This window comes from Impatiens glandulifera, chromosome 1 (assembly GCF_907164915.1).
Source record: "Impatiens glandulifera chromosome 1, dImpGla2.1, whole genome shotgun sequence".
NCBI classification, from domain to species: domain Eukaryota; kingdom Viridiplantae; phylum Streptophyta; class Magnoliopsida; order Ericales; family Balsaminaceae; genus Impatiens; species Impatiens glandulifera.
The window spans coordinates 52,040,934-52,113,022 of NC_061862.1; the positions used below are offsets into that span (position 1 = coordinate 52,040,934).

Sequence of the window (72,089 nt, forward strand, 5' to 3'; positions counted from 1 at the left end):
ATAAAGTGATCATTAAGTATTTATTATTTTTTATTGAATAAGTCACATAATTAATATAATTAATAGTACGGAACGGTTATGTGTAGAAACCGTCAATTTATTTATTATTTATGATAGTTAAATAATAAATAAATAAACATAATATAATATAAAAGGGTTGTGGTTCCCCAATTCACAAGTTGTCAGTTTTCATTTTCTCATTAACCTCCATCGTAAGAGAGAAGAAGGGAGAAAACCGCTTGTAGAATCGGAAGAGCAAACTCAAACTCAAAGATCTTCATCATGAATTCAAGTATGCTTCCGCTTGTTTAATCAACTTATGGACATAGAGAAATTTATGTATTAGGATTATGATTCATCCATGTTAGATATTATCGATCTATAAGATTATAGATTAAATCCTGAAAGAAAGGAAATTTAATATGTTTTTGTTTAGAATCATGAATTTAGGACTAAAGAAAATCCTACACACTGAAGCAAGCAAACATTTGTGTGGCACTGGAAATTAAGTTCAAGTGTACTTACCTTGCCATTCTATTTGTATTTGGGAATTGTTAGTACATCGATCCGAGCATGATAATACAAAGTTAAAACTGGTTTTAAATTCAGTTTGAAACAATTAAACATGCACATCAAATATTTGTGGAGGATGGTAGATTTGTCACGTCCAAATTTAAAAAGACACATGCAGTCACCACATATTATTTATTAAAATCAAATATAAATTAACATGCAAAGTTTTATTCATATATAAATCAAAATTCTTACATCATCGGAGTAAAACCACTGTTCAGTTTACAAACTAATATATATATATATATATATATATATATATATATATATATATATATATATATATATATATATAACAAATCAGTTATATCTATAACTACTATATAGAATCGGAAAAAAAATTCGGTAAAACCCCCCATTTTTACTAGTGTATTTATATTATTTTCAAAATAAAATCTAGTGAAATTGTCCAAAAATTATGTCTTTCTTCACTTCAATATTGAATTCACAAACTTCCCTGATTTTTTTTTTTATCTGAAATATATATATAGTTTTATAGACATTTATAAAGATTGCATTAGCCTGGTAACTCATAAATAATCAACCTAAGACTTAAATGTTCTAAACTAACTCATACCAATCAACTGAGATTTAAATGTCTCGCGCGCTGACTCATAATCATCAATCAATCGAGACTTAACAATGAAATATTTGTAAAAACAAAAAGAAATTAATCTCATTTATACGTATACGTATGTACTTATACTACTTCATTTAGACATATGAATTATTAAAAATACATTTAAATGAACGTATGTCATTTAAAAAATGTGTTAATTTTGTTTGGTATTGACTTCTTTAACTAAAACTCTTTATGTTTCTTTCTTTCTTTAACTGAAACAAACTTTGTGTTCTAATATTAATACTGATATTTCCTAATTTCTTCTTAATAAAGCTCTCTTCTCGGGCCACAACATAGCAATTTATGGAACATGGACACTTATGGCATACCTTCCAACTGCGTGGAATCATATGCAGCTGCAATTGTGAATCTTTTCAAAGGTTCAATTCAGTTAATGTCAATGACAATGCAATTCCTGGTTGATAGCTATACTGGTCACTCCTAATAAAATAAAGAGAAAAGTTAAGGTTTTTATTAGCAAGTATGAAATATACTGAATGTAATGAAAGAGTTTTTTTTTTATAGTTAATGATTACAATAAACTGAAATACCCTTAAGTGCTTGTTAATAAAAATAATAAAACTAATATATCTAACTTCCCCTCTCAAACTCACGATGCAACAACAATATGCATTGAGAGTTTGTCAGCCAGAAAACGAAAACGCGAAGTCGAGTGCGCTTTTGTAAATATATCAGCAATCTGCAAGGAGGAAGGAAAGAATGGCAAAGTGATGGTGTGAGTCTATAGATGATGACGAGTGACATGAGAATCAATCTCGAAATGTTTGGTCCGCTCATGAAAGAAAAAATTTCGTGCAATCTAGATAGTACTTTGATTATCGCAATGTAGCGGAGTATGGTGAGAAAGAGAAATACTCATATCAGTATGTAATATGCGTAACTAAACAATTTCAAAGGTAGTCGAGGCCATGGAACGATACTCAGCTTCTATAGGAGACCGAGAGATGACATCTTGTTTCATACTCTTCCATGAAATAAGAGAATCACCGAGGAATACAGTATCTAGTGGTCGATTTGCGGTCTGTAGGATCACTGGCCCAATTCGCATTAGAGTAGGCACACAACTCTAATGAAGACGTGGAAGGAAACATGAGATTATGAAATTGAGTGCCCTGAAGATACCTGAGAATACGAAGAACATCAGCCCAATGAACTGTAGTAGGGGTAGTGACAAATTGACTAACCACATGAACTGCATGCGCAATGTCTGGGCGAGTTATAATAAGATAAACCAAGCTACCAACAATGGTACGATAAAGACCAGAATCCTCCAAAGGAGTACCATCGGATGGAGAGTATCTAGCATTAGTCTCAAGGGGTGTATCAACAATTCGGTTGTTGGTTAGTCAAGAGCGCTCAAACAAATCAGCAATGTACTTAGATTGAAATAAAAGATAACCTTTTTGAGAATAAGCTATCTCAATTCCTAAAAAATAACGTAGCATGCCCAAATCTTTCATAGAGAATGAGTGTTCTAACTCAGACTTTAATGATTCAATACCATCATGATCATCACCTGTAATAATCATATCATCAACATACAAGGATAGAAGAATGCGTCCTGCTGTTGTACGCTTGACAAATAAAGCCGAATCATGGTGACTAGGAAGAAAGCCAAGCGAAGTGATCACCATAGAGAATTTTTTAAACCATGAACATGGTGCTTGTTTGAGACCATAAAGAGCTTTGCGAAGTTTGCAAAATTCACTAAGTTGATGAGGAACATCCGGGCGAGGCATCATATAAACCTCTTCATGAAGGTCACCATTCAAGAAAGCATTCTTCACATCCATTTGATCAATTTTCCATTGGAAAACCGAAGCAACAACAATCAAAGTGCGAACAATTGTTATTTTCGCAACATGAGCAAATGTTTCCTCATAATCCATGCCATATTTTTGAGAATAGCCTTTAACAACAAGTAGAGCCTTGTATCGCTCAATGGAACCATCTGATTTTGTTTTGATCTTGTAAACCAACGAGAGCCAATGGCATATTTTCTAGACGGCGGTGAAACCAAATCCTATGTATGAGTCTGATGTAAAGCAGTAAGTTCCTCAGCCATAGTAGTCTGCCAAAGGGGATCATGAACTGCCTCCTTATAATATGAAGGCTTAGAAAAACGATGAATTGAAGTGACAAATGAAGCAAATGAAGTAGAATAAGAGGAGTACTTAAAATATGTAAGTTTAGTAGACTTACGAATGCGAGTGGAGTAACGAGGAGGAGAATCCACAATCTCATCCGGCAATTGGGTGGTCGTAGGAGTAGGGACATGGGAGGTGGATGTATTGTGAACTAAAGTATCAGATAGACTAGAAAGAAGATCTGCAGTCTCATCTAGAATTCGGGTGGTCGTAGGAGCAAGGACATGGGAGGTAGATGTATCATGAACCAAAGCATCATGAACTAAAGTATTAAATATATCTTCATCGGACTCAATGTTAAAGAATCAATACGAACTAGATCTATTTGGGTCATATGATTTGAACTAGCATGAACAAAGAAGAATGAAATGTGATCTAAAAACACAACATGACGCGAAACATAAAATTTTTGACTAACTGGATCAAAACAATGATATCCCTTTTGACCAAAACCATAACCCAGAAAGACACATAAGGCAGACCAGAGAGACAACTTATTACGCTCAACATGTAGTCGAAGAACAAAACAAATACAACCAAAAATACGCAATGAGGAATAATCATGTGAATGACCATATAATTTTTCAAAAGGGGACAAACCTGAATTATGAGATATTGAGATTCTATTGATCACATGAGCAGCGGTAAAACTGCTTCCCCCCAAAACACACTAGAAACCTCGACTAATAGCATGAAAGAACGAGTTGTTTCAACAAGATGGCGATGTTTTCTTTCAGCCACACCATTTTGTTGAGGAGTGTCAGTACATGATTTTGGTGAATGGTACCATCAGAGGTAAATAACTGAGAGAAATCATTAGAAGTGTATTCACCTCCTAAATCACACTTAAAACATTGAATGACTGAAGGATGTTGGGTTCTCACAAGAGCTCGAAAATTGGTGACTATAGTAAGAAATTCATATCTGCGTTTCATAAGATAAACCCAAGTATAATGAGTGGAGTCATAAAAAAACAAAACATAATATTGAGAACCTCCTTTAGAAGAAATAGGAGAAGATCCTCACACATCAGAATGTACGAGATCAAATGGGGCAGTGGAAAAAGAAACACTTTTATAAAAAGACAATGCTGAAAATTTATCCAATTTACAACCACCACAATCAGAAAAGTCATGACTTTCTAAATTACCCAAAGCGTGTGGCATAAATGGTGAAAGGATTTCTTATTACTTTGGTTTTATGTATAGGAGTTGTTATGTAGTGACATCTATTATTCTTGTCATGTTGATTTTGGTGATTTCGTTTGTAAAACAATAGTTGATCCATTTTGGGTTTCCTGTTGTGTTTACTTTGATTGCGACTGTTTTATTTGCATCCGGGAGTTGTGAATATGAGGTACGAGATCTAAGAGAGAAGAGGAGTCCTTTAACAGTTATTTTCAGAGTATGTGTATCTTCTTTATTCAAGAGGTTCGAGAAATATCCTGTAAATCTAAATGAGATATATAAGGGGAATATTGATAGTAATGAACGATTGATTTCTAGAATTGATAAAATAAATAAAAACTATTTGATTGAGTTCTTGAAGAGAAAGATTGAAGTAATATTATTGAATGAATGAGTAATCTTTACAATAGTTTATCTATTTATAATAGTAATAGAAAAGATAACTAATTTGAGAAAACTTAGAAATTAGTTATTATATTTAGCCTAATTATTAGGAGATAAATAAATAATTTCTATTATTTATTTAATATTTTATCATCTTCCTTCAAGCGAAAAGGTGAGTCACAAACTGTGAGCTTGCTACGTAAAAGAGCAAATCGATGAGAAGAAAGGCCTTTGGTGAAGATATCAACCACTTGATCTTCAATAGGAATGTACTAGATGAGTAGTTGTTTACGAGCAACTTTTTCTCGAACAAAGTGAAAATCGATTTCAATATATTTTGTGCGAGCATGAAATATTGAGTTTGCTGATAAGAGTACGACACCAATATTATCCCACCATAGAACTAGGGAAGAAGAAAGTGAAACTCGAAGTTCACTAAGTAGAGATTGAATGCAACAAAGATCAGCAGTTGTATATACAAGAGCACGGTATTTAGATTTAGTACTAGAGCGAACAACTACTTGTTGTTTCTTAGAATTCTAAGAAATGAGGTTGTCACCTAAAAAAATACAAAATCCAGTTGTTGAACGACGATCATCAGGACATCCTGCCCAATCAGCATCAAAGTAGGCAATAAGAGTGAATTGTGAATTTGGATGAAGAAAGATCCCATGACTAGGAGTATGACGAAGATATCAAAGAATACGTTTAATTGTTCCCCAGTGAGAAGATATGGGAGTTTGCATGAATTGACAAGCTCGATTGATAGCAAATGCTAACTTAGGACAGGTTAGTGTAAGATATTGTAGAGCCCCTACTATACTTCGATAGAGAAACAGATTAGATAAAGGATCACCATCATGTTTAGAAAGAGATGAGCTAGCAGAGACGGGAGTGTGTAATGGATTTACTTAAAACATATCATCCCGAGTGAGAATATCGTCAATATACTTGGATTGAGAAAGAAATAAGCCATCTTTAGTACGAGTGACTTCCATTCCAAGAAAGTAATGTAATTGTCTTAAATCTTTAATAGGGAATAATTTATTTAATTGAAATATAATTTTTGTTAGAAATAATTTAGAGTTTCCTGTGAGAATAATATCGTCCACATATACTAAAAAGTATGCGGTTATTTGAGGTGTATGATAAGTGAAGAGAGTCGTGTCAGATTTCGATTCTATGAAATCAAGAGATAGTAGAGTAGTCCAGAGAGTAGCATACCAAGCACGAGGAGACTATTTAAGACCGTATATTGTTTTATAATGTTTGCATATATGATTAGGAAAATCTGGATGGACAAAACCGGGTGATTGTGCCATGTAAACTTCTTCTTGTAGAGACTCATGAAGAAATGCATTACTAATATCAAGTTGATGAATGAAACATTGATAAGATATTGCCAAAGAAAGAATAACACGAATAGTAGTGGGTTTTTCTACAGGAATGGATGTCTCTTCATAATCAATACGTTCAATAATGTAGTGGCATAGATGCATGAGCCAATAAAGAGAGACCAGTTTCCGTAATATGACGAATTTTTCATTCAACAATACCGTTTTGCTCACTAGTATGTGCACAAGATAAACGATATAAAATACCATAATTATCCGTTAATGATTTGAAATTTCTATATTCTCCTCCCCAATTAGTTTGCAATATTTTGATTTTGCGACTATATAAATTTTCAACAAGTCGAAGAAAGTTGATAAACGTATTCAAAATATCCGACTTTTTCTTTAGTGAATATATCCATGTGAATTTGCTAAAATCATCCACAAAATGTACAAGATAATGACAACCAATAGACGAAAATTCAGGAGCAAGTCCCTAAACATCCGAATGAATTAGGTCTAAAGGAGCCATAAATATAAAATTTGAAGCCGAAAAAGGTAGTTTATGTTCTTTCCCATATTGACATGATCCACAAAAAAATAGTATTACTACCTGAAATTGATAATTTAAAGTGTGATATAACTAAAGATGTAGTAGCGCTAGAAGGATGTCCAAGTCGTGACTGTCAAATTTGAGCCGGAGATCGAATACCAATAAACACTTGTTTATTAGAACATGTTGAAAATAAACTGTCAGTAGGTTCAATGCAATAAAGTCCGTCCTTGAGTAATCCCTTAAGAAGCACTATCTTTGTATCTCGGCCTTTAATAAGACAAATATTCGGGTGGAATTCAAAAAATACATTATTATTTGATGAAAATCTCTCGCGAAAATCATCAGATTTTTAGTAATATCCGGAACGTGTAATATATTACGTAAGTAGAGAGATTTTTGTTGATTTAAAATTTTAGTGGTACCAATATTATAAATATTCAAAGATATACCGTTTCCGACTTTAATAGTTTGAGTACCTGTATAAGGAGCATGTATGTGTAGATTATTAAGATCATAAGTAATATGATCAGTAGCACATGAATCTGGAACCAAGTGAGATCTACAATAGTAGACGATATAACTAACCTTGTCGTAGGATTTGTAAAAGGATTAACCAAGGGCACTCGAGAGCACTATGTTCTTGTACATTACATATTTGACAATATGGATTATAAAAACAACTTTCGGAGCGATGACCAATTTTATGACAAAAATTAAATTGCGGACGATTATTGTATCGATTCTGTCTTTGGTTCTTTCCGCCTCCATGCCCATAAATATAAGCAACTTTCGCTGAAACGTTTGAGGGCAAAATATTTTCATAATGGAATTTTCTTTTCTTGAATATGAGTCGTTATTCATGATTTAGAAGGATGTCTGTCATCTCATTAAATGATAGATCTTGTCCGAAAGTTAGAGCACACATATCATCGACTCGAACTCGTCTCCAAGCCCATTGAGTAGAGTTAGTTGCAGATCTTGTTCAAAAACATATTGTCCGGTAGCGATAAGTGCATCTGAAAGGTTTTTGATATGTTGAATGAAGTTAAGAAGAGAGTCACTTCCTTTGTGTGCGTTTAGGAGTTGACTCCGTAACTGAAATAGTCTGCTCTTTGATTGAGAAACATAGATTTTCTATAGGGTTTCCCAAAGTTCTTGCGCCGAAGATGATTTTTAGAAATGTTGACGAATCTCGTCGGTCAATATTGAAAAGAGTCATGCAAGTACCCTTTGATCTTGGATACACCATTGTTTAAATTTTGGATTCTTGATTTGAATTGTATTATTTTGATCATCTGTTTCTTGAAGAAATTTGGAAGGAGTTTCAAGATTCTCTTCTACTATGTCCATAGAATCATAACCTATCATGATTGGAGTAACTTGTGATTTCCAATAGATATAATTATGTTTATCAAGTTTTACGCTTCTAGGTATTATTGGTAGAACTGAGAATGATATTGTTCTTCTATTGAAATCGTTTTCGGGAATTTTCCCTTATAAGGTCTGATACCAAGTTTGATTTCTCAAATTGATAAAATAAACAAGAATTATTTGATTGAGTTCTTAAAGAGAAATATTGAAATAATATTACTGATTAAATGAGTAATTTTTACAATAATTTATCTATTTATATTTATAATAGTAATAAAAATGATAACTAATTTGAGAAAACTTAGGAATTAGTATTATATTTAGCCTAATTAATAGGAGATAAATAAATAATTTCTCTTATTTATTTAATACTTTATCACACCCCTCCTTAGATACTTCTTTCTCTCTTTTTCTTTAACCTATTTGAAAACTCATCAATATTTTTACGAAAAGTAAAAGTCATCACCCTCCATTTCAACTTAAGTCGCTCTAAGTGGAAATCAAATATGTGAACTTTGAAAAAAATATATATGTGAGCTTTGATCTTTTAAGCATTACAGTTCAGTTTATAAGACTTTACATTTCAGTTTAAAAAACATTACATTTCAATTTAAAACATATTATAGTTCAGTTTAAAAAAACGTTATAGTTCAATTTAAATAACATTACATTTAAATTTATAAGACATTATATTTCAGTTTATAAGACATTACATTTCAATTTATATTACATTACATTTCAGATAATAATACATTACATTTTCAGTTTTAATAACATTACATTTCACTTTAAATAACATTAAATTTTAGTTTATAAGAAATTACAGTTTAGTTTATAAAATTTTACATTTCAATTTAAGAAGTATTATATTTTAGTTTAATAAACATTACAATTCAGTTTAAATAACATTACATTTCAGTTTATAAGACATTAAATTTCAGTTTTATAAGACATTACATTTCAGTTTATAAAACCTTACATTTCAATTTAAATAACATTACATTTCAGTTTATAAGACATTACATTTCAATTTAAATAATATTACATTTTAATTTTAATAATATTATATTTCAGTTTAAATCGTGAATTTCTGTTTATAAGACATTACAATTCAGTTTATAAAACTTTATATTTTAGTTTAAAAAATATTACATTTAAGTTGAAAATACGTTATAGTTCAGTTTTAAAAACATTGCATTTAAGTTTATAAAACAATATATTTCAGTTCTTAAAGCATTACATTTCAATTTAAATAATATTACATTTCAATTTTAATAACATTATATTTCAGTTTAAATCGTGAATTTCTGTTTATAAGACATTACAATTCAGTTTATAAAACTTTATATTTTAGTTTAAAAAATATTACATTTAAGTTGAAAATACGTTATAGTTCAGTTTTAAAAACATTGCATTTAAATTTATAAAACAATATATTTCAGTTCTTAAAGCATTACATTTCAATTTAAATAATATTAAATTTCAATTTTAATAACATTATATTTCAGTTTAAATCGTGAATTTTTGTTTATAAGACATTACAATTCAGTTTATAAAACTTTATATTTTAATTTAAAAAATATTACATTTAAGTTGAAAATAGGTTATAGTTCATTTTTAAAAACATTGCATTTAAGTTTATAAAACAATATATTTCAGTTCTTAAAGCATTACATTTCATTTAATAAAACATTATATTTCAGTTTTAAAAACATTAAAAAAATATTAAATTTCAATTTATAAAATATTATACTTCAGTTTAATAACATTAAATTTCAGTTTATAAAACATTATATTTTAGCATTCTTCATAAGAAGATTGGTAAGTAGCATTATATTCAATGCATCTTGCTACAACCTGAAACATAAAATAGTTGGTCCAAACTCAAACAATATACCAGACGAGGATGATAAAATCTTGTATTATGTAAAAAATTGATCGTCAGACAACATAGAGTTAAGCGATATACGAAAAGAATGTCATAACAACGGAGGATCTGGATGTGGGAAAAGTATTCGATCTCTATTGACTATTTGATTTGGTCGACTAAGTTGTTGTTGTTGGAAAGGTATCCTTATAAGGAGAGCTATCCATTATTGATTTGGCCGCAAAGAATCTGGGATGAGATGAAAGAAATTAGAACGATAGTCTAATGAAGAACGAAAATCGTAGGTTACGAAGGGAAAGGGAAAGGGAAAGGGAAAGGGAAAGGGAAAGGGAAAGGGAAAGGAGATATGGTTTGGTGGAAAAGGGAAGAGGAAGAGGCACGCTATTTTTGTAAAAATATTTTGAATGTTTTTTTTTTTAATTTTCACATGGTATGTTATCAGGGGAGTTGTTGGGGCAGGGCCAGCCAGAAGCCCTGAGAATTTGGGCTTATGCAAATTTAAATTTTGGGCCCTTATAATAAAAAAAATTAAAATTTTAATTAATAAAATAAAATATAAATAATTAATATATTATAATACAGACTAAAAAGGAGATAAAAAAGTTATTTTTATAATATATATTTAATATTAAAGGAGAAAAAAAAGAAAAAAAATAACATTAATAATATAATATTATTAAATATAAAAAATGGGGCCCTATACAACTGTATTGATTGCCTTACCCAGGACCGGCTCTGATTGGGAGAGTCACCAGCCAGCGATCTATATGGCGGTATTGAATGCATTAGTTTGAATTCCCCTGAAAATTGTACGAGGCTGAACATATGATTCCTTTTGTCTTAGGCCCGTTTATCTTATTAAAGTCTAAGGCCAATTTGTCTTAATTAATTGCTTCTTTTTTAATTATTTGAGAGGTCGTAGCTATATTATAAAATTCAAAATATATAAAACGACTCCTTGGATTTTTTCTCTATTTATCTGTACAGGTGTTCAAAGTTTAGGGATTATTTATCATTTTGATTTATTTGTAGTATCTACCCCTTGTGTTATGTTTTTCCGAAAAATTTAAATTAAAATATTTGCATTGTTTTAGAATAAAATCTCACAGTTTAATCATGTGCTGGCCATTTTTTTTTTAATTATTTAAGGTTTTTTATTCTTTTTCTCCCTCATCATACATGTATTTCGCCTACCGATGTCTACATACATTTTATTGTTTATGACTAAAACATTCTATGTAGAGACTATTTTTTAACGGGCGTGTGGTCATTGTGTCGAAGTCATTTTTCATTCGTAACCAATCACCGAACTCAAAAATATTTTTTAAAAAAACTTTCTATCTTAATTTCTAATAAGAGCAAATTAAGTAGCGACTCTTATGAGCCAAGAACATCTTTTTTTAGAATAAAAAATGACACACAAAGTTTACCATAAAAATCACTCATCCTTGCACATGAGAATCTCTCTATATATAATGATGCTTAATTTTTAAAGTGTCTGGATTGCTGGGTCGAAAGTTATGGTTAATTTGGATATATATATGTGAGAGTTAATGGATATTTGGGTCGGATAGTGGGTTGACCTGTCCATAAACTTAAAACGGTTAAAAATAAAATAAAAAATGTTAAAGGTATAGTTCGAACTTGCAACCTAACAAAAAAAGTATAAGCTTTTAACAAACTAAGCTAATAACACTTTATATCTTAAACTCAACACCAAATTTGAAGAACGCGAGACATTTTAACAATATAAGTTCAACTTTTTAACTAACTAATCTATATAAATATAATGATGTTTAACTTTAAAGTATTCAGATTGTCGAGTTTTTTGGATATATATGTGATATTAAATGGATACTTGGGTCGGATCGTGGGTTGACCCGCCCATAAACTTAAAACGGTTAAAAATAAAAGTAAAAATACTATAGGTATAGTTCGAACTTGCAACCTAACTAAACAAATAAAACTCTTTAACCAACTAGGCTTATAACACTTTATATTTTAAATTTAACACCAAATTTGATGAACGCGGGACATTTTAACAATATAAGCTTAAATTTTTAACTAACTAATATATATATATAAATATAATGATGCTTAATTTTTAAAGTATCCGGATTGCTGGATCGAGAGTTGTGGTTAATTTGGATATATATGTGAGAGTTAATAGATACTTGGGTCGGATTGTGGGTTGACCCGCCCATAAACTTAAAATGGTTAAAAATAAAATAAAAAATATTATAGGTATGGTTCGAACTTGCAACCTAACAAAACAAGTACAACACTTTAACCAACTAAGTTAATAACACTTAGATATTTTAAATTCAACACCAAATTTGATGAACGCGGGACATTTTAATAATATAAGTTCAACTTTGTAACTAACTAATATATATATATATATAAATATAATGATGCTTAATTTTTAAAGTGTCCGGATTGCCGGGAGTCGAGAGTTGTGGATAATTTGGATATATATGTGAGAGTAAATTAATACTTGAGTATGATTGTGGGTTGACCCGCCCACAAACTAAAAACGGTTAAAAATAAAATTAAAAATTCTATAGGTATGATTCAAACTTGCAACCTAACAAAACAAGTACAATTTTTTAACCAACTAAGCTAAGACCATCTCCAACGGGCACCCATAATGCGTTTGGGGTGCCCTTTTTGCTCCAACCGTACTGCAAAAAAAAACTCATTTTGAGTTTTTGTACTCTCTCTCCTCCAACCAAACGTATATATATGCGTTTGGACTGTTCATACTACATTTTGGCCATTTTTAAAAAATGGCCCTTAGGTTATATATATTTTTTTAACTTTTAATTTTTTTACATTTAAATTAAACCTTCAACTTATATATTTTTTTTTAAGATAAAAAGTTAAATTGTTTTTTAAATATATAATTAAATCATTAAATTTATTATATTTGAAATTTAATCTAATTTATTTTATATTTTATAATTTATTTTATATTTTTACTTTATATTTTATAATTTTAATTTTATAAATTATCTTATAATATGTTAACAAGGTTTGCTTTAATATAATATGTTTGTTTATTTAAATGTATTAGAATTATTTTATTATTTATGAATTATTGATATATAATTAATTTTATTTTAATTTTATTAAATGAAAGAGAAAAGATTGGGGTTAAATATGTAAAGTTGATAAATATATAGATAATATTAATAAGGTTAAAAAGTTAGTGTAAGAAAAAATATTCTAAGAATATTCTTTTGGGTTTGAGAATGGGTTTTTGGGTTGGAGATGAATTATTGTTTGATGGGATGTTTACTGCATTTTGGGTTTGAGAATGGGTTTATGGGTTGGAGATGGTCTAATAACACTTTATATTTTAAATTTAACACCAGATTTGATAAACGCGGTAGTTCATCAATAGTTTTTAATCTGTCATAATTCTCTTTTGACTCTGTGCTATAGATTTCACTATTATTAGTGAGCAATAATGTAAAAATTTCGTCATATTTATAGAGATAAGGGACATAATTAATATGGATATTGTAAGTCTCGTCTCTACTACTTTAATGATAGTCTTTACATTTTTCCTTTCACTCGTAGTATGGGAAATAATTGGACTCTAGACGTGAAACTAAATGAGTTGAGGAATCAAACTGTATCAATTGTGAGAATAAATGGATACTTAAGTCGGATTGTGGGTTGACCCGCCCATAAACTTAAAACGGTTAAAAATAAAATTAAAAATGTTATTATATTTTTACCGTAATATTTTTTTCACGGTTTTTTATATTATTACTCGTGGAAATGCACGAGATAAATACTAGTTGAGATTAATGTTAGACATGGAGCTAAAATGTGTCTTTAATGAATCTCTCGAGATGTGATGTTTTTTTAAACGCGTAAAAAACTCATTTCGTCTTTAAATCAAATTATATTCATTATCACTCACAATTCATTATTACTAAGTGTTGTCTAGTCAACCGATTGAAACATATTACAAGTTTTGTATTACGATATCATATTTTAAAATGACTATCGGATATCTAAATCTCCTTTAACATCAATATTTTTATTGTTTAGAGATTATTTTGGGGGCACAACACAAACACACAATATCTAAATATGGATGAGGTGAATGACGGAATGAGTGGAAACATTGTCGTTGTCTTAGTTTGCAACATCATTGTCTGAAAATGAAACAAAACAGATGCGTCGTCGTTTGATAATGTAGTTGAAGAAGTCATTTCAAGACGAATGTGAAAGTTTTGACCACGGTAGAACTTAACAAAACTAAAGAATCTACCGCGTATAAGAGAAATTTATTTATATTTTCACTATAAAATTAACGATTTTATAACATTTAAAATGGATTTAAATATAGAGTATAAATTAACAAAGAAAAGTGTATAATGAATAATTTTTTATTGTATTTGTTTTGGTACTTTAGCACCAAATAAAAAAAATGTCATGTCATTTTAGCACGCCTACAACTGACTTTTAGTATATATGAATAAAATAAAAGAAAATGACAAAGACTTTAAATAGTTCAATAAATGAGAACAGACGTAAAGAAGAAGCTCAATAATACAGAAAAAAACAAGTTGTTCAACCTAGCTAGATCCAAGCGATGGTGTGAACAACTGACTAAGCAAGTCAGTCTATTATATGCTATAGTAGGCAAGTTGGTCTTCATTAATTTATATTATAAATTTTATAGAACTATTGTTTGTTCGTACTCAATGTCGCTAATAATGATTGAGAATAACTTATAATTAGGTATTCACAATAAAAGATAAGAGAGAAGGAAACTTAATTAATTTAATCTGGATTGGTGTTAATATATATTCCATTTCTTCTTTCTTTCCCACTACATTTCTCTTTCTCTCTAAGGTCTAAGCTTTCATGCTAAAATCATGATCCAAGTCCTTTACAAGACTACTAGTAAGTAATCTTCATTTTACAGAATTCAGCAAATTAATAATATTTGTGAGGCAATGGAAAGTCCATTCTAATAATACTATTTTTTGATTGATCTCTTGTTAATAAATATTTATTAAGTTCTCTTCTCGGCCAACAACATAGCAAGTTATGCGACATGGACACTAATGGCATACCTTACAACTGTTTGGAAGCTGAATTTAACATATGCAGCAGTAATTATGAATGTTTTCAAAGGTTCAGTTCAGTTGATGCCCATTGCAATGCAATTCATTATTGATACATGTGGCAGTACTGGTCACTTTTTCATGCTTCTCTTCACATCCATCTCATACTCCATTGTAAGTTAAATTGTTCATTCAAATTATTATGATGGTTCAGTTTATAAATCATTCTCATTAATTAATTAACAGGGACTAGGCTTATTGACCATGTCTACGCCGACTGTTACCGGGACTTGCAGCCAGTACAAACCGGAATGTATCGGCGAAGAACAGAGAAAGCTTTTTTTCACAGCCTTGGCTCTTATAGCTGTTGGAATGTCGGGTTTTAATGTCTCTGCACAAAAATTTCATTCCATTCAAGTTGATGGAGAGCGGTTGGCAAATGCTTCTTATGATGTGAACTGTTGCTTCTGGAGTTGTGGCATATTAACAGTATATATTATTCCTGCCGTATTGATTTTGGTGATTTCGTATGTAAAGCCATGGTGGCTCCAATTTGGACTGGCTGCTGTATTTAGTTTGTTCGCAACCGTTCTATTTGCAACGGGCCTTTCTGAATACGACGTGGTAGAAGATCTTCGTCAGAAGGGGAGTCCTTTAACAGATATTTTCAGAGTATTTGTAGCTTCTACATTCAAGATGTTCCACGAGTGTCCTGCAAATCCTGATGAGTTATATCAAGGGAATACTGATAGTACTACTGCAAGATTGATTCACACTCCTTTACTAAGGTATTCCATTTTTATTTATAAAAATTCATAATATTATAAAAATAAACCTAAGTTAACTAAGAATAAATAAATATATAATTAGTATATAGAGTAAGGCAACCCGAAATACATATATTAATAAAAATAAACTCCTGGTAATTTATTCTTTACTTTTTATTTTATTTTAATTATTAAAATTATATTTTAATAAAAATATATATAAACTAATCTTTTCATATAATTTATTTTAAAATTAATCATTATTTTAATTTAAATAATTTATTAATATTTAAAATTAATTTTTTTAAATAGTTAATGTAATATTATATAAATAATAGTCGTTTAAACCTAACGAAAAAAACAATAAAAAAACGCGATGTTTACATTGTCATCAAACACACTCAAAATAAACGAGATTAACCATTTGAGAACATCAATTAAAATATAAACAAAATTCACCAACGAACAAACAAACCATAAAATCTAATATTAACGAATTTGGAGATCTTCAATAAGATCAATGAGTTTTATTGTAGCGGGAATACGTGAGATGACGTAAGCAATAAAAAGAACACAGATTTTATCATGGTTCACATAGATAAAACTTTACTACGTCCACTAGAAAGAGAGAGTATTATTAGAAAACCAGAATATATATTACATCATTACATACTAGGGGTATGACACGAGATATTATACTACTCGGTCCCCCGAAACCCTAACAAGAACAGAACTGGGACTGGAAACGATACTCTCAAGGCAAAGACTTCAACTTTTTAAAATTTCCAACGACACCTTTAAATAAACTTCAAATAAATCAATATTAATATCTTGGTAAAGAATCTCCGAAATATTATTATATTACTATCCTAGTTATATTATCATAACAAAAGATTAAATTTTCTTTTGTGTTAATCTTATTTCCTTAAATCAATATTATAAACCAAACACTAGTGGAAATGCATCATTAGCGACGACATAAATCGTCGCTAAAAGACTTAATGTCGTCTATAATAAATATCAGTTACGACGAATAAAACCGTCGTCATTCATCGCTGAAAACGTCATCGTTGAAAAACAATGACTTTTAGCGACGATGTAATGTCGTCGCTGATAGTTAACAATATCAGTGCCGACAGATCATTCGTCATGGCTAATATTGTTAACTATCAGCGACGACAAATCCCTATTCACCATAGCTGATAATTCTTACTCTCGGGTTTTGAATCATTTGAGTTTCTTTTGTTCAATTGAAGAATTTGATATAGTGAAGGTGAAACAACCAATGTATTTCTAACCAATAGACAACCAGGATCTTTTAGGAAATTTTCATCTTCAATTACAATTATACTCAACGTGTTATTGTCTATAAGTCTTGGTTATCTACTTCTTCTTCAATATCCTCGAGACCTTTTTATCTTATACACCTACAACTCATCTACATCTTCATCTTCTTTAGCTAGAACAATATGCAATCCAGGTTCATTATCTCCGATGATCGAGGCTTCTTTAGTCATCTACATCTTCATCTTCCTCTTCCTTAACTAGACAATATGCAATCCAGGTTCATTCTCTCCGATGATCATCGAGGCTTCTTTAGTCATTTGGTCATCAACAATCATCTCTTGATTCTCATGGAATTCCATACCTTCTTCATCAGATAAAATATTAATGTAAATAGACTTCTCGTCATTAAACTAAGGTTATTGTTATTATATGTCTAACTTAATATTAGTTTTGGAATTCAAATTAAGCAAAGAATCATATATGTTACATAGCTTGTATTCCTCCCAAAATGGATGAAGAGTCTTGGCATTCATTCCCTTCTCTAGTTGTATCATTATGTGTAAGGCCTGTTTCTGGCAGGATTTCAATTCATAACACAATGTTAAATATCAGTTTTGGTGAAAACGGAGAGACTAACAAAAAAAATCGCTTTGTTAGGAGGGGAGCAACGGCGGAGGGAAATGAAAAAAGAGAAGAAAGACAAGATAAAAGAAAGAAGAAAAAGTATTATTTAACAGACTATCAGCGACGACATTGTCGTGTGTTGTCGTCGATATTCATTAAATAAATATTGGCGATGGCACACGACAATGACGTCGCTGATATCTTAAATTATCAACGATGATGATAGCATAATATCGTCGCTGATAATCATTCAAAAATATGGCAGAAAAACTTGAATATCAGTGACGGCACCCGACAATGTCGTCGTTGATATTATAGGTTGTCAACAACGACGATAGCATAATGCCGTCATTGATAAAAATATTGTGAGAAAACCAGAAACCTCTCTTTTGTAGCGATGGTATTTATAACAAAACATGTCGCTGATGATAATTATGAGGGACGACGTTACCTTGCCATCCCTGATATTTTTTATCAGCGACGATTCTTTGGTCGTGGTTGCTGATAAAAAAATTTCTGTGACAACAAAGCAACTCCGTCGCTAATATTGGTCGCTAATAATCCTTATTCCACTAGTGAAAAATATATATTATATCCTTTTGTTGAATATTCTCTTTCCTTGTACCTTTTGTTGACTTGAATTCTCCCAAATGCCCCAAATACATTAATCAATGCACATATATTTTATCTCCTTTCTCTATTTGATCCAGAGTTTCCATAAGACAACTTAACAGACACATTTGTCAATGTTGGATGTCCCAGATGCATTTGTCAATGTAGGTTGGCCCATATGCACTCGTCGGTGTCAGATGGCCCAAATGCACTCGTCGGTGTCAGATTGGCCAGATGAACTCATCGGTGTTGGATGACCTAGATGCACTCGTCGATACCAGATGGCCCAGATGCACTTGACGGTACCAGATGATGGCCCATATGCACTTGCCGGTGTTAGATGGTCCAGATGAACTCGCCGGTGCCGGATGGCCCAGATGAACTTGTCGGTGTCGAATGACCTAGATGCATTCGTTGATACTTGATAGCCTAGATGGATTCGCCGGTGTTAGATGGCCCAAATGCACTCGCCGATACCGGATGATCCAGATGCACTCGTCGGTGTCAGATGACCCAAATGCACTCTTCAGTGTCGGATGGTCCAGATGGACTCACATGTGTAGGATGGCCTAGATGTACTCGCCGTGTTTAATGGTTCAAATGCCCTCGTTAGTGTCAGATGGCTTCTAGAAAATATTTTCCACCCCCGAAAAAACTAATTCATTAATGAGAAATATGTCGAATTAGGACTATACCAACCTGTAGCTTCCATACCTCTTCTGAATTTATACCGCCCTCCTTCCAATGGCGAGTCAACAAGCTCATGATTATCAAAATTATCAAAGAACTCACTCATTATGCTAGTAAGTCTTCTGGCTTAGTTCTTTTAAATTGATCCTCACCTTGTTCATATCTCCCACAAAAATGATTGGAAAATCCCATAAACCTGTCACTCTTGATAATTTGTTAATAACATTGATTTCTCATTTTGAAGCACCGACCCGTAAACCGTTGATATCACCCAACGAAAATTGTCACCCATTTTCCCTAGTTGTACACTAACAAAAATCTTCCCACTTTAACATCCAACTTCTCGAATAAGTCGTCGTTCCAAGAAACCAGAATTTCGTCTGACTTACGGACGGATCAATGTAGGGGCTCAGGTGGGCTGAAGCCCACTTCGAATTTTATTTTATTTTTACGGTAAAATGTGACATCACCACCTAATTTCATAAATAAATTTAATATAATTCCATGTTTTTTTTATCTAATTATAAAAATATGGTAAAACTTACTTTTATGCACTCGTTTTATTCAAAATTTTCTCGTTATTTTTTTAAGCCTGCCCTAAATTTGGTTCAAGAAGACCCAAAATCTAAATCATGGGTCTGTCCCTACGTCCGACACCCCAATAGAGTCAATAGTCTCTCAACCACACAATCTTTAGTTACATATATTCTTAATAATCCACTTATCCTTTTACGGATTTTCGTCTTAAAAAAGTTATAGATCCCACTACCCATCAGTCTTGCAAGAGATTTATGGATGTCACATTTCACGCTAACATTGATCCCACAAACATTTCATGCTAATATTTTTTCTAATCATTTAAATTTTAGGCAGAGTATATCCAATTCGACTTCAACGTTGATTTTCCTAACTTTAGAAACCCATAAGGGAGGTCATCTATCTTTTTCATCTGATTACTTTAATAATTGTATATAAGTCAAGTAGGGAATTACACGAATTTTGGGACATATTTTTGACACTTTACAAGAACCTCTCTTAAATGTGACTTATTTTCATTCAACATCATGTCATGAGTCGAGAATTTCACATACCTCTTCATTCGTAATCTTTATCTGATTTAACCGACATCTCGTGCACCCTAAAGACGACTCGCCCATGGTTTTTGGATAAAGAGATTTGATTGACCTATTAATTGTTTCTCCCATGGAAGTGCACAACTCTCTCCCTCATCTGTTTCATTTCATTAGGTCACGTTTAATATAGAGAGTGATAACATATTTTATTAAGTCTCTTCCTTCTATTAAATATTTTATATCTCTTTTTATAGATATTAAATTACCCATACAAAGAAATAATTATAATAATAATATGATAATATTATCACAATTAATATTATCTGACTTTTTTTATAATATTTTTAACATATATAATAAATAACATACCTCTAAATCGATTCACATGACAAATATTGTTACACCTTTTCTATATGATATATCTTGTATAATATGTTATGTATATGAGTTTAAAATTGAAATAGCCTGTAGGTTGAACCTAGTGAAGGATTTATTTTTCAAATAAGAACACAAAATAATAATAAAAAAATGAATAAATAGACATGTTCCATGGTGATGACATTCAGAAGGAGAATTGGGCGAAAGATCCAACTTAATTTTGGTCATGAACCCGTACATATGTAAAAAACAAATAGCTTTAGTAAATGTCAATATGTGTTATAATTAATGATGTCCAATAAATTAACATACAAACATTAATTGAGTATAAGGTGGAATAATATTTTACCCAACAAATTTGTCACAAAGGGCCAACAATTAATTAATTTCATGAATTATGTTGAAAATGTATATTATTCACCCTATATGAATTAGATTGAATCGTAATAGTGAAAAAAATATATGTGATGGGAGATTTTATTTGATTGGAACTCTTAGCATAAAAAAGATAGGGTGAAGATTAGGGATGACAATAGAGCGGTTCGGGGCGGGGAATGCAATTATCATTCCCGTCCCGTTTTAATTTCGATGATTTTTTTAATATCATCCCCGCCCTGTTCAGTTTTTTTTTGTTTCGAGAAATCTTACGGGGCACCGTTAATAATTTTTTTTTTTTAAATATAATATATATTGTAATATATTAAAATTTTATATTATTATAAAGAAATAAGTTTACTACTCTTATGAAATAAAGTGAATAAATAAATATATTGGTAATTTAATATATTTAATTATGTTTATGGTATTCGGGGTGAAATCGAGGTGGGTCGGGGCGGGGGACGCAAATACCATCCCCGCCCCATCCCCGTTCGGTTTCGGGGGAAAATCGTCTCAAATGGGGCAATTCGGTTTGGTTTTCGCGGGGCAGTTTTAAATTGTCATCTCGAAGATGTGTAATAAATAGTATGTCATTTTCTTTAGTTTTAAAATTATATATGTGAATATGTGTTATAATTAATGATGTCCAATAAATTAACAATCAATCATTAATTGAGTATAAGGTGGTCTATTGTGACTTAATAATATTTTATCCAACAAATTTGTCACAAAAGCCTAGCAATTAATTAATTTCATGAATTATGTTTAAAATGTATAATATTCACCCTAAGTTATTAGATTGAATCGTAATGATGAAAAAAATATATGTGATGGGAGATTTTATTTGATTAGAACTCTTAGCATAAAAAAGATAGGATGAAGATATGTAATAAATAGTATGTCATTTTCTTTAGTTTTATGTAATAAGATGCATAACATGTATCAGATATTTTGACAAGGCTGCAATTATTCTGCCTACAACTAGTTTGACTGACCAACAAAGGAAGAAATGGAGACTTTGTAGCGTTACAGAAGTAGAGGAAACGAAAAGGATGATTCATTTGATACCAACATGCTTATGTTTCATTGTTTGTGGTGTTGTATCTTCCGTAGGCGACACTTACTTCCTAGAACAAGCGACAACATTGAACCCCAAGTTCTGGCAGTTGTCACTTCCTCTCAACTTCTTGAAACTCATTTATGATAATTGGCAGGGTAAGGATGGCCTATCAGATGAAGATAAATTCCCAGGTCTTAGAGGTGTTGGATTTGCTAGATTTTCGGTGGCAGTGGTAGTAAGCATAATATGTTGTTCAACCGCTGCAATCGTGGAATTTTATCGACTAAGGGTGGTTAAGAGGAATGGACTAATAGACAAGCCAGATGAGGTTGTTCCAATGAGTATGCTTTGGATGATTCCACAATTTGTTCTTTTAGGATATCTTGACAGAAACACTGAGAGAGGCAGTTATCTACTCTTGGAAGATATTATTGGCCCCTCAATGAAGAAGGGCTATTTGGGACATGTTGTTAGTGCTGTTTCCGGTGTTGGAATTATAGCAAGTTCTTTTTGTGTGTTTGTGGTTGATATGGTTACCAAGAAAGGAGGGAAGATAAGTTGGTTCCAGGACAGTTTGAACAAGAGTCGACTTGACTATTACTACTTGTTCTTAGCATTTCTTTGTGCTGTCAATTTTGGTTTCTTCCTCTTGATGCAGAAAGTGTGCAAGTGTTGGGAAGCTCAACTTGAAGAAATCAGAGATAATATAGATTATGATTCACATACCAGCCTGGAATCTCAAACGCTTATAGAAGCTAGCAATAATGTTGATGATGATCAGATTCAGCAATTTTCAGGATGATGTTAGTAAGTTATGTGTTAACACGGATGAAAACTAAATGATTCATGCAAATGGTATATATGTTATGTTTGAGAGTGTTTAATTGTGTGAAATTTAAAGAGTATGATAAAATGCATGGAGTGGACCTATTGAATATTCTATAGTTTGTTATGTATCTGGAATTTGGCACAATAGACTAGGACATCCTTCAAATAATGTAATTCAATTGTACTTTGTTGAAAATCAATTTCATTCGAGTTGTGATTTGTGCTCAAATCAGAAAAAAAAAATGATTCTCACTTTCTTTGAAAGTTTGATATAATCTTTGGATAAAAGACGACAATCGTACAACTAACAACTAACTCAGTTCTATAGTTATATGTATAAGTTAATAAAAATTCATTTAAACTTATCAAAAATTGATTCATTTAACCTATCTAAGTAAAAATCAATTTTTTTTAAAAAATTTATATATTTATTAATTAAATATTCATTTTTTTTATTTCTTTCTTTTTATTAATTAATTATTAATTTCTCTTAATACTTTTTTAATTAATGAATTAATTAAATTCTCTCCATTTTTGTATTAGTCTATTCTTTTGTATTCTTTTGTATTTGATATTTAATTATTTTAATTTTACTTTTTTCTATTATTTTGCGTTCTTCCTATATCATTGATTATTTTTAAAATTATTTGATTTTTTAAAGAGCTAATATTAGATATTACAACGACTCGTCCTTTCAACCACAAAAGACCATTAAATTTGGATAAAATATATATTTATTCAACACACTAAGAGAGTAGTAATCAAGATTATAAAAAAAAATTAAAAAAAATAAATAACTTAATGATTTTGTTTACTATTATTATAAACCTGAATAAAAAAAATTAAATAAAAAGATTATTAATTTCATTTTTATTTATATTAAAAAAAATACTTCACCAAAATATTACAAAAGAGGATAAATAAATTAATAAATAAATAAAAGAGAAATTGATTAATTAATTAATAAAAAAAGAAAAAAATTAATATTTAATTAATAAATTTTAAAATTTTAAAAAAAATCTATTTTTTAATAACATAAGTTAAATGAACCAATTTTTTTTTATAGTAGATACGTTAAATGAACTTTTATTAATTTATACGTTTAACCGAGTTAATTATACAACTTCATACGTTTAAATAGTCACTTTAAAGAACTCATATAACCTAAATTTGATTTGAAATCCGACCAAGAACTGATTTTTGTAAATATTTTTTTTTGACACCACAATTCCGATCCAGGTTTCTAGATAGCTTCCAATTCATTCAAGGAGTGTTGTCCAACTATTTGTAAGAATCCGCAACCTCTGTAATTCGATTTGTAATTGAAAGTTTAATTTTTTTTCAAAATTTTCAAGTTTGACCTATTCTAGGGCTTGTGAATGTGATTTCTTTGTTTAGAATCATTCCCTATAAAATGTTTGAACTTTCTGTTAAAAAATATCAAATGAAATCAACCTAAATCAAGAATTTTAAAAAATTAAGCTTAAAAACTGGATTTTTTTAAAATCTTGTAATTGTTTATTTTAATTTGGTTTTTTATTTAATTAGGTTGGAAACATTTTTTATAAACATGTTGGAATGAATTCCCAATGACTGTAACAACATTTTGATCTAGGGGTGTAAATGAGCCGAGCCACTCGTGAGCTGCTCGTGAGTGGCTCGGTCAAAGTTAGATTCGAGTTTGGTCAAAATCGAACTCGAGCCGAGCTCGAGCTAGCTCGTTTAAAATTCGAGCTGAATTCGAGCTTAAGTAAGACTTGTTTGATGGCTCGTCGAGTTTTTTCGAGTCTAATCATATAATTATTTTTATTATATTTTACTTCTGGGTAAATTACCTAGACGACCCTATAACTACTTAGATCGCTCATTTTTAGCCCTCAAATTAATTTTTGAAACAAATCGCACTTTCAACTTTTAGAAAGGTCACCAATGTCATTCCGTCAACTTTTTGGTTAAACATAACGGGTTAATTAAAATATATTTTTTTTTATATATTATCTTTAATTTTTTTTTATATTTATATATATAATTATTAAATCGATTATATATATATATTATCATTAATTTTTATATTTATATAATTATTAAATCTCTTTATATATATATATATATATATATATATATATATATATATATATATAAAGTTTAAAAATAATATTATCTTTAATCATTAATTATATATATATATATTTATAAAATATATATTTAAAAATAATAATTTTAAGGATAAAAGTAATTATAACCCTCTAACTACTCAATTATTAATAACTCTTAAATTATTTTTTAAATTATATATTATATATAAATTAATGATGATAGATATTATATATAAATTATATACATATTATATAAATTATTTTAAACTCTATTTTATATAGATATAGATATAAGATAAAAATAATTTATATATATATATTTTTTTAAAAATTAATAATTATATAAATATAAAAACTAATAATAATATATATATTATTATATATAACCGATTTAATAATTATATATATATAAATATAGAAAATAAGATTATAGATAATGTATAAAAAATTAATATATTAAGTTTAAACCGTTATGTTTAAAAAAAAAATGATTGAAGAATTATTTTTGACCTTTCTAAAAGCTTAAAGGATAATTTGTTTCAAAAATTAATTTGAGAGCTAAAATGAGTGATTGAAATAATTAGAAGGGCGCTCAAATAATTTTCCGAGAGAAATGATTTTGAGATTGAATTTGAAATGGTATTACTTACCACAATTTCGTTGAAAAAATCAAAAAAAATCCTCTCTTCTCTCTCCTTACATAAATTTTTTCCAGTAGTGATGTTGGGAAATTTCCCCTTTCAAATTGTCTTTTCTGTCACTCTTATCTATATATATAATAATGCTTAATAAAATAAATGGAGGGTGACATCCACGCTTTCACCACAGCTCACATAGTCTTATTATATTTTTTTAACATTTTATAACCGTTTCTCTCTTATCATAATTACCATTTATTAATTTATCTTTACTAATTAATTTTTATTTTATTTTACTAATTTCTCTTCCTAATTATTATTTTTATTATTTTATCTTAATATAAAAAAACGTTATCTATATATATCTAATAACAACGCTTAATTTAAAATGTTGGAGGTGTAACACACGCTCTCTCCACCATCGTTAACAAATAAGGTAATTTCTCTTTCCTAATAATTATTTATCTTAATTATTTTCTCTCTCCAAATAATTATATATATATATATATATATATATATATATATATATATATATATTTCTTTCCTAATATATATATATATTTCTCTCCCTTAATTTAATTATTGAGTATTTTTTACTCTCTCTTACCATATAAATATTTATATTTTTTTCGCATTAATAATATAAAATATTTTTTTATCAATAATTTTATATTAAAATATATAATATTACATAACATATTCATTTTTATATTTAATAATAACAATATATATATAATAATGTTTAAAGTTAACATGCACCACATTATCCATCGTCATTAGATATATAATTCACATTATCAAATATTTTATCTCTCCTCTTCTTTATTTCATAATTTCTTTTTTCTAATAATTATTTATCTTAATTATTTTCTCTCTCCTAATATATATATATATATATATATATATATATATATATATATATATATAAAAAAGTTTCTTTTTTAATATTTATATATTTTTCTCCCTTAATTTAATTATTAAATATTTTTTACTCTCTTATTATATAAATATTTATATTTTTTTCACTAATAATATAAAATATTTTTTTTTATCAATAATGTTATATTAAAATATATAATATTATATAACATATTTATTTTTATATTTAATAATAACAATATATATATATATATATATATATAATAATCTATAAAGTCAACAAGCACCACATTAATTCATATATAATCTATATCATTAAATATTTTCTCTCTCCTCTCTCCTCTCTCCTCCTCTTCATTTCTTAATTAAATTTTGTTTTTCTATTATTATATATATTATATATATTATATATAATATATATTTCATTATCAGATATTATCTAAAACATTATCAATATTAATATTAATTCAAGATATAAAAAAAAATGGTTATAAATGAATCTAACTTCATAATTTTTATATTTATTTTATTTATATATAAATATAAACAACTTTTTTTATATTTTTATAAATGCACCTACCTTCATAATTTTATATTTATTGGTTACCTTATATATATATATATATATATATATATATATATATATATATATATATATATATTATATTAGTTTTCATCATTAATTTTATATAAATACATTTTATCTTTTATCATACATTTTTTCACTCATCATATATATAATAATATAAATAATTTTTATGTTAATATAAATAATTTTTATGTTAATATAAAAATTAACTAATTGGTAATAAATATTAAATACAAAATATATATGCATACACAAAATAATAAAATTATTTCAACAATCATAAGTGGTCTAACGGCTTAAGTGTTCATATTTCATGCGAAAGATCAGGGTTCGAATCCCAGAACATGCAAAATTTTAAACAAATCATAGGCATATGAAAGTGTGATGTTGGAATTAGTGGTTAATTTTAAACAAATCATAGGCATATGAAAGTGTGATGTTGGAATTAGTGGTTGGTTTGACGATCATTTAAATGTTTGAGTTCACGAGATGGAGGTTGGGTGGTCAGTAGTTTGTCGAGTATGATATCAGAATTAACAAATCATAGGCATATGAAAGTGTGATGTTGGAATTAGTGGTTAATTTTAAACAAATCATAGGCATATGAAAGTGTGATGTTGGAATTAGTGGTTGGTTTGACGATCATTTAAATGTTTGAGGTCACGAGATGGAGGTTGGGTGGTCAGTGGTTTGTCGAGTATGATATCAGAATTAGTGGTTGGTATGACGAGCATTTGAAATTGTGAGGTCACGAAATGGAGGTCGGGTGGTGGGTGGTTTGTCAAGCGTGAGGTCGGAATTAGTGGTTGGTTTGGCAAGCATTTGAAAGTGTAAGGTCACGAGATGGAGGTCGGGTGGTGAGTGGTTTGTCGAGTGTGAGGTTGGAATTAATGGTTGGTTTGAAGAGAATTTGAAAGTGTGAGGTCACGAGATAGAAGTCGGGTTGTGGGTGGTTTGTCGAGTGTGATGTCGGAATTAGTGGTTGGGTTGACGAGCATTTGAAAGTGTGAGGTCACAAGATGAAGGTCGGGTGGTGGGTGGTTTATCGAGTGTGAAGTCGGAATTATTTGGTGGTGGGTGGTTTGTCGAGTGTGATGTCGGAATTAGTGGTTGGGTTGGCGAGCATTTGAAAGTGTGAGGTCACAAGATGAAGGTCGGGTGGTGGATAGTTTGTTGGGTGGTGGGTGGTTTGTCGAGTGTGAAGTCGGAATTATTTGGTGGTGGGTGGTTTGTCGAGTGTGATGTCGGAATTAGTGGAGTGTGATGTCGGAATTAGTGGTTGGGTTGGCGAGCATTTGAAAGTGTGTGAGGTCACAAGATGAAGGTCGGGTGGTGGATGGTTTGTTGAGTGTGAAGTCAGAATTATTGGGTGGTGGGTGGTTTGTTGAGTGTGAAGTCGGAATTATTGGGTGGTGGGTGGTTTTTTGAGTGTGATGTCGGAATTAGTGATTGGGTTGACGAGCATTTAAAAGTGTGAGGTCACAAGATGAAGGTCGGGTGGTGGGTGGTTTGTCGAGTGTGAAGCAGAATTATTGGGTGGTGGGTGGTTTGTCGAGTGTGAAGTCGGAATTATTTAGTGGTGGGTGGTTTGTCGAGTGTGATGTCGGAATTAGTGGTTGGGTTGGCGAGCATTTGAAAGTGTGAGGTCACAAGATGAAGGTCGGGTGGTGGATGGTTTGTCGAGTGGATGGTTTGTCGAGTTTGAAGTCGGAATTATTGGGTGGTGGGTGGTTTGTCGAGTGTGAAGTCGGAATTATTGGGTGGTGGGTGGTTTGTCGAGTATGATGTCGGAATTAGTGGTTGGGTTGACGAGTATTTGAAAGTGTGAGGTCACAAGATTAAGGTCGGGTGGTGGGTGGTTTGTCGAGTGTGAAGTCGGAATTATTGGTTGGTTTGACGAGCATTTAAAAGTGTGAGATCACGAGATGGAGGTCGGGTGGTGGTTAATTAATTGTTAATAAATATTAAATACAAAATATATATGCATACACAAAATAATAAAATTATTTCAACAATCATAAGTAATCTAGCGGTTTAAGTATTCACATTTCATGTGAAAGACCAACTTTCGAATCCCAAAACATGTAAATTTATATTTTCAACGATGTATTCTTGACTATAATATATGGTGGCGCAATTTTTAAACAAATGATAAGCATCTGAAAGTGTGAGGTCGGAATTAGTGGTTGGTTTGGGCATCTGAAAGTGTGAGGTCGGAATTAGTGGTTGGTTTGGTGAGCATTTGAAAGTTTGAGGTCACGAGATGGAGGTCGGGTGGTGGGTTGTTTGCCGAATGTGAGGTCGGAATTAAAGGTTGGTGTGGTGAGCATTTAAATGTGTGAGGTCACGAGATGGAGGTCGGGTGGTGGGTAGTTTGTCGAGTGTGAGATTGAAATTAATGGTTGGTTTGACGAGCATTTGAAAGTGTGAGGTCACAAGATGATGGTCAATTGAGGGGTTAAGTGAGTGTCGAACGGATAAAATATAAGTTAATCTTAAGTTTAAAATGAAACTTAATTTTATCTAAAATATTTATAAATAAATAATATTTTATATATATTCTCATCCGTGCAAATGCACGGGATTCATGCTAGTTATAATAATAATTATTATTATTATTATTATTGAATCCTGGTACCTAAGAACATCAGCAACGCACAAGACCTCTGCCCTCTTATTTTGTCAAATCTATATTCTACATCAGCAGAAAAAGGGGCACACATTGTACTTGGGCAAAACACTTCAATGCTTCCGCCCGCCCTCTTATCTAAATAATTTAAAAGTGAATTTTATTTATATTATTTTAAATAAATAATTAATTTATACTATTATAATTAATATTCCTATTTGAGAATTTAAACCTGTTAATATAATTAATAAAAAAATATTTTAATTTATTTAAAATATATATTTATTAATTAAATATATAAGTAATATTCCTATATTATATATATTATTGGAAAATTTGAGAATTTCAACTTTAAAACATGTTAATATAATTAATAAAAAAATATATTAATTTATTTGAAATATATATTTATTAATTAAATATATATATAACTAATATTAAATAAATTAAAATATAAAATATTTTTATAATGTAAAATATATTATAATATTAAAAAATTTAATATTCCTATATTATAGAAAAATTTGATAATATATAACTAATATTTCTATATTATAATAAAATATAAAATATTTTGATAATTTAAAATATATTATAATATTATTATAATTTAATATATAATTAATATTTCTATATTATAGTAAAATTTTAGAATATATATTTATTTAATGTTATTATAATGTTACTTAAAAATAGTAAGAAAAAATATTATAATTAAATATATAACTAATATATTATGTAATTATGAAAATGTCAGAGTATGAAAATGTCAGAGGAGGGCATGACCGTCATAGAGGGCACTGCCCTCTTTTTACTTTTATCTACAATGCAAAAAATGAAAAAAAAAAAGCAATGCTATGCCCTTTTCCACGCTGTCCTATGCGGGCACAGGTCATGCAACTGGAGATGTTCTAATTATCATACATCAATGTCACATTTAAAATACATTAGCATCAAATTTAATCATTTTTTACATGGTAAAATTGTTATCCATACTTTATTTTAAATTTTATCTATATTATTTATTTATATAGAGCAGCAAATAAATGAAATCTTTGTTTGATTTGAATACTTTTGTTTAAAGAATTGTTTTTTTTATGAATAAATATATTAAATTATCAAAAATTTTATGTTATATATAGTAAAGTAAATATAATTTGATAATTTAATTAATGATTACATTTTCTTATATAATTATGATCATAGATAAATCCTCTTCATTCTAAAATTTTGTTTATTGACAATTTTGACTTTTTCTTCCTATTTTATTAGAGTTCTTGAGAAAAACCTTTAATAAAAAAAACAACTAATCAATCTATTAACATTATTCTAACATTCAAGTGAATAGTTGGGTTGCAAGATATTCTTTGGATTTAATTTATTTTAATGAAATAAAATTATTTATTTGATTGATTATCGAACCAATTTAGCATTGGGCATTTAAACATACTTCGTAGATTATAAAGTGTTTACCTAACATTTCAATTTTCAAATGTATTTCAATATTGAATTGATGGGAGCGGTATTATGGTACAAATTAGACTTATATTTTTTTTTATTATTATTATTTTAATGTAAGAGGTTAGCATTATCAATGAAACTAACCTCAATTTAAAGTATTTTCTTACTTTTGATAAATTATAAAACTACTATTATCACTTAAATTATCTTACTGAATTTGTTCTATTTTATTTTATAATTATATATTAAAAGATAAAAGAATTAAAATGAATGTGATATAAAATTGATATCCTTAAAGCCTATAGGGTTATAATATAGTTGGTGGAATTTCTTAAAATAAAAGTAAAGGGGATGAAAATGAGATTATCCATTTAATTAGACAATTAATTACTTTAATGGTTAATTATAAATCTATATAGTGTTATTTCTACTTCTAAAGATTCTCAATTCAAACATATTAATTAAAATGGAGGTCGTGAAATATGTACTAACTCACAACTTTTCAATATGTACATATATATTGTGTTATTTTTAACTGCAATTCATTTTTGAGTTTCAAATTTATGTCTCGTTAAATTATTTTTTCAAACAATTATTCATCTAATTAGACCAAAATTTGATTTATCGTTTAGAAAATATAAACTAATAAGAAATTAATGTCTTAATGTTTGAAGATTATAATATTCTTTTGTTTAAAAAGTTTTTTTAGTTGATAGTGAAAGAACAATAGCATAAACTCATTCCCTTATTGTATTGGTCAATTTGAGTCTTAACCCTGACCCTTTAAAATAAAAATAATGCAGACCTGATCATCCACATATACAAATTTAGGCTCAAAGATATTTGGAAAGTGGCTAATTGTTAATGTTACGGTACTTATGGAGGATAAAATTATTTAAAAACTGGCTAATTGTTTTAGTATAGAATTGGTACTTTAGACGGGAAATATATTTGGAAAGTGGCTAATTGTTAATGTTACGGTCCTTATGGAGGATAGAATTATTTAAAAACTGGCTAATTGTTTTAGTATAGAATTGGTACTTTAGACGGGAAATTTGATGAAATTTTTCTACTAAAGGGCCTAAATACAAAATTGGACTCCGCTTGATATAGTTGGTAAAAAGTTCCTTTTGTCTTGAGAAAAGTCTGTATTGCCCCTCGTGCGATCAAATTACCGCTCGAAGACGAGAAATGCTATTCACGCGTTTTCATCTAAAACGCGTGAGTTTATAAACGCATTTTAGATGAAACGTGTGAGTGACATTTCCTCATAAACGGATGATGTTACTCATTTTTCTGCAAAGTCAAACATTGGTTTGATTGTTCCCCAAAATTCTACTTATGCCCAATTAGTTGATCTAATCTATTCTGCTATTGATATTGACAAATCTAGATATGATTTATTTCTTCAAGCCAAGTATAATACTCCGGGCATGAATGTCAAATTTTCTTATATAACTGATATAAAAAAAATGCGGATGTGGAGTTCTTTTTACATGAAGCAGTTTTAGTCCACAACCGCACTTCATTGTGTATATCCTTAGTAGAGAAGTCACTACCTAGAAATCCAACAAACCCAACTCAAGAAAGTGTAGTGGTTCCAGAAATTGATCCTAACGTATTCTCGAAGCAGCGGGAGGTTATCTTTGAAACTGAAAATGACATTGAAGATGAACCATATTTATGTCTGAATGAGGTTGGGTTCCTAGTAGTGCTGATTGGGATGCTAGTACCAATCCAAGCAATGCTTGAGTTCCTAGGATTGGGTTCCAACCAAGCTGCAATGATTGGGTTGCTAGTAACATACTTGACATTGAAAATTCGATACATGAGGCATTAACTTTGGAAATTGAAGTCAGTTCATTGTTTGAGAATAAAAGAGAACTTCAACTGATGTTACATAAATATGCGATGGCTAATCATTTTGGAATGCATGAAGAGCAAATACATGGACCATCACCATGACCACATGTCTAAGAAAATAATGAAAGACATACTAGAAGTTATGGAATAAAGATGAGTTATAATAAGGCTTGGAGGTCTAGGGAACATGCCTTAATGGTGGTGCGAGGAACTGTAGAGGATTCCTATGGTAAATTGCCACCACACCTCTACATGTTGGAGATGAATAATCCGGGGTACCATAATAGACATCTAGACGGATGAGCACGGCCATTTCAGGTATATGTTCATGTCCCTAGGCCTCTCAATTAGGGGTTTCAGAACTAGTTGTCGTCCTATATTGTGCTTTGATGACATTTTTCTTAAGCATAAGGTTGGAGGTCAACTATTGGTGGCTAAAGCATTGGATGTAAATGAAAAACTATATCCTGTTGTTTTTGGCGTTGTTGATTCAGAGAATAATAACTCCTAGACATACTTCATGCAACAACTAAGAGTGACAATTGGATCAGTCTAAGATCTCGTCTTCGTATCCGATAGACACCCAAGTATTGTCAATGCATTGTGCTCAGTTTTTCTAGAAGCATATCACGGTGCATGCACATACCACATCAAGATGAATATAATGGCCAAATTTCAAAATGATCACTGCCATGCATAATTTGAATTGGATTCTCGTGCATACACCGTCCCAATGTTTAATCGGTTTTTTTGATAAGATCAGGATTAAGGACCCTCGTATAGCTGTCTATTTGGAAGATATTGGGATGGAAAGATGGAGTCTTGCATTTTTCCCCGGTAAACGATACAATGAAATGACAAGAAATTACGCTAAGAGCTTTAATAGTCAGAGTAGGGAAGCTAGAAAGTATCCCATATCAACTTTAACTGAATATTTAAGTTTCACAATACAGGAATGGTGTCATAATAGAAGAGAAAAAGCGGATAATCACACAAAACGTTTATCTCAATATTATGAAAAGTTCTTACTTGAGCAAGCTAAGAAAGTCAGACTGTATAACGTCAATTCACTTAACCGATTCGAGTTTTATGTGCATGACGGTGAATCTCATTTTAAAGTTAACTAATACGAAATGAATTGTAGTTGCAGGGTATTTGATGTATCTAGTCTTCCTTGTAAGCATGCCCTAGTTGCTGCCCGTACACGAAAATTGGATCCCTATGATTTCTGCTCAAAGTAACAATTGCATTTTTAATCGTTATCTAACCAATTGCTCACATGTTTAATCGTTAACTTTTTCAGGTATTACTCAACTGAAATGTGGTTGAATGCATATCCAGAGACATGTTATCCTGTTGGTGATGAAAAAGAATGGGATATTCCAGAAATTATCAAATGCGTCTATCTAAAACCATCTGTTAAGGTGAAGAAAGGGCGGCCGACAACAAATCGTAGGTCATTCCAAGGTGAGACTCGTAAGGTCCGAAGACGATGCAGCTCATGTGGTGGTCAGGGTCATAATAGGGAAACATGCAAATCAGTGATGCCTGCACCATCTACTACAAGAGTAGAATCTCAGCAACAACATCAACCTTCATCTTAGCAGCAACATCAACCATCATCTCAGCAGCAACATCAATCATCATCTCAGCAGCAACATCAACCATCATCTCAACAGCTATTCTAAGTTTACTATTGTATGAATAATGTTCTAAGTTTACTTCAATGTTGTATTGTATGAATAATTTTGTATTGGCTCATAATGTTATTTATTTCAGCATGTTGAACAAGGTGAAACATAATGTTCTAAGATTAGGGTTTACACTGCTCTTAGTTTGGTTGTCATATGTGTTAACAGTGCTCTTATTTCAGCATGTTTGAGTTAAGTTGTATCATAACTCAAGCATATTACAATATGCGTGATTCATATATATTATGACTCTTGCTAATCATTTCGAGATTAAACTCTAATAAAATAATAATAATAATATATTAAGTTTGAAATATGAATGTGACAATACAATAAAGTTTGCAAACATGTCACCAAAATCGAAGGGGGGACAAGTAAACCAAAGTTGTAGTATGGTGTATCATACTCACGCATATTACAATATGCGTGAGTCATGTTGTAATATGCATGAGTCATAACACACGCATATTACAATATGCGTGAGTCATATTACAATATGTGTGAGTCACTATTTGTTCAACATTCTGAAATAAATAACAGTATTATATAACTAATGATGATAAACAATATGCAGTATTACACAACATGTTACAACAATAATGTGAATTGTTTCAAGATATTATAACTTCTTGGCTCTAAAATTTGGTGGAACAATCTGACTGCCCACTTTTCACTATAAAATTTCATCTTATCTGATATGCAATTTTCTATACCAAGTTTAGTAGTCAGGTACTCTATATACATTAATACAAAATGTCACAGTCTCCACTTGTTGATGCTTTTGGTACTTCTTGATGTGGGATTCTACGAAATGTTAAAGTCTCCAATGTCATGTTAGGATACTTGGACATTTAAACTTCAGACATTGCTTTATGAAGGAATGACGACAACATTTGACACACAGGTATCATGAATTCTGAAAAATTGTTGTCATTGAAAATTGACGCAATCATAAATATCAATTCTCTATTTTTTCAATCACAGAACACACAGTACCCAGTGCTTGAAGTCGAGGTTGAGGGAGAAGTAAATGTCATCAACAATGCTCCATGTGAGCATTTGTGCATCTTCCTTACCCTAATAGTACTCATAAAAGGATTCATCAAAAGAATGGACTTCTGGTTTATCAGTATCAACAGAATCAACAAAAAAATTCTTATAGTGTGATTTAAACAAAGGGAGAAATGATAATTTGCGATGGTGAAATCCTTCGTTTACGTCTTAGGGTAGGTGATTGCTCTTTTTCTTAGTAGAGCACATCCTACATTGATCTCCACATCAGTTAGCCACATAGTTTTCCTCAGAATTGTATCGAAGAATTTAAAGCCTACACTGCCAGTACAGAGCTCCAGCTTTTTGAATTTACTTTTTTTCCCCATCTCTTTCATCAATTCTGTCATTAGTTTCGGATAAATTTTTTCCATAGGATCGACAATGATTGGATCTTTCACCCTCATTTTTTTGGACCATGGACAATGTAGGGACTAAGTATTGCTTTAGACTTTAACCTCTTTCTCTTAAATTGGATGTGGGATGCATCATCCAATTCCACCACGTCCTCCTTCACCTCCTGCTTATCCTTCTTCTGCACAATCACATCCACCTTCTTCTCAATCTTCTCCACAAACACATCATCATCCACCTTATTATGCACCACGTTCTTCTTCTGGCCCACCTTCTTATTCTGCACCTTCTTCTGTACCACCTTCTTATCATATCCTTGAATTAGACAAAATTAGTGAGATTAGACCATATGCTCGAAAGAGACCATATGCTCGAAAGAGACCATATACTCAAAATAGACCATACATTAATATCCTCCACAAGAACATCATTGTCTTTCTCCTCCACCACATCATCAATCTTATTCTCCTTCACTAGCCCATCCTAAAAAAACAAATACTCCAATTACACTAAATACTCAAATTACACCAAATACTCAAATTTGACATACATCAATATCCTCAATCTTAGTATCCTCCAAAAGTACAACATTGTCTTTCTCCTCCAAATGCCCATCCTAAAAAAATACTCGAATTACACCAAATACTCGAATTTCACCAAATAATAGAATTATATATACCTCAATATTTCAATCTTTAGTACACCATCCTCTACCACATCCTCATTCTTAGTCTCCTTCACAAGAACAACATTATCTTTATCCTCCAAATGCTCATCCTAAAAAAATACTCGAATTACACTAAATACTCGAATTACACCAAATACTCAAATTTGGCATACCTTAATATCCTGAATCTTAGTCTCCTCCACAAGCACATCATTGTCTTTCTCCTCCAAATGTCCATCCTAAAAAAATACTTGAGTTACACTAAATACTCGAATTACACCGAATACTCGAATTACACCAAATACTCGAATTACACCAAATATTTGAATTATAACAAATACTCGAATTAGACATACCTCACTATTTTCAATCTTCAGTACACCATCCTCTACCATATCCTCATTCTTAGTCTCCTCCACAAGAAAAATATTGTGTTTCTCCTCCAGATGTCCATCCTAAAAAAATAAATACTCGAATTACACCAAATACTCAAATTTGACATACCTCAATATCCTCAATCTCAGTCTCCTCCACAAGTACAACATTGTCTTTCTCCTCCAAATTCCCATCCTAAAAAAACAAATACTTGAATTACACCAAATACTCGAATTACACAAAATACTCGAATTTGACATACCTCAATATCCTCAATCTTAGTCTTCTCCACAAACACAACATTGTCTTTCTCCTCCAAATTCTCATCCTAAAAAAAACAAATACTCAAATTACACCAAATACTCGAATTACAACAAATACTCGAATTACAACAAATACTCGAATTACACTAAATATTTGAATTACAAAAAATTCTTGAATTAGACATACCTCAATATTTTGAATCTTCAGCCCATCCTCCTCCACCACATCCTCAATCTTCGTCTCCTCCACAAGCACATAATTGACTTTCTCCTCCACAAGCCCATCCTAAAAAAAGAAAATGTTTGAATTAAACCAGATACTCCAATTACACCAAATTCTCGAATTACACCAAATGCTTGAATTAGACATACCTCAATATTATCATCATTCACCAAATCCTCAATCAACACATTTATCTTCCTTGTAAGTTTGGGTACAAACGTTTAATAACCTCATAAGTCCACACTTGTAAGGCCATTGCGAACCCATATACGATATAAGAAATATCGACATTCTTGTCTTTGTTCTTCTTCCCCGTGGCTTTCTTCTTATTTAGATATAGCAACCGATAGCGACCAAGGTCCTTGTTCAACCCCTTTATGGTTGCTCTAGAGTACAACTTTCTCCATGGAAATTTAAGGAAAGTGTCGATGTCCTCGACCATGCTGAGGAGTTTGATATTTATTATCCTCTTTGGGTCAAGGGCGAAGAGATATTGGCAAACTAGGTATACCAGCCCCAATTTCCATGCATCTTCCTTATCAGAGTAGGACACGAATTTTGAATGAAGGTCTGTTTTTCTAACAAGTTGATTACTTTTAAAATATTTAACAACCAAAGGTGGATATTCTTCAACTTGATTGAAAATAGTTTCCACCGTAGGGAATCTCCCAAAATTGAGGCCTGTGACCAATGCAAACTCCTTCATCCCGAAGCAAAACTCCTCTCCATTCATGAGGAACTTCATCTCCATAGAATTTGAGCTGCTCTTCCTGAGGAGCATTTGGTATATTATCATTCCTGAGAACCGTAGTAACGTGGATCCCTTGAATAAGAATTGGAATTGAGTTTGCTCTACCCTTTCCATTAGATTCATTGCAGCAAACTTGGTGGAAATGTTTGAGATATTGGTTTTTCATGAGACACTCCCAGCAAACTCAGGAATTATGGTGGACTCCATCTACAAAACAAGGAACAACATTGGAGTAAACAACTCCATAAAATTATAATTGCCTAAACTAGAACATAACAACTCAAGTAGCACATCAAAGAACACACGAAAATTCTATATGTTTGCATTCTTTGTTTCACTTTAATCATGCATTTGTTATAATCTTTGTCACATTCATGATTTCATTTGCAAATCTCATTAGAAAATCGTACGTCAAAGTACAATGCTCGTGAAAGCAACATATAGGTACAATGCTTGTGAAAGAATAAACGAGAAATACATGCATGCAGAATAAGAACACTAATATAATACTCGTGAGTGAAGAACACTAGATAAACAACAACATCATATACACACATAAACAAATAAAAGATACATGAACCCTAAAAGCTTAGGATACATCAATATCCATCAATATAAACGACAGAATGTATGATCGAATAGAACATTACAAATTAAACCTAAACCCTAAATTCACCTCAATATATGATCGAAGAGACGGACGGACGACGAACAATGATGTTGAACGAGGTTGGAATGGAAAGTGGAGAGTTGTAAAGAAGAAGTTGGAAGTCGGAATGGAAAATGCGAGAATCGATATTCGTGAATAGGTTTTTTAATTAGGGCAAAAAATATATATATACGATGAAAGACGAGAAATGTCATTTACACATTTTCATCTAAAACGCGTGAGTTCATAAACGCGTTTTAGATGAAACGTGTGAGTGGCATTTCTCGACTTTCCATTTACGGGAAATGGCACTCACGCGTTTCATCTAAAACGCGTTTATGAACTCACGCGTTTTAGATAAAAACGTGTGAATAACATTTCTCGTTTTCGAGCGGTAATTTAATTGCGCGAGGGACAATACGAACTTTTTGAATGACAAAAGGGCCATTTTTGCAAACTATATCGAGAAGGGTCATTTTTGTATTTAGGCCTAGGGCCATCTCATCAAAAATTTTCCTTTAGACTAAGCCAAAATTTAAGCGCTCTAATAAACTTTAATAGCAAAAGGTGTATATTAGGCCTGAAATTCATGCGGTATTTGAGGATTTTGGTGGCCCACATACACACTGATATTCTTTTTTTTTACCAGAAATCAAAGAATAACAAAATATATATATATATATATATATATATTTATGAGCCCATGAACAAATATCATAAATATTATTCCTAGCTTGTAAGTAAAAAATACAAATAAAAAAGAAGGGTTAAGAATATACACAGACGTCTAATTTTGGCCTCCCACCAATTTCATGTGTTTTGAAATAGAAAATAGATAAAGTTGAACAAGTTAATTAATTAAGTCTAATTCTATGCGCACAATTATATGCCCTGAAAACTAGTTTATTTAAGTAGTGTGATTATGCTAACTTTTTCCATTAAACTAAAACCTTTGTTTTATTTTCTTAATAACAATCACAAACTCAACCCAAATAACATTAGGAAAACCGGTTTGTTTGGCTCCTCGCAATTGGAAAGAGATCAAACTTATAAACCTAATTATATTGAGATTATTTGAAAATGGTTATTAATTTATCACCATTGAAATCGTTAGTTAAATGTATGTATTTTTTTGAAATCATATAAAATGTGTCAAACTTATTAAATTTTCATTAAACAACTTTAAGAGATGAAATTTGTATTTTCTTTAAAAATAAAATAAAATCAATTCATTACAAGTTCTTTTGGAGACATTTTTCTCAAACATTGTAGTTCTTAGCGCATTCAATTCTAAGTTTTTATTTTCATCGTATATATATATATATATGTTCATTATTGATTTGACAATTTTGTTTCCCCACTATAATGTAATTGCCCACTCTAATGTAATTGCTTAAATCCGATACAAACTTCTAAGTTGTATCATCATTTTGTGACTTTGGAAATTATTTAAAAAATGTTTACATGGGATGACAATAATAAAGGTAGATATTCAATAATTAATCGGGTTCGGATATATAAATTGAGTTTGGGGTTGGACATTAAGAAGAGAAAAAGTGAGTTATGGTTTAGGTTTGGGGTCGGACATTAAGAAGGGGAGAAGTTACACCATAAGGGTATATGGGTCGGAATGGGAAGTGTGCAAAATATCCAACTATATTAATATAAAAAAATGTTTTTTTATTAATGTTTAATATGACGTTTCAAATAACTCATTATTACAAATATTATCATAAATACAACATTTATTCTCTTTTATCTAAACAATCCATTCCAACTTTAATTTGTTATATTTCTAAAAAAGTTACTTTTCTTTTTCTTCAACTTTTTTTTAATAACTACCAAATATTATTTTTCTCTCACCAATCTTCATAGCTAATTTTAAACCATTTTCCCTTCAACATTCAATAACTTTTGTTCCCATGAGTATCAACAAAATTATTATCTTTTTTTAAGATATACGACATATATAAATAATGTTTTTATTTAACTTTTCTTAACATTTTGATAGTACTATTTTAAAATTATATTTTCTTCCACAACATCTACAATCTTATTAGTATTTTAATCGGATAATGGGTTACCGACGAATCGTAATGATGATAGTAATAGAGATACTCGTCGGAGTCGGATAATAAAATAAAAATCGGGTTTAGCGATGGGTATTTCACTCTCGACGGGTAGGGTACTGTTGTTATCCCTAAATGTCATCTGAATGTTCTTACCTTTATTATGAATTCATAACAAATTCTCGGCTGGTGCCGATAATTTCATTGCCTTAGTTTGATCCCAATATTTTTTTTGCGGGAAGAAAGTCATAGAAAATTAAATAAGCTTGTAGTTATTCCGAGAATCTATCTCGAGACCTCTAGCACCCGAAGTACCACGGCTTAGACATGTATAATAGGTTTTTATGGGGGCTTATATATGTCCTAGCTAGTCGATCTTGTGGCTTATGCCGCTCATCTTCTCTCCACTACTTCAACGTCAGTTTCTTGGCCATGAGTTTCTCTTTGTGATCATTAATTATGAGATCAGTCAATAATCTCATTTTACTCTGATATCCCTTATCTGAATTAGTTTTGCAACCTTGTTCTTCTTTGTTGAGTCCAATGGACCAATGCAGCTCAATTGATGTTTTGGACTGGTTTTGCCCCCATGCCCAAATGCAAAAAAAAAAAAAAAAAAATTAAAAATTGTAACCCTCAAAATTAAAACATTAATTGTACATTTGTACTAAACCTTTTTATAAGATAGATATAGAATAACAAGTGAGAAAACATAATAAAATTAAATATAGAGTGCCAAATAGAGAAATATGAATAAATATGATTATATATTTTATTAAAAATTTGGGTCAGGTAACCTCATGCGGATGCATAGCGATAGAAAACATTACCTTTGGGTCGGGCCTGTTCGGATTACCTAGTGTTGAGAGTGTCAACAAACGAGCGTGAATGTGTGCCACATCACATGATGAACTGGCTCATGTCCATTTCGATGGGTAAGTACGTACATACAATTTTAGAGGCTTTTTATAATGAAAATATATAGCTAGCATCTTTTGATTTTGTTGTGGCCTCTCTTCCTAATTGATACAACAAAGCCGTTCTAAGGGCAACCACCGAGAAAGCCCATGAGTTAGAAAATACCATAAGGGATCCCTGTTATAGGGTTTTGTCTGTTATGTTACTCTCATAATAAGAGGCCAAATGGTCACATTTAATATATATATATATATATATATATATATATATATATAACTGGAAAAACCGGATAATCATTTCAAGAACATACTCACCTTTGGAGGCTCCAACTTTGATCCATTTTGTTCTACACACTTTTCAATTTATTTTCTTAAATAACTTATATTTTCTTTCTCAAACTATACCCACCTTATCTTTTACCAAAACATTTTTTTTAATTCACAAATTATTTAATTGTATAAATATAAAAATTATATATATATAATTAAAATTAAATCTACTAAATTTAATCATTAAAAAATATATATTACATAGACATTAAAATAAAATATATTAACTTTACATAAGTTTTGATTTTTATTGTACCTATTTTATTTTAATATTTATATAATTTATAATATTGAGGTTAATTTTTATTTCATTTTAATTATTTAAAAAATATATATATTTGAGAATGAAAAAAACTCGTTTCTCTCTCTCTTTACCGCACACGTTTTCCATTTTCCGCACTTCTACTTTCTTGGTCATCATTTAAAACATAAAAAAAAATGAAAAAATTGGTCTAGGGAAGCCCTAACTATAATATATTTAGTTTGTTGTCGGGTAATCCTTAATTCGCAACAGGTGGATGAGGCATATACGGTAAAAGATCTGGAGTGCAGTACTTATTACTGTACGTAGAGCCATGCATATATATAATGCTTGAAACAACATTAAAACATCATATCTGAAGTTCCTCTCACACAAAATTGAACCCTGTTTAAATAGACATATGAATTGAAATGAAAAGTTTTCTATTTTTGTGTTTGAAAGTCAATATATATATATATATATATATATATGTATATATATATATATATATATATATGTCATTTTAAAAAAAAATACAGAAAAATAAATTAGAGATATATATATTCACTTTCAATAAAATACCCTAAAAATTGGAATGAAAACTAGATTTAGTGTAAATTGAGCATAATCATCATACGGCGACATCATCGTATATACAAATGTAGATAGTTATGTAGTCAAGATAAACATGAATCGAAATGAAAAGATTTTCTATTTTTGTGTTTAAAAGTCAAGAGTTCTATATATGCCTTAAATAGATGATACAAATAAATAAATTAGAGAGGTATATATTTACTTTAAATAACATACCATAGAAATTGGAATGAAAATTGGATCTACTAAAATTAGCATAACCATCATCGGCAATCTCACATGTGCAAATGTAGATAGATATGTAGCCAGGAACAACTTGCCGGGATCTCAAATATATATTTATATATGGTCCATCCGGCAAGTCATCATTGGCTACACTTCATATACTACATCTCTAACATGTAAGACCTTCCATGAGACCTAATTAAGAAAACACATTTTTTCTTCATCCAAGAACAACACATATTTATAGCTAGCCGATGGAGGGAGATATCTTAGAAACTGGAATGAAAACTAGATTTAGTGTAAATTGAACATAATTATCATCGGCGATCTTGCATGTATAGATGTAGATAGATATATAGCCAAGAACAACTTGCCGAGATCTCATATATAATATATATGGTCCATCCGGCAAGTCATCCTTGGCTACACTTCATATACTTCATCTCAACATGTAAGACTCCCATGAGACCTAATTAAGAAGACATATTTTCTTTCATCCAAGAACATCACATATTTATAGCTAGCCATTCTACATAGAGGGAGGGAGACAACATGATGTCACTTGCCAGGTATACATTAAAAATCAAAATATATAAATTAAACTATAATTAAAAAATGTCTTTCAAATTCCATAAAAAAAATCACCTTTATTTTTTTTATAAATTAATTGACAAGATTATTATTCCATGAGTTACAAAAAAAATATTATTTTTATCAATTAAAGAAAATTATAATATTTAGAATCTAAATTAAATAATATAAAACTAGTAATAAATATATATAATATTTTAATTATAAAAATAATATAATATATTTTAAATTTCTTATTTTTAAGACGTTTAATTGAGATTATTTAGCGTTTGTGTAATAATCTGCTACAATAATTTTGTGAAATAAATTAAGACAAAAATTTATAATCAAATTACGTGCATTTAAACATATTTTTTTCTTGAAGATAAGCTGAATTAAATTATTAAAAGTGATAATTTGATTGGATTTATTCTCGCTGAGGAAATAAGTTAAATTAGCTAATCACAAACAAATGGTTTACAAATTGACTGTTATCAAACAGATATAATAATATATTTCTTTTTAATTTGATAAAGGTAGGACATAAATGATAATTTAAATAAGAAGGTGAATCAAAGTATCAAAATGAAACAATGTTTGAATTTGATGATGTTGTCAGTTTAGACAAGGGGTAATTAAATTAAATTAAATTAAATTAAATTTGGTTTATAATAAAATCATATATGAGGGATGGGCCATACCGATTTGCATGCACCGAGCAGAATGCAGGCAAAGGCAGGCGGGCAGGCGGTTGGCCCTATGGCCTATGGAGAGAGATTTCTGAAAATGTGCTTTTAATTTTGCTTTGGGAAGTAAAACTCTCTTTAAAACAGCTAGCCAGCCAGCTAGCATCGAATATCCAACCCATATAAGTAATGACTGCTATATTGCACAAGAAGATAAACTTTTCAATTAACACACCATTGGACCTTCATCAGGAAGAAATTATGTCCTTTAATTCAATGTGCAATGACTAAATGTGAATAGGACAATTAAGAAAATTAATTTAATCCAATTATTTTAGGAGTCGTAGTGCTTTCCTAGAAGCCAACTATGATTAATAGGGTAATACCTACAGCTATTATAATTGGGTCCTACGAGGTCACACATATAGGGTTTACCAATAGATGAAATGAGAATGATTATATTACTAATATATTAGATATTAGTAATATATATCATTCCTTTTATTTTGAAATAAAAGAGTAACTTTGTGGATAAACAATATATTAGATATTGTTAAAGACGTTTAAGCAAGAAAGAAATAAATATATATATTGAGGATATATTTATGAAAGATAAAATTATAACATATTTTATTGTCATAAATATGTTACGGTTTATCAAAAAGGAAGGTGGAAGGTTTCTTACATGACAATTAAAAGGGAAATAAATTTTCCTAGGTGAGAAGGGTATTTAAAAGGATGATTATTCGATAATCAATGAGACACACAAAAACTTCCCCATCCCCCTTTTTCTATAGCTGGAGAGAAGTTCTTTAGAACAAAGGGTGCTCTTGATTCTGAAAGCAAGCAATCAGATTGTTTCCTTTGGTTATCCTACGATCTAGCAATCGACGGTATCCAGATCTATTGGAACTCGTGTGGACCAAATAGAGGAGCAACAAGTGGGGCTCTGATCCTGATCCAATCAACCAGATCTGTCAAATTCACGCATCAAAGGTATACCATTTCAAGCTGTATGTTTATTCTATCAGTTATGCTTTTATATCAATGATTAGGTATTTTAGATTAGATCTAAAATTTCCGCACATATACCTGATCAAAAACAACAATGGTATCAGAGCTAGGTTGCATAAACTGATAGAACTATTTGATGCAATCTGAATAATAATCTAACAAGTTAATGATTAATTATAATATGATGATATTATTCGTAATATACAGTTAATTGATCTTGTTATGAAATATAATAAGTTTTGTTTAGAATTAAAATATATAAATATGATTTATATTATTTACTTTTTCTCAAAAGTTAAGAAAAGAAAATGCAAGTTCAAGATTAATACTCTTGAAAGTTACTACATGTTGAACCTTGAAGGATAGTGATCCGTAGAAAAGATTATATGTTTTAATATACATTGTTTTGGTTTTATTCATAACTATTTTTTTTTCACTTTTAAAATAAAACCAATGAAAGATTTTAGTTCCTAAAGAAATTGGGAAAATACCTTTCCACATCATAACCCAAGCAGTTTACGGTATTATTTTGGTTAGATGGGTTTCGCAAAAGCGATTGTGTCTTTCCTCTACTGTATACTCTTGAGGGTGAATCTATATAAGGGATTCATAAACATTGATATGGTTGTACCCAACAAGAGACCAATACCAAGTCTTGGATCTTGAGGTATAGGGATGACTCTAAATTGGATTTAGATTATCAACCAAGAATTATAAAGAAGTTATGATTAGTAAATATTGTTTACTTACCCTGAATATACAAGGTCTAAGGCAGTGCAAAAGTACGTTAGACTTTTATCAAATGGGATCTTGGAATCATTTTGTTCAGAAAGGAACTATAATAATTTGAATAAAATGCGCATTCACTCCTGTTAAATTGTTTATCACAAGTGTTTGCATTGTCAATACATAAACTAATTAAGTTGTATTTAAATAACATATTGTAGATAATGGCAAACGATAATTTGAAATTCTCCCTGCGCTCCATTATTGAGAAAAACAAGTTAAATGGGACTAATTTCCTAGATTGGGAAAGGAATCTGAGGATAATTCTGAGGTCCGAGGGACGTGAGGACGTTCTTACTACCCCTATTCCAAAAGTGACTGATACCTCGTCTGACGAGGAGAAGGCAACAGCAACCCAATTGAAAACTGAGGCTTTACCTGTCACTTGCTTAATGCTTGCTGCAATGGAACCTGATTTGCAGAAGAGGTTTTTGAGTTCCGATGCTTATACCATCACAACTGAGCTGAAAACTCTGTTTCAGGATCATGCAAGGATTGAACGATATGAAACTCACAAGGCTATACTTGATAGCAGACTTGTGAAAGGGAAACCCGTAAGTCCTCATGTGATTAGTCTAACTGGGCTGTTCAAGAGGATGGAAGATTTAGGGACCCCTTATGACCAAGAGTTGGCCACGGATATCGTTCTTAGATCCTTACACGATGGTTTTGCACCTTTTAGAATGCAATACCATATGAATGGACTAAAGCATGATCTAAATGAACTCCACAACCTGCTTAAAAATGCAGAAGGCAATATCACTGATGACAAGAGGAAGGAAGTTCTGAATGTCAATAGTGGGAAGGGTTTTAAGAAAATGGCTAAGAATAAAAACAATTACCAAAGAAAAGGTAAACAAGTTGCAAAACCCAAGGGTGATGAGAAGCCAAGAGTAGCTTCTGAACATGATTGTTTTTATTGTAAGGCCAAGGGTCACTGGAAGAGAAACTGTCCCAAATATCTTGAAGATAAGAAGAACGGAACTGTGAGTTCCACTTCAGGTATTTATGTTATTGATATAATGACAACCAATGTCCATACATTAGATAATGGTCCCACTTGGGTATTTGATACAGCATGTGGTGTTCACATTATTTCAAATGTGCAGGGACTAAGAAATAGAAGGCGGGTGAAGAAAGGGGAGATAGACTTGCGCGTTGCAAATGGAGCAAGTGTTGCTGCACTTACTGTAGGAGTTTTTTGTCTGTCTCTACCTTCCGGTTTAACATTTGAACTTAATAATTGTTATCATGTTCCGTGTATTACCAAGAACCTTGTTTCGGTTGGTGCATTGCATTATGATGGTTTTGATTTTAGCCTTAAGAATGGGTGTATTTCTGTTTCTAAGAATAATATTTTCTATGCAACTGCTCATATGAATAATGGGATTTTTGAAATAGATCTTAAATCAGAATTATATAACATAAATAACAAAAGACAAAAACCAAATAATTTGAGTGAAACCTATCTATGGCATTGTCGATTAGGTCACATTAGTATGAATCGCATGAAGAAGCTCCATAGAGATGGAATTTTAAAAGATATGGATTATGAATCCATTATAACATGTGAATCGTGTCTGATGGGTAAAATGACAAGGTCACCTTTCAAAAGAAATTTTGAAAGGGCTACTGAACTATTGAATATAATACATACTGATGTATGTGGGCCAATGAGTACAGAAGCTAAAGGTGGTTATAAGTACTTCATCACATTTACTGATGACATCAGTAGATATGGGTATGTTTACCTTATGTCACATAAATCAGAATCCTTTGAAAAGTTCAAAGAATTTCAATATGAAGTAGAGACTCAATGTGGCAAGAAAATCAAAGCACTTCGATCTGATCGTGGTGGTGAATACATGAGCCATGATTTTGATCATCATTTGAAAAATTGTGGTATAGTAACACAATTGTCAACCCCAGGAACACCACAGCTAAATGGTGTATCTGAAAGGAGAAACAGGACCTTGTTAGACATGGTCCGATCAATGATGAGTTTTGTCAATCTTTCGATTTCCTTCTGGGGATATGCCCTTACTACCGCTGTACTGACACTAAATAGGACTCCGTCAAAAACTATAGACAAAACTCCATATGAGATATGGACTGGAAAAGTTCCAAAGTTGTCTTTTCTGAAAATATGGGGATGTGAAGCTTATGTAAAACGTTTACAGACAGATAAACTTGCCCCCAAGTCAGATAAATGTTTCTTTATAGGGTATCCAAAAGGAAGTTTTGGATATTATTTCTACAATCCAACACAGCAAAAGATATTCGTTGCAAGGGATAGTGTCTTTTTTGGAAAGAGAGTTTCTTTCCAACAAGTCAAGTGGGAGAAATATTCATCTTGAATCATGTCAAAATGATGATGAGCAACAAACTCAACAACAAGATGACATGGATGATGTCATGGATGATGTCAATGATGAGATAAATACTTATGAAGGGATAAGGACTCAGATCATCCAAGAACCTGAACAAGAGGATCTACAAACTGTTGTGGATCATATTCCGGATTCAGTCGTTGAACAAGTTGAACCCACTCGTAGATCGGAAAGGCCAAGGGTTATGCCAAGACGTTATAATGATTTCATCTTAAATGCAAGCCTTGATGTTCTTATGTTAGAACATAATGAGCCTTCCACCTATAATCAAGCAATGATGGGTCCAGACTCCAATAAATGGCTTGAAGCCATGAGGTCCGAAATGGATTCGATGTTTGAAAATCAAGTATGGGACTTGATAGATTTGCCAAATGGGGTCAAACCCATAGGGTGCAAATGGATCTTCAAACTCAAAAATGACAAAGATGGAAATAAATCTATTCACAAGGCAAGATTAGTTGCCAAAGGTTATAGACAAATTCATGGTATAGACTATGATGAGACATTTTCACCAGTTGTTATGATTAGATCCATTAGGATAATCCTAGCTATTGCTGCATATTATGACTATGAGATATGGCAAATGGATGTCAAAACAGCCTTTCTAAATGGTTTTTTTGGAAGAGGATGTGTACATGACACAACCTGAAGGTTTTGTAGATCGGAATTATGCTGGGAAAGTATGTAAGCTCAAGAAGTCAATTTATGGACTTAAGCAAGCATCCAGGAGTTGGAACTTTCGATTTGATGAAAAGATCAAAGAGTTTGAATTAATTAGATGCGAAGAGGATCCTTGTGTTTACAAAAGGTTTAGTGGGAGTAAGATAAATTTCCTAGTATTATATGTGGATGACATACTACTTATTGGGAATGACATTCCGATGCTAGAGTCCGTCAAAGAATGGCTGATGAAATGCTTCTCAATGAAAGAATTAGGAAATGCTGAGTACATTCTTGGAATCAAGATCTATAGAGATAGATCTAAAAGGCTACTTGGACTGAGTCAAGGAATTTATATTGATAAGATTCTTAAAAGATTCAAGATGCAAGATTCTAAAAAGGGATTTTTACCCGTTCAACATGGTGTATATCTCAGCAAGACGCAGTGTCCTAAAACATCTGATGAACTTGAGAAAATGAGCAAGATCCCTTATGCCTCTGCCATAGGATCTATCATGTATGCCATGGTATGTACACGTCCAGATGTTGCATATGCATTGAGCATGTGTAGCAGATACCAATCAAGTCCTGGAGAAGCACATTGGAGTGCAGTTAAGAATATCCTGAAGTACTTGAGAAGGACCAAGGATGATTTCTTAATATATGGGGGAGATGAAAAATTAATCGTATATGGCTATACTAATGCCAAGTTTTCAGACTGACCGAGATGGCTTTGAGTCACAATCGGGTTATGTCTTCATCCTTAATGGAGGAGCTGTGAGCTGGAGAAGCTCCAAACAGGATATAGTAGCAGATTCTACAACAGAAGCTGAGTATATTGCTGCTAGTGAAGCAGCAAAAGAAGCTGTTTGGATAAGGAAATTTTTGGATGAACTCGGTGTTGTTCCTAGCATTTCAATGCTTATTGATATCTATTGTGACAACAATGGTGCCATAGCCCAGGCTAAGGAACCAAGTTCGAGCTCAAAATCCAGACATGTTATGAGGAAGTATCACCTTATTCGACACATCATTAATATGGGTGATATTAGGATGTGTAAAGTGCATACAAATGACAACATTGCTGATCCATTGACCAAACCTATGCCTCGGCCCAAGCATGAGAGTCACACTAGGGCTAAGGGCCTCAAACATATTGGAGAATGGCTTTAAATTTTTTTTTTGTTTATGAGTATTAAACACTTGTTTAAGTTTGACTTGATGATTTTAAGATATATGATATTTCATATTTATTTATACATTGTTCTTAACAAATATTAAATAATATGTCCAAATAATTCATTATTAACAAATGGGATCACCTTAAGTGTTCTGGTGAATGAAACCCCATTAAGTGAAATGAAGTTTTGAATTATTAAAAGTCTATAGTTCGAAATCATCAAATGGACATAGATGATTTTATATGTTACTATATTGTATGATGACTGATAGCGTCAGGTTTCATGAGCTATAGGGACATAGAGATATCTAGTCATATACATATATGTGTATAAATGATACATATAAGACTGACCTGCTTTAATACTCTTCAATATTATAGAGTTTTAAAATTAAACCATATTTAGTAGATTCCTCAGACATGAGTATGTTATGGTCTCACTGGATAATTAGTATTTCTTTGACATTGTTAAACGCTTTCCGTAAAAGGGAGTTATAAAGGCAATTGTTAGGATTGCTAAAAGTTGAGTGGGAGCCATAGTCATACAAGACTGGAATAGTCCTCCTATTTCGTGTATACTCCGATACATTGAAAAGGGAATGGTGTCTCGGCCACTTGAAGAGTGAGAACTGAAAATGCATGGCCATGCTCGGATGGATTATTTGAATCATCCGTTTTATTTACAGTTCGAACTCAGAGTTCAAGAAACATATTTGATAAAGGATATGGATGTCATCATATCATCGAATAAGACACTAAGAGACAAGGTATCTTATATTGCACACTTGTTTAAGGACAAGTGGGAGATTGAAGGAATTATGTCCTTTAATTCAATGTGCAATGACTAAATGTGAATAGGACAATTAAGAAAATTAATTTAATCCAATTATTTTAGGAGTCGTAGTGCTTTGCTAGAAGCCAATTATGATTAATAGGGTAATACCTACAGCTATTATAATTGGGTCCTACGAGGTCACACATATAGGGTTTACCAATAGATGAAATGAGAATGATTATATTACTAATATATTAGATATTAGTAATATATATTATTCCTTTTATTTTGAAATAAAAGAGTAACTTTGTGGATAAACAATATATTAGATATTGTTAAAGATGTTTAAGCAAGAAAGAAATAAATATATATATTGAGGATATATTTATGAAAGATAAAATTATAACATATTTTATTGTCATAAATATGTTACGGTTTATCAAAAAGGAAGGTGGAAGGTTTCTTACATGACAATTAAAAGGGAAATAAATTTTCCTAGGTGAGAAGGGCATTTAAAAGGATGATTATTCGATAATCAATGAGACACACAAAAACTTCCCCATCCCCCTTTTTCTATAGCTGGAGAGAAGTTCTTTAGAACAAAGGGTGCTCTTGATTCTGAAAGCAAGCAATCAGATTGTTTCCTTTGGTTATCCTACGATCTAGCAATCGACGGTAACCGGATCTATTGGAACTCGTGTGGACCAAATAGAGGAGCAACAAGTGGGGCTCTGATCCTGATCCAATCAACCAGATCTGTCAAATTCACGCATCAAAGGTATACCATTTCAAGCTGTATGTTTATTCTATCAGTTATGCTTTTATATCAATGATTAGGTATTTTAGATTAGATCTAAAATTTCCGCACATATACCTGATCAAAAACAACACATCCATCACCATTCAAATTCATTCATTTCTTTCTTTCCTTCTTTATAATCAACTTTGACTAAGAATCTTGGCAGCTTAAAACATTTACAGGCAACATCATAGAGAATGAGTTCGCATAGGATACTTTTACATATTAGTATAAAATATTAATTGTATTTATAATACTTTTTTTCTTCAAATTTTTATTATTAAAAATGTTACATCACCCCTAATTTTCTTTAAAAAAAATCAATATAATTCACTGTTTGTTTATTTAATTATAAAAATAATGTAAAACTTACTTTTATTCACTCGATTTATCCAAAATTTTATAGTTATTTTTTTAAGCTTACCCTAAATTTCGTTAAAGCTTACCCCAACTCTAAATCATGGGTCTGTCCCTACGTCCGACACCCCGATAGAGTCAATATTGCAAGAGATTTATGGATGCCACATTTCACGCTAACATTGATCCTACAAACATTTCATGCTAATATTTTTTTTCTAAACATTTAAATTTTAGGCGGAGTATATCCAATTCAGCTTCAATGTTTGTTTTCCTAACTTTAGAAACTCATAAGGGGGTCATTTATCTTTTTCATCTTATTACTCTAATAATGGTATGTCACGTTGGGAATTACACGAATTTTAGGATATATTTTTGACACTTTACAAGAATCTCTATTAAATGTGACTTATTTTCATTCAACATCATGTCATGAATCGAGAATGTCTCACATAGCTCTTCATTTATAATCTTTATCTGATTTAACCGACATCTCGTGTACCCTAAAGACGACTCATCCATGGTTTCAGGATAAAGAGATTTGATTAAACTCACATTAATCGTTTCTCGATTTCTCCCATGAAAGTGCACAACTCTCCCTCCTATATTTTATTTCATTAAGCCACGTTCAATTTCCAACCATGACTACTCTATTCATGGCTGAGACAGCAAAATATTGTTAATGGGTATCTTAAAAAAACAAAAAAGAAGTTCTTATATGTTAGAAATATAGAGAGTGATAACATATTTTATTAAGTCTCTTCCTTCTATTAAATATTTTATATCTCTTTTTAGATATTAAATTACCCATATACAGAAATAATTATAATAATAATATGATAATATTATCACAATATTATCTGACTTTTCTAATATTATTGTGATAATTAATATTTTTAACATATATAATAAATAACATACCTCACTAGTAAAAAAGTAATATTTAAAGGCAGTTTTAACCACCGTTAAAAGATAATTTCACGTAGTTAAAACATATTAACTGCGGTTTAAATACCGTAGTCAACCGCCGTTAAAAGTTTCGCCGTTAAAAAAATAATAATCAATAAGAACGGGAAAAATACCGCAGTTAATAGTCTACCACGACAGTTTAATAAACCGCATTTAATAGCATTTAACTACGGTTTTAAAAAACGTAGTTAAAGATATGTTTGTAAATAAGGACGATAAATTTACCGTAGTTAATAGTCTCCAACTGTAGTAACTTTACCGCCCTTATTAAGTAACATTTTTTTTAACGACGTAACTTTTAACTACGATTGACTACGGTAAAATTACCGTAGTAAATAGTCTTTAACTGCAGTTTTATAAACCTTAGTTAGAGACTATTAACTGCGGTAACTTTACCGCTCTTAGTTAATAGTTTTTAACTGCGTTTATAAAACCGCAACTAAAGACTATTAGCTGCAATATTTTTACCGTCTTTATTGATTAATGATTTTAACAAAAAAAAAAACTTTTGATTACGATAAATTTATCGTACTTAATGCAATAATCTAGAAAATAAACATTAAAACTTATATTTTTGAAAAAAAATAAAACCATTCAACAAAATATTTATACTATATAAATAACACTAAATAATTTATATTACTGTAAAAGTATAATTACATCAAAATATTATTACAATAAAATTTAATTATATTTAAATATAAAATAATAAAATGTGTTTATTAACGTAACTAATCAAATAAATTATAATTTCTAAACTTAATAACAATTTCTCTTCCTTTCTTCCTTCTTGTTTTTGGGTTGGGTTGAACATTGTTTTTGGGTTGGGTTGAACACTCTTCAAAACCAACATTCTTCTCAATTTTTAAAACCTGTAAAACATTTTGATAAAATTTTATAAATAATAATTATAACTAGTTTAAATAAGTTTTATAAAAAAATAATCATTCAATCCCTATATAAACATAATTTTCTAATAAATTTAATCATTTCATAAACATAATCGATATAAATATTTTTACAACCAAATAATATCAAATTATCACGATCAGCACGAACAACACGATCGACACGATCAACACAAACGGAAAAACAACACGATCGGCACGGTATCAAGGTCACGGTTTGGCTTGTTGTGGTCGCGATCACTAGTTGCTTAAAGTCGCTTGTCAATTCAAGAACGTGCGCACAATCGGCACGATAGGCACAATCAGCACGAACGACACGATATCAACTCTAATAACTATGTCGTTTATTCATCTACAAAGCTTTGTTGAAAGGTTAGGGTTTCTAGTTTACCCTATTCTGTAATAGTTAGGGTTTCTAGTGTACCCTATTCTGTTATTGCTCTATTTTGTTGTTGTGTTCTGCTATTCATCAAAATGGGAAGAAAGAAAAACAATAAGAATAAGGAAGTTAGAGGATTTGTGATGGAAGGTTTAAGAGAGGTAGCTGAAAAAGAAATCGATAGAATTGTTGAAGAAATTATCCATGAAAAACAGGAATGTAGCAAATGTAAAGAACCAATTACTGATATAAATTCAGAAGAAAATGCAGCAGAAACAGGAGAAAATGAAGGAATATGGAAGGTTGAGTATAATGAAAGAGCAAACATCTTTGGACTTAAAAATCAAATCACAAAGCTACTAATGCATGCAAAGAAATGAGAGATTGTGCTCAATAAAGAGAAAATACAGCAAAACACCGTCCAATTGAATATACATTATCTTCAAGATTGGAACCTACTGAATAAGGAAGAATACGAAAAGATAGTAAACTGGTTAGTGGAAACAATGAGGGAGCTAATGAAGTCCCCAAAATCAAAGACTTATACAATCAGGAGTAATTCCAACCAGAAGGTAAATGAAGTCTGGAAAATGAATGCAGAAAAAAAACCAGAAATCTACTTGGGTGAGTTTAAAACAAAAGTTGATATTCTCAACTCTCCTTTTGAATTTAAATTTCCCACTGAAGTGGAAGAAAAAAATGCATCAAAGAATGGGAAAATGTAGTTGTTTGGAAGTACATAGGAAAAAACCGTCTATCTTTTCCAAACACTAAGGAATCACTAATGAAACAATGGGAGCAAAAGGGACTAGAGAAGGTTTCTGCAAACATCCATGATCTCTATTTTCTACAATTCAAAAAGGGAACGAACTTGGATGATATTCTGAAAATTGGGCATACTTATATTGGATCCAACTCTATGAAGTTTGAGAGATGGTTTGAAGAATTGAGCCTTCTAAGAAAGTCAAAGGAAACAGCTCAAATATGGTTCAAACTTAGGAACATCCGAGCACACATGTATAATGTAGAATCTCTAAGTCACTTTGCTAGTCTATTGGGGAAACCATTATATATGGACCCAATTACAGAGGAAGGAGAGCACCTTATGTTTGCTAGAATAAGCATTGAAGTGCATCCTCAAAGTACACTGCCAAAAAACATGACAGTTGTTGATAGGAATGGAAAGCCCACAGTAATGGAAATTTCATATGAATGGAGACCAAGTAGGTGTGCTTTCTGCAATACTTTTCAACATGTTAGTAGTACTAAATGTGAAAAAGCAATTGAGGAAGAACAGAAAATCACGAAAGCTTGGGAAACAAAAAAGAAAAAAAATGAAACGGAAGAATCAAGAATGGAAGAGCATATTGTGGAAGTTAAGGATAGTAATAAAAAAGACAAAAATGAGGAAAATGCAGAGGAAGAAAGCAAGAAGGATTTTGAGAAAAAGGAAAGCAGTGAAAGAAAGAAAGTAAAGGGAATCAAGGTGAAAAGGAAATAAAATTTCTATAATGCGAAGGATCAGGATGAAAAGGGAAGATGAACATCAAGTTGTTGTTGAGGAAACTTAAGATGAAAATACCCATAATTTCAAAGCTAAAACAAAGAATTCTAAAGCCGATAAAGAAAATCTCAAAACCGATGTGGATTCTAAAGCCGAAGCTGAAGATAATGAAGACAAGAATACAGAAATTTAAGTTGAAGATAACAAAGGTAAAAGCCCTAAAATTCTCAGAAATAATTTTTCTATCAAATCAAAACGGGCTCGTACAAAGAGAGAATTCAAAATGAGAATCAACAATACTCCTCATCCTCTTCAATACAATCTCCTTTTATCGTTAAAGAAAGAGGAAGAGTAAGAGGAAGGAGAACAATGCATCTCAATGAAAATAGATGGCATGCGAAAATCCCAGGCTGGGATGATTAGGTTTGAATGTAGTCTTTTCTGTTTGTAATCTCTATATTTTAAAATGTATGAATGTTAGTTTTTTTAGGGTTTTTTGATTGTCATCCTTAATCATAGCTATGGTTTGTCTAGCTTTCATTTTTGACCCTCCCACTTTTGAGATTTTAATGAAATGGTTTTAACCATTTTTCAAAAAAAAATATCAAATTATTATAATTTCACAACCAAATAATATCAAATTTCTAATAATGAGCATAAATTTTTAATTTAATACACATTCTAATATTACATCATAAAATAAACATATTAAACTTGAAATAAATTATTATTTTATACATAAAATCTCAATATAGATTCTATGATAAAATAACATTCATTTATTTTACTCAAATTATTATATTAATAAGAGAATTAAAGAATCATCATTAAAAAAATCATACCTTATTTTGTTGGAGTTCTTGACCTTGACAATTTGATTCAACATCTTTGTCATCTCACATATTTCAAATTGAGTATATATAATCCCAATTTGAATCAACATTTTTGTCAAATTGAATATACATAATCATTTAATCTAATATTTAAAAATATGCAAATATGAGAAGTTTGAGAATAAATGTAATAGGAGGATGTAAAATATGCAAGTATGAGAAGTTTGAGAATAAATCGTACTAAGAGGATGTGAGGGGGAGGTGAGAAAGTTACGGTGAAGAAGTAATAGAATGAGGAGGTTAAGAAGGTAAGATGAAGATGTAATGGAAGATGAGGGAGGTAAGATAAATAAGTAATGGAGAATGTGGATATAGAGAAAGAAGAAACCTCTTCTTCCAGCTCTAATTATAAATTTTATATCGTTTGATTTGCTTTAGTTAAATTAATAAAAAAATTATATTTAATTTTTGTTGACTAAATATTAAAAATTAGTCGACATAATTTTATTTTATCATATATAACTATACATTTTAAATATATAATTAAAATTTTGATAATATATATATATATATATTATTTAAATACATCTTATAATTTTAATTTTATGTCACAAATTTATTAATAATTATCTAATAATTCATTTTTTCTAATTAAGATTTATATATACACGTTAGTTATATATATATATTTATTTATAAATATTATATATATATATTTATAAATATTATATATATATATATATTATTTTTTTGATGTATTAATTCAAATTTATTAATAATTATTCATTCACTTTTTTAATTTATTATTTTTTAACTCACAATTCATTATATATAACTCATATATTCATTATATATACAAATATATTTTATTTTATTATACCTATTATTTAACTTTAAATAAATTAGTTATATTTTTAATGAGTAGACTAATTCATTTAATAGTTAATTTAAAAATTAGTTTATATTAAAAGATTAATGAATACACTAATTCATTACTAATTAATTAAAAAAATTAGTTTATATTAAAATATTACATTTAATAGGTCATATTTATATATAATATATTTCTTAAAAAATCCTGATTAAATTTTAAATTCTTTATTACTTTTCTAAGCCTTTATCATTTTGTATACAAGTTTCAATTTATATCAAGCAAATTAAAAAGTCATTATTTATATATTATTTATATTCTTAAAATCATGTATATTATGAAGTTAAAATTGATATTTGACTTTTATAAAATTATATATATATATATTAATTTTTCTGTATTTATATATTAATTTTCTGTATTTGTATTTATATATTAGATTATATCAATATATTTAGTACAATAATAATTAATTTTTTTTGTTACTTTCAATAAATTAATAAATTTTACTAAATTTAATTTTTTTAATTTAATATTAAAATTTAGAGATATAACTTTATTTTATCCATGTATAACTATAAATTTTATAAAATAATATATAATATTAAAATTGATATATATTTACAAATTTTATATACATTCACAAATCTAACAATAAATTTTTAACTTCAAACATTAGACATTAAGACTTTTAATTGTTTTTATAAATCATACATGATAAAAGAATTATAAATACATTATGGAGTATTAATTTAAAATTTTATAAATCTAGTTAGCTTTAAATTATTAAATTCATAATCTTATTTTTATAAAATATAAAATATTAATATTTGTTCAATTTAAGAATGATCATGTATTATATTTAAGTGTGAACATATTAATTTGTTAGATTTAGATAGACTATTTATATGAGTGTATTAAATATTAAGTTGAGTTAGTTTGATATATTTTTTATAAAAAGAAGTTTATAAATATTACTAAAAAAATAAATTTTATTTTAAATAAAATTTAATACTAAATAAATATGTCAATAATAAAATAGTAGTTTAATAAATAACTAATTAATTTATAAAATAAGTTCATACAAAAATTTACATTTACTTAGTTGATTGAAGATAAAATTTATTTTTAACTTACTTTTATAAAATTATTTATATTTTATACTTCAACAAAAGTGGATTTATTTCTAAAAAGAATAAAAAAAATAAATTACCACCTTATTATATATGTTTTATTATATTATTATTTTATATTCATTTATTAGATATATAGAATTATCAATAATATATAGAATTGCTTTTTATCATAATTTTCTCTCATAATTAAATACAAAAATTGTTTTTTAACTCATAATAATTAAAAGACTAATTCATCACTAATTAATTTATAAAATAAAATTTTAATTAATAATAAAAGTCTTATTTATAAGTTAATAATTATATATAAAACATATTCTAAAAATTAGATGATTTGTTACATTAATAACAACTATACAAATATTTTATTTTTTTATTATTTAAAATTACATTATTATAATTGTAAATAATTTATTCACTTAATATATATATATATAATATTAGAGAAATGATTGTGAGAGGGAATTTGAGGGAGGCAATGATGTAGCTTAATTTTATTAGTCAAAAAAATAACAAAATTTCTTTCTCTTCTCTTTCCTAGCCTTTTATTTTTTTTTTCAACCAGTAATGATGTAGTGATATATTATTCATTCTCCCATTCCCTCCATCAAATCCCCTCTCCTATCACTACTCATAGTATTAATAATATTATTCATATATTTGATTGAAAATAATCTCTTATCATTCTTTTATCATTCTTGTGTAAACAATTATAATACATAGTTTTATATACACTATTATATTTTAGCTTATATTTCAATTAAATTATAAAATAGTTAAAATTAAGAATTTAAAACCTATTAACATTCTAAAATCATGGATATTATAAGTTAAAATTTATTTTCAACTTAGTTTTATATATAACTTATTATTATATAATATATAAAATATATTTTATTTAGTTTTACTATTATTATTATATATAATCATTTTTAATATATATTTTAATTAATTTAATATTTTAATTATAAAATGTTTATTTATTTTATAACGATAATTTTATTAATTATTATTTTCTATATTTACTTATATTATGAAGAATATATTTTTATATTTTATACATAAATTTTATTTTAAGTTTATTTTATTATAATTATTAATAATATTTCAATTAAATAAATATAATTTACAATTTATATTATAATTAAAATTTTAGATTTTAATTAAAATTAAATTAATTATTAAATAATTTGCAATAATAAATAATATTATTTATAATATAAATAAATATAGAATTATAATAATAATGAAAATTCAAATTCAAATTTTGTGTCCTTAAAATTAAAATAAATATAATAGTTGTACATTTTATAAAAACATATTAAATATAAAAAAAAAATATATAACTAGATCATTGATTTCAAAACAGGAAAAAGTATATATGGTAGTAAGTATTGATGTGTGTTTTTTTATTTTGAAGCCTCTTTTAATAAAATTTTTGATATATTATGTATGATATTTCTATATCGAAAACTTTTGATAAATATTAAAAATGAGAAAAGATAGATAGATAGAAAATGTGCCTACTAATATTAATACTAATATTAATGATAAAAAAATAATATAAGAAAGTAATAAAATCATTTACAAATTAGAGTGAGAAAAAATTAATATATTATTATATTAGATATAATATAGAGAGAAAAAAAATAATATATTATTATATTATATATAATATAAGGAGATAAATAAATAAAATATTATTATATAATATGGAGAGATAAAATTGTATATTATTATATTTAATACATAGAGAGAGAAAAGTTAACGTATTATAAGAAAATAAATATAAAGTAATATGATATTATAGGTAAAATAAATAATAATATATAATATATAATAAATAATATTATATATACTAAAAATTAAAGATTTGAGGCTCCTGAAAAATTTGAGGACGATGTAATTGTCCGAGTCTACCAATTTCACTAACCTATATAACTTATTCTACCCTATATTATTTATACTTAATTATAATTTATATTTTATACACTTATGCTTTATATAATTTGCACCACGTATCAAAACCTATATTATTTATACTTAATTATAATTTTTATTTTTATACATTTTATACTCTATATAATTTGTGTACTTTTAATTGCGATTTTATATATAATAGTTAAAATAATGTGTGTTTTATATAAATATTGAACAGAAAATAATTTATATATATTATTAAACACAAATAATATGTTTATATTTTATTTGGAAGGTTATTATAAAGTATATTTTAGAATAATTATTAGTAAATAATATATATATATAAATATAAATATAAATATAAAGTATCTCGAAATTTTAAGATTTTAGTATATTTACTTAATTCATATATATATATATATTCTAAAAAATTAAAATTTACCATTACAATTAAAAAAAAAAATTAAAACTCTATAACAAATTTTTTATTAAAGATTTAACTCAATTATATTGGTTATATATTTATATAATCATTAAAATAATTTATTCACATTAATAAATAATTTATGTACATTTTTTATAATATAACATATTTATAGATAATATTATTAATATATATTTCTAATAACTTAGTAAAAATATCCATATATATATAATATGAATAATAATATTTATAATACATTATTTGATTGATAATAAATATTTTATTATTTAATTTTTATAATTTTATCTACCCACAACTTTACATGCTTGTATAATAATTAATTTTTAAAATAATAAAAATTAAAAAGTCTATCTTATATTTTAATTAATTTATAAAATAATATAAATTAAGATTTATTAATAATATTTTTTATGTTTGATAATCTTAATAAAGCATTTAACTGTGGTTTTATATATACGAGATAAAACATTTAATTGCGGTATATAATAACGCAGTTAAAGGTAAGACTTTTAAATGCGGTTTTATATACCGCAGTTAAATGGAAGACTTTTAACTGCGGTTTTATATACTGCAGATAAATGTACAACTTTTAACTACAGTTTTATATACTGTAGTTAAATGTAAGACTTTTAACTACGGTTTTATATACCGTAATTAAAAATAAGACGGTTAACTGCAATTTATATACCGCAGTTACATGTAAGGTACTAACTACGGTTTTATATACCGCCGTTAAATTTCGCCAATAACAACACATTTTTTTACTAGTGCCTCTAAATCGATTCACCTTTTCTATATGATATATCTTGTATACTATGTTATGTACATGAGTTTAAAGTTGATATAGCTTGTAGGTTGAACCTAGTGAATGATTTATTTTTCAAATAAGAACACAAAATTCAAAAATAAAAAGATGAATAAATAGACATGTTGTAAAGATGGTAATGACATCCAGAAGGATAATGGGTGAAAGATCCGTGACACGAGTAAAAAACAAATAGCTTTACTAAATGGACAATACATAAAATTAAAATTATATATGTGAATATGTGTTATAGTTAATGATGTCTAATAATTTAACAATCAATCATTAATTGAGTATAAGGTGGTCTATTGTGACTTAATAATATTTTACCCAACAAATTTGTCACAAAGGCCCAGCAACTAATTAATTTCATGAATTATGTTTAAAATGTATAATATTCACCCTATGTGATTAGATTGAATCGTAATGATGAAAAAAATATATGTGATGGGAGATTTTATTTGATTGGAACTCTTAGCATAAAAAAGATAGGGTGAAGATGTGTAATAAATAGTATGTCATTTTCTTTAGTTTTATGTAATAAGATGCATAACATGTATCAGGTACTTTGACAAGCCTGCAATTATTCTGCCTACAACGTTTGACTGACGAACAAAGGAAGAAATGGAGACTTTGTAGCGTTACAGAAGTAGAGGAAACGAAAAGGATGATTCATATGATAAAATGCATGGAGGTAGACCTATTGATTATTCTAGAGTTTGTTATGTATCTGGAATTTGGCACAATAGACTATGACATCCTTCAAATAATGTAATTCAATTGTACTTGGTTGAAAATCCATTTCAGTCGAGTTGTGATTTGTGCTCATAATCAGAAAGAACAAAAATGATTCTCACTTCAAAGTTTGATTTAATCTTTGAAAAAAAACAACAAATACACCTATTTCAGTTATACGTACGAGTTAATAAAAGTTTATTTAAATGTATCAAAATTTGATTTATTTACCCTATTTTAGTAAAAAAAAATTAAAAATTATATATTTATTAATTTAATATTCATTTTTTTTTCTCTCTTTTTTTTTGGGGGGGGGGAAAACAGCTTAGTGCCATTTCATTAAAAAAACTCAAAAGAGGGAAAAAAAATACAAAAATTTAAGATCAGATCTAGACAATTTCTAGATTTGACAATGAAACAATAATTGAATTACAGACAATAACAATAATCAATTAGCGCCTACAGCGTTTTTACTTTTATTCTACTTGTGACCTTCTCAAACGAAATATCCCATATATCAACATTGATTATTTTAAAATTGTTTGATTTTTTAAAAAGCTAATACTTAGATATTACAATAACTCATCCTTTCAACAACAAAAGACCATTGAATTTGGATAAAATAGATATTAATTCATCCAATTCTAAGCGAGTAGTAATCAAGATTATAAAAAAAAAAACTTAATAATTTTGTTTTACTATTATTATAAACCTGAATAAACAAAAATTAAATAAAAAGATTATTAGTTTCATTTTTGTTTATATTAAATAAAAAAAATATTTACAAAAATATTACAAAAAAGATAAATAAATAAATTAATAAATAAATAAAAGAGAAATTGATTAATTAATTAATAAAAAAATAATATTTAATTAATAAATTTAAAATTTTTAAAAAAATTCTATTTTTTACTGATTTAATCCGATAAGCCAATTTTTTATAATATATACGTTATATCAACTTTTATTAATTTAAAGTTAACAAAGTTAATTATACCATCCATACATTTTAAATAGCCCTTTCAACTTTAAAAAACTCATATAACCCGTTTCAAAAATCTGAAAAAATAGTTATGTCTTAGGTCTTGTTCTTGTAAGGTGTTTTTTTAATCTTAAATCACTTTTTAAATCAATTTCTTTTTATTTAATCCCATTACTTAAAAATAATTTCCAAAAAAGACTAAAATACGCTTTTTATTTTAAAATTTTATTTTAAATATTAAATATTTAAAGGTAGAAGATGAAAAACGGTAATTAATAAGAAGGGTAAATAAGGAAAAAAAGAAAATTATTATTTTAATATTAAAATAGTACGTACAATGTTTGTAATAATTAATTTGGGTTTTTAAAAAAACCAGAATCTAAAAAAACCGGAATCCAAACAATACCTTATAAGAAATGCAATAGTCTTTTCAAAAGCCACTGTTTGCATTCAACACAAATAAAATGAAGCTGTCTAATAATCAATTACCTACTTCTGTTCTAAAATGGTTCCACCATTCAGATTCAGACTCTTTACAAGAAGAAACCAGACATGTCATCCTTAAGACATTTTGCTTTCCTGAAAACTAAGAGTTTTTGGGTGTTTAAGTAATATTAGCCTCAATGCAGTATTTTCGTGACTAAGAAGGAAAAACAAGCTAGTAATTTACTTAATCAATAACAACGGTAATAACTACAATATGGTTATGCCAATATTAATATTTGTTATTTATAAAAAGATGTTAAAGTAAATTATTCCTAAATTTCTAACTAGAGGAGGCGCCTATTAGAGATCGGGTAGGGAGTTGCTGTTGTTTTTTGTGATCGTCATCATTGTCTAGCTCCAATAAGAAAAATGGAGAATCTAATCTACCAATGCCGTTGTCTATCAAACAAATTAGTAAAGATGTATATAAGATGTATTACGAAGTCTTATTATGATGTTTTTGTCTCGTTAAGAGAAAAACATATGTTTTTTGTCACTAGTTTATTGAATATAACTGAGCTTTAATGAATTTCAATTATCTGAAATTTAATAGTTCGACATTTTTTTTTTGAAAATTTTGCAACGAATATGCAGCGAACCGATGTGGAAAGCTAACTAGGCATGATGACTCAACATTTCAAATTTTATTTCTTTATCTCTTGTTCATTAATAATTTATCTCTCTTCTCTTTATTAATCATTTATTTTTATCTCTTTAATTTTTTTTAATAATTTATTTATATTATTAATTTTTAAATATATGTTTATATATTTTATTATTTAACTTATTTATAAAATTTAAAATAATAATTTAGTTCAAAATAGTTTAGTGACACAATGTTGAAACAAAAAAGACCTAGGTATATATTATTCACTGTATAGTTTTATATTTTTTTTTTTATTAAAGTTGAGTTCTACAACTAAATATATATATATATATTGTTTGTTTAATTGTTTTTATTATGTTATATATTATTATATTGAAAAATATATATTCAGTTGTCTTATAATTTTTTCCTTTTTAAATATACATTTTATTATATTTTAAAAATTACACTGATTATATTCACATGTGGTTTCACTTAGTCTTTATAAATAAAAAAATAAAATATATAATTCCTTGCCGTTTTCAAGAATCTATTTTTAAAATATACTGGACAACTTGTTTTTATTCTTATTATTTTATTTTCTACATGTAACATTTAAAAAGTGAATTATATAATTATAGTATGAATGTAAATACTAAAAAGATCAATATTAAAATTTTAAAATTAATAATAATTGTTAAACATATTTTTTAAATTTGGTTATGATTAATAATTAACAAGATTGTAGGCATAAAAATTTAACCTACCTTAATTTTTAAATAATTTTATTATTTTTAATCTTATTAAAATAATGTATTGAATTTTAATATTCAAAATAACTCAAAGAGGAAATAAAATTAAATTAAAGTTAATTGTTGTGATAATTAAACTCTAATTATAAAAAGTATTAAAAAAGTTCAAAAATAATTTGAGGTTAAAATATTATATTTATTTTAACTAATAAGGGCTTGAAATTATTTAATTGGAAATTAAACATGAATTGTATGCAATTTATGTCTTAAAAAACAATTAAATAAATATCCCAAACTTTCCAAAAATATCTAAAAATATAAAATATGAACATAAATTTTATTATGATTTTAGAAATATGTTTTGTAAAATTTTTATGAAAAAATAGTAAAAAATGGATTAAAAAGCGATTTTAAATAACTTTTTTATAAAACATCAATCTAATAAACTAGTGTAGTAGGAATTATGTTTAATAGGTTGCAATAGATTCTCAACTATCAAATCAGTCTAGATTTTCATCCAACGCTCATGAACGCGCGACACAACCCGTTGTGATGAAGCTAGTGTGCTCCCGCACACACTAGATCAACTAACGGGACGTTAACCCCGTTAGACGAAACAACATTGTTTCGCTTGTCCCTACGGTTAGACCAGGCGATCGCCGAAATCTCGATCAAATAGAGGTGATTCTTCCAAAAGCTCCGCTCCGTCTAAAACCATCATTATCCCTTCAAATTCTGTGTACGGGATTGCCTTATCTCCGCCAGCAATACCCCTAAGACGATAAGCCTTATCCTATCTCCTAGCTAGGCTTCCACGACTAATGATAGAATTAGGGATAAAAATGGAGTTCTTTGATTTCAACTTAAATTACTCCTCCTCATCCGACTTTAGGCTAGTATAAATAGTCGCTTTGGGTTTCTCTACCAAATCATCAAACAATTACATCATATTACAGAAGGAATCAAGGATTTAAAATCCGACCAAGAACTGATTTTTGTAAATATCTTTTTCGGTCACCACAAATCTGATCCAGGTTTCTAGATAGCTTCGAATATATTCAAGGAGTGTTCTCCAAATTTTTGTAAGAATCCATAACCTTTGTAATTTGATTTGTAATTGAAAGTTTGATTTTTTCAAAATTTTTAAGTTTGATCTGTTGTAAGGTTTGTTCATGTGATTTCTTTGTTTAGAATCATTCCTTATATGATTTTTTAACTTTCTGTTAAAAAATATCAGATGAAAACTTACAACCTGAATCAAGAATTTCGAAAAATTAAATTTATAAACTAGATTTTTTAAAATATTGTGTTTTTTTAGTTTAATCTGGTTATTATTCAATTAGTTGGGAAATATTTTTTATAAACAAGTTGGAATTAATTCTCAATGAATGTAACATCATTTTGATCTAGAGTGTAAATGAGTCGAGCCACTCGTGAGTTTCTAGTGAGTGGCTCGGTCAAAGTTCGATTCGAGTTTGGTCAAAATCAAACTCGAGCTGAGCTCGAGCTAGCTCGTTAAAAATTCAAGCTGAATTTGAGCTTAAGTAAGACTTGTTTAATGGCTCGTCGAGCTTTTTCGAGTCTAATCATATAATTTTTTTTTATTATTATGGGCAAATTACCTGGACGACCCTCTAACTACTTCGATCGCTCACTTTTAAACCTAAAATTAATTTTTGAAACAAATCGCCCCTTTAACTTTTAGAAAGGTCACCAATACCAATAGCCATTCCGTCAACTTTTTGGTTAAACATAATGGCTTAAGCTTAAAATATTATTTTTTTTATATATTATCTTTAATTATTTTTTTATATTTATATATATAATTATTAAATCTAATTTGAGGGTTAAAAGTAAGGGTAATCCTCCAACTACTCAATTATTAATAACTCTTAAATTATTTTTTAAATTATATATTATATATAAATTAATGATTAAAGATAATATATATAAATTATATACATATTATATAAATTATTTTAAACTTTATTTTATATAGTTACATATATAAGATAAAAATAAATTATATATATTTTTTTTATCTATATATTATATAAAAAATTAATAATTATATAAATATAAAAACTAATAATAATATATATAATATTATATATAAGCAATTTAATAATTATATATATATATATAAATATAAAAAATAAGATTAAAAATAATATATAAAAAAAATTAATATTTTAAGTTTAAGCCGTTATGTTAAAAAAAAAAAGTTGATATAAAGGATATTTGTGACCTTTCTAAACGTTTAAGGGACAATTTGTTTCAAAAATTAGTTTAAGGGCTAAAAGTGAGCGATTGAAATAATTATATTTTATAGTGCCGTTCAAGTAATTTTCCCTAATATAATAATAAGCGAAATGATTTTGAGATTGAATTTGAAATGGAATTACCTGCCGCAATTTCTTTGAAAAAAAACCTCTTTTTTCTCTTCTTACACTTTATCATTTATTCAGTTTGTGCAGTTAGTGATAGGGTGACATATCTTTTCATTTCAAATTGTCTTCCATGTCACTCTTATAATTATAATAATAATAATAATAATAATTATTATTATTATTGAATCCTAATTAGACATCAATGTCACATCTAAAATACATTAACATCAAATTTAATCATTTTTTACATGGTAAAATTGTTATCCATACTTTATTTTAAATTTTATCTATATTGTTTATTTATATAGAACAACAAATAAATGAAATCTTTGTTTGATTTGAATACTTTTGTTTAGAGAATTGTTTTTTTATGAATAAATAGATTAAATTATCAAAATATTTTATGTTATATATAGTAAAGTAAATATAATTTGATATTAATGATTACATTTTCTTATATAAATATGATCATAGATAAATCCTCTTCATTCTAAAATTTTGTTTATTGATAATTTTGACTTTTTCTTCCTATTTTATAAGGGTGGTAATAAATTAATTAGTCAAAATATTTAATATTTGGATAACTAATTAATAATATTAATAATCAGATCTTGAGAAAAACCTTTAATAAAAAAGATCCGAGAAAAACCTTTAATAAAAAAACAACTAATCAATCTATTAAAATTATTGTAACATTCAAGTGAATAGTTGGGTTGCAAGATCTTTGGATTTAATTTATTTTACTGAAACAAAAATTATTTATTTGATTGATTATCAATGCAGCATTGGGGCATTTAAACATACTTTGTAGATTATAAATGTTTACCTAACATTTCAATTTTCAAATGTATTCCAATATTGAATTGATGAGAGCGTTATTATGGTACAAATTAAACTTCACTAGTTAAAATAACCTTTTAACGAGAGTATAAACGGTTGGTAAAGGCCATATAACTGTCGGTAATACCCATTTACTGACAAGTCAAACAAACTGTCGGCATTTGTCGGTTTTTCTCTTGTCAGTATTGGGTTAGGGGTCTAAGCCGATAGGTGACAAATTTGTCGGTATAACCTAAAGATATGATTAAATCTATCGGAATTAATTATAAAATGAAATTTTACCATAGATCGTATTTCTTCTAATTAGGCTGACAACAACTTGGATACATAAAACCGAATAGGCTCTTTAATCTATTTTTAGATAAATAACGAAAGATATTGAAATTTTTCGGTAATGACTTTATCGAAAGATTCATTCACATCTTTCGATATTACCTATACCGACAGATGCATTAAAAAGTGTCGGTATTGGGTATTACCAACAGTTTTACATATAATTGTCGGTATTGGGCTTTGCCGACAGATTTGTGTAAATCTGTCGGGATTATGTTCATAGGATTTTTGGACAGATTCCTTGATATATTTCAGTATTCTCTCTATACAGATTTTTAATGATTTTATTTATTTTTTTGCATAACCTTAACCTCTTACTTATCAGCCAAACAAAAAAAATTAAAACACAATTCATTAACAAAAAAAAAACCATTACATTTTCAAAATTCATAATCCAATTCAAAATATAGTATACTAATCCAAAAACTACTTACTCCAAACACGTTAACTAAACCATATCTAAAAAGTACATACTCCAAACACGTTAAACTAATCCATGACATCCAAAAAGTACATAATGCATAAAAAAATATTTACTGAAATGTACTAACTCGAGGGTGGTGGTAGGGGTGGTGGTTGATTCGGTAACTATGATAATATATGTGCAATTTGTCGTTTAGATTCCTCCAGTTCAGCTTGCATTCTGTCGTTGTTACTTTCGAGTTCATTGACCCGCCTCCGGAGCTGGATGTTCTCCTCTCTTAACGACGATCCTCAACGTTGTGAATTGTTTCCCCTCCGCCGATCCCTGCGAAATCGCATTGGCCGCACCCTAACCCCATACCCATCACCGTCCCGTGTTGTTGCGGCCCAAATACTTTTTCAGTCACTTCGAAGTCGGAGATATCAGGTGTGTAATTAATCAATTGTTCCATCTCCACTTGCACATTTCAATGTTTCATTGTATAAGATGTATATATAGTTCTATTAAATTTTCAATTAAAATTATTTAATAATTTACGATCTTCTCTTGTGATATTGGGTTCAGCGTCGGGGTCGGGTTGTCTTTGGTGGGTTTCGGAGTTTGAGTCTTTCTAAACCTCTCTATGATAGTTCGTGGACATCCGAGTTCAACCGTCTGTACAAATAATTTAGTGTTCATCTGTAAATTAGTTAAATTATTTATAATAGGTATAATTGAATAATGTACATACATATCAATTCTTCTTCTACGCGCGAAAATGGTTTACTGTCTGTATGGTGCGGAAACTTCACTTTTTTTCTGTTGCCAATATTGATAGAGCTTTTTTTTTCTGCATTTAAAATAAAAAAGAAGTTAGAACTAGTGTTCTTAGTACATATTTCAATTATGAAATTATACGTACCTTGAAATTCTAGGTGAAGAAGTGGTGTCTGTAGAGGAACTTCCTATCTACTAGATCATAACATGGTGGTGGATTCGCAAGCACAGCCGCCTCATCTCCGTTATGAATCCGGACGTAATCCCGACTCAAATCGGAGCACCACCTATCCCATATTTGTTTTGCGTGTACAATCTCGGCCTCTCTAAACGTATCTATAGACATATCTGTATTCTCAAATGGATCTTGAAATATAAACCCACCAAATGTTATAAAACTTTATTTGAATGTTAATTAAGGTTCAATTTTTTACCGTCATAGCATGCCACAGTGAATCGAGTTGGTCAGTACTTAAAGATATCCACTTTAATTGGTGATGCGAGATGAGTTTAAGATCCCGCACCATCGACCCCACATGCCGAGACCACATACGCCTCGCATCACCATCTGACCTCCCATCCATGTCTCTGAAAGTCAGCTGCACTTTAGATCCTTGAGCCCTTTTAGCAAACTCGATATTCTTATTCCAACCTCGTCTCCAAGTGAAGGAAGAACCTATAAAAGAAACAAATTAATATTATTATGTCAAAAACATTATAAACTTTATAAACAATAAATATTTATACAAATTTACCAGTACCAGCAGTGTCCGGAGTGGACTGGTCGTCCCCATGATGCTCCTGCTCAACCTCCTCATCCTCCTGATGTTGTTTATTCTTAGAGGACAAAGTGAAAGGGGCTTCTGGATAATGAACTACTCCTTCTACATTTATAGGATGTAACCAGTGTTTTATGTTCAATAGTTATAAATCTTTTCGGGCTTTAGGACCATCCTTAGTCTTCTCTTTCACATTCATCATTGTTCCCAACACGCTATCACAAATATTTTTCTCAATATGCATCACATCCAAATTATGTTTCAATAATAATGATCTCCAGTAAGGCAAATTGAAGAAAATGCTAAGTTTGTTCCAATTGTCTCCCCGTTTTTCATGATATATTTTGGTTTTCTTCCTTTGATCTGTAGTTAGAACGGTTCCATCTAGGTCTCGTGATTGCTCGTAAATTTCTTCTCCCGTTAAAATTTTTGAGGGCTCTCTATAATCTGTTCGACCATCAAATGAATCTTTATCCCTCCTGTATTTGTGGTTTGGTGGAAGGAAGCGTCATTGACCCATGTAATATTGTTTCTTCCAACTAACCAATCGAAGAGATATAGTGTCTTTGTTACAACAAGGACAAACGAGTTTCCCTTTTGTACTCCACCCTG

General features: G+C 29.2%; 3 protein-coding genes across 3 annotated transcripts; all 3 read left to right on the forward strand.

Moving 5' to 3' along the window:
* The first annotated feature begins 14,904 nt into the window (after nucleotides 1–14,904).
* Nucleotides 14,905–23,064, forward strand: LOC124922434 (protein NRT1/ PTR FAMILY 5.5-like). The gene is made up of 4 exons (XM_047463163.1): nucleotides 14,905–15,009; nucleotides 15,127–15,347; nucleotides 15,420–15,961; nucleotides 21,929–23,064. The coding sequence occupies exons 1-4, from the start codon at nucleotides 14,982–14,984 to the stop codon at nucleotides 22,842–22,844; spliced, it is 1,707 nt and encodes a 568-aa protein (XP_047319119.1). The 5' UTR covers nucleotides 14,905–14,981; the 3' UTR covers nucleotides 22,845–23,064.
* Nucleotides 23,065–33,178: 10,114 nt separating this feature from the next.
* LOC124927775 lies at nucleotides 33,179–34,629 on the forward strand. Its single transcript, XM_047468251.1, has 5 exons — nucleotides 33,179–33,300; nucleotides 33,789–33,932; nucleotides 33,979–34,071; nucleotides 34,170–34,262; nucleotides 34,329–34,629. Exons 1-5 carry the CDS (start codon nucleotides 33,179–33,181, stop codon nucleotides 34,627–34,629), a joined length of 753 nt encoding a protein of 250 aa, XP_047324207.1.
* A 12,491-nt stretch (nucleotides 34,630–47,120) lies between these two features.
* LOC124922496 lies at nucleotides 47,121–47,611 on the forward strand. The gene is made up of 2 exons (XM_047463230.1): nucleotides 47,121–47,482; nucleotides 47,590–47,611. Exons 1-2 carry the CDS (start codon nucleotides 47,164–47,166, stop codon nucleotides 47,601–47,603), a joined length of 333 nt encoding a protein of 110 aa, XP_047319186.1. The 5' UTR covers nucleotides 47,121–47,163; the 3' UTR covers nucleotides 47,604–47,611.
* The last annotated feature ends 24,478 nt before the right edge of the window (nucleotides 47,612–72,089 follow it).

Excerpts from the sequence above, each read along its gene's own strand:
- LOC124922434 (XM_047463163.1), top strand. The coding sequence starts at position 14,982 with ATGATCCAAGTCCTTTACAAGACTACTA. Across the intron at positions 15,010-15,126 it reads AGTCCTTTACAAGACTACTA|TTCTCTTCTCGGCCAACAAC; the intron begins GTAAGTAATCTT and ends ATATTTATTAAG. Across the intron at positions 15,962-21,928 it reads ATTCACACTCCTTTACTAAG|ATATTTTGACAAGGCTGCAA; the intron begins GTATTCCATTTT and ends AACATGTATCAG.
- LOC124927775 (XM_047468251.1), top strand. The coding sequence starts at position 33,179 with ATGAGTTATAATAAGGCTTGGAGGTCTAGGGAACATGCCTTAATGGTG. Across the intron at positions 33,933-33,978 it reads CAGAGTAGGGAAGCTAGAAA|GAATGGTGTCATAATAGAAG; the intron begins GTATCCCATATC and ends TTCACAATACAG. Across the intron at positions 34,263-34,328 it reads CCCTATGATTTCTGCTCAAA|GTATTACTCAACTGAAATGT; the intron begins GTAACAATTGCA and ends TAACTTTTTCAG.
- LOC124922496 (XM_047463230.1), top strand. The coding sequence starts at position 47,164 with ATGCAATACCATATGAATGGACTAAAGCATGATCTAAATGAACTCCAC.